This window comes from Vitis riparia, chromosome 18 (assembly GCF_004353265.1).
Source record: "Vitis riparia cultivar Riparia Gloire de Montpellier isolate 1030 chromosome 18, EGFV_Vit.rip_1.0, whole genome shotgun sequence".
Lineage (NCBI taxonomy): Eukaryota > Viridiplantae > Streptophyta > Magnoliopsida > Vitales > Vitaceae > Vitis > Vitis riparia.
In genome coordinates this window covers 33,234,252-33,306,340 of record NC_048448.1, presented here as the reverse complement: position 1 = coordinate 33,306,340, position 72,089 = coordinate 33,234,252, and the positions used below count along the sequence as shown (strand labels likewise).

The following is a 72,089-nucleotide window of genomic DNA, read 5'->3' as shown; positions in this document are numbered from 1 at the left end:
CCCTATACTCAGAAATAGGGATGGCCATCCTAGGCTTGGCTGATGTGGAAGGCTGTGCTGAAGCAGGGGCTGCTGGAGGAACTGGAGATGCACTGGCCATGGAGGGAGAGGCTGCAGGCATACCCTCAGGTATGAGGCGTGGGGATGCTATCCTAGCAGGTAGAGCCTGAATTGGCTGTGGAAGTTCCGGTTGCTCCATCTTGTAAGCTGTCATGTTGCTCCATTTTTCAAAAGTAAAAACATCCCTACAGACTTTCTTTTGCTCCTGCTGAGGCTCTGCTGGATATCCCAGGCGCTCAAGGATTTGGCATAACAGTCGTGGGAAGAGAAGAGGGATGGAATCAGCCCTTTGCAATTTTTTTCTATGCACCTTCTCTTCAAAATAGATAAGAGCTGCCAGGATCAAATGGTGAGGGCCAAAATAATAGCCCTCTGACATTCTATACAGGGTCTCCAACATAATTCCCCTTCTCTGAGTCCAATGTTGAAGGGGATAGATACTATGCCTCAACAGGGCATCAATAAGGAACATCTTTGGGGGAAGTTCCCCTCTCAGCAGATACGGGTTTCTGGATGCTCCTCCAGACAAAATGTGCACCATCTCCAGCTGAGATGGATTGGCCTAAGCTCTAAAGTCATCGAAATGACTGGGCTCATATGGAATATTCAAAGCTTCAGCTATTTGCCGAGCTCCCAAGATGCCATGCCTACCATCAATAACGAAATGAATTGAGGTAGGATCCTTGACCTGTCGAGTAGTCATGGATTGATAGAAATCCATTGCTATTCTGGGGTAGAAGAAGTCTCGCGGGGTCAGAAATTGCTCCATTCGGTATCTTCGCAGCAATTGGAATGTTTCTTCAAGCTCCGGGCGCAACTGGAAAGCAGCTATGTCAAAGCATAGCTCCGAATGGAATGGCCGGTCTCGGCAATCCAAATTGCCTTCAATTGGAGGCTGAGCTAGAATTGGCCGCCTGATTATCGCTTCCAAAGCTGGTTCGGATGGGATTTGGGGCTCAGCAGGCGGCGGCTGGATTGCTGGAAGCTTCGCAGGCGGTGCCGGAGATGGCATCGGAGATGGAATTGGAGATGGAATTGGGGATGAAACAGGGGATGAAACAAGGGATTGCCCTGTTAAATCGATAGGCTCCGAGCTTTCCACCTTAGCTCGCTTTTGGAGGGGCCGGCCCCCTGACCTGGTAAGGTAGTGCCTCGCCGGAGGGGTTTGTAATGCTGGCTTGGCCTGGCGCTTTTTTGGCGAGGGCTTTGCCGGTGGCGGGACGGCTTCTGGCCGCGGCGGCTCAGAGGACGAAGCTTGCACTGGTGCCTCGCGCGGCGTTCGCTTTCGGGTGGAAGGGGATGAAGACTTCGCGCCCCTGGTTCGTGTCATTGCGAGCAAATGAGGGCTAGGACGGCGACGATAAACGAAGGGGGCAATCGGAGTTGCTAGCGGCGTCGGACTAGGGAGAGGAGACGAAGGGTCTGCTGCTGCGATTTTTCCCCTTTTCTGAAATGGATTCGCAGCCCAAATGACCGGTATTTATAACGGTTACAAGAATATGAATGGTCATTTGGGGTTTCGCAGAAGAAAAACGGCTTCGCAGCAAAATTGGGCGTTTCGGATTCAAAAAATCGCTTTCGTAGCTCACTTCGCAGCTGCGAAATTGGAGTCACTATGCTGCGGAATGGCGCTCGTGTGCCAAAGACCGATTTCGCAATTGCGGAACACCCTTCGCAAGAGAGAAAACGCTGAGAAATCGCTGCGGAATGGCGTTTTTTTACGCCTTAGTGGTTCGCAGAGCACTTCGCAGCTGCGAAATGAGGGTTCCTGTGCTGCGAAGTGGCACTCGTGTGCCAAACACCGGTTTCGCAGCTGCGGAATCGTTCGCAGAGGGTTAAAAAGTGTTGCGAAGTGGTTTCGCAACAAAAAACCATTTTCGCAGAGAAATCCTCTTTGGCTGCGAAATCTCGCAGAGCTCTGCTTTTCCCCTGTTTTTGCTCTGTTTCAGCTCTGTTTCGGCTCCAATTTCTTCCCGATTTTTTTCTTTTCATTTCTTCCCATCTGAAATCATTCAAAAAGATGAAATTACACAAAAACATGCAATTTAAGATCAAAAACTAAGATCAAAAGTAAAAATTTTACTTTAAAATTTACAGAATTTACAAAAATTTTGGACTTTGGTAAAACCAAGTCCAGCAAACCCTTCTTTGCTTAGGCTTTTTGAGGCTCAAGGAGGTTGATCTCCTCCTTGTCTAATTTGAATGGCTCCATATATGGCTTGAGACGATATCCATTAACTTTAAAGGTTTCCTTGCCATCGGAATTCAATAATTCCACTACTCCATGATTAAGTACTTGATGGATAATGAATGGACCAATCCACCTGGACTTGAGCTTTCCAGGAAAAATATGAAGTCTTGTGTCATAGAGTAAAACTCTTTGGCCTTTTTGAAATTCCTTGGTAGAAATCAGTTGGTCATGCCACTTCTTCATCCTTTGTTTTGCAACTTTGGAGTTGATATAAGCATCATTTCTCAATTCCTCCATCTCATTAAGGTCTAAGCACCTTTTTGCCCCAGCTCTAATCAAATCCATATTTAGCTTTTTGATTGCCCACCAAGCTTTATATTCAACTTCCACAGGGAGATGACAAGCTTTACCATAGACAAGACGATAGGGGGACATGCCAAGAATAGTCTTATAAGCTGTTCTATAGGCCCACAAGGAGTCATAGAGCTTAACAGACCAATCTTTCCTGCTTGTACTCACCACTTTCATCAGTATATTCTTTATCTCCCTGTTTGCTAGCTCAACTTGGCCAGAAGTCTGTGGATGATAAGGTGATTACTACCCAAAAGTGCCATTTTACACCTTTAAGTCATTATGTTTTAAGCACTTTTGTGTAGTAATTCTTCACCTTTATTCCAATTGGCATGTTAAGGACCTAGCAATGACTTCTAATCATATTTGTGGCTAGTTTTAGTGTTTTGACATCTTTTTGGATCATTAAGACAAGCCAACCAAAGAAGAAAAGCAAAGAGAAGCAAAGAAAATCAAAAGAGAAGCAAGGAGGAAATCTGAAGTGAGCAGCTGCAGTGTTCTTTGGCACTTTTGGAGCACTTCCCGAAGTCCATTTTTTACATGCTATATACCGTTTCGAAGCTCAAGAAGTCAAGAATCCAACGCTTTAAACTGTACACGATTTGGAGCTGAAACAAGGAAGTTATGACTTTCGGAAGAGAACTGCTCCAGGTGTGCGAAAATTTCGCATACCTTCTGAAGGGTGTGCGAAATTCACACACCTGTGCGAAATCCCTCTTGAGGTGTGCGAAATTCGCACACCCCCTCCCCTGTTTTGCCGACTCCACTTTAGATATTTTCTTAAGTTCTTTTGATGTAATTTCCTTTCTTCTCCTTGTAGCAAGCCAATGAAAAGCTTTGCTTTTGTAAAAACTATATAAGGGGTGGAAATCACCTCTTGAAGACATGTAACACGAGTGTTGAGCTAAACACTTAGCAATATACAGAGCACTCTTATTTTCTATTCTCTCGTTACTATTTTCTCTTTCTTGGAAGCCAAACAACCTCTGAGGATGTTTTCTCAGAGGATGAGAGGCTAAACTCTTGGTTTCTTGGAGTGAAGGAAGCTAGGTGAAAAGTCCAGATGAAAAGTTGGAAAATGCTCGTGCATTAAATTCAGGTAGTTGAAGTTCATAAATGGCTTTTTAATCTAAAGTTTTGCTTTAAATCCCTTAGAATCACTTTGAATGGCCAATACATGGTAAGCTTCAGGTCTTTATGGATGCTTATTGCTAGATCCATATTAGTCCATTAGTTATCATGTACGAGCCATTGGAAAGTGGTTCAAGGTGAAGACCTATATAGTATCTAAAGCCATTAATGGACCTTGACTACCATTTCTATTGATTTTTATGGATTAAATCTTCATTGTCAAACCTACACCGGTTCGGGAAATAACTATAGGTTAAATCCCCAATGCGAGGAGAAAAATCCGGAATTTTCCACTTTGCATTTTAAACTTGATCCTAGCAATCCTTAGCTCCGAGAAACTTTCTTTCTTCCATTTTTAATTAGTTTATGTTAATTTAGTTTCAAATACTTTCAAAACAAATTTTATTTTCTTTTTAAGCTTTAAGTTTTTGATAAAGGAAATCATTAAATTTAATTTCTAATCATGAGTATATCACTGGTAGAATGAAAACCCATCCCAGAGTTCGACCCTAGAGCCACTATACTATAGTAGCTTTGCTACACTAGTATGAGGTCATAGGTTTTATAAATGTTTTTGATTAAATGACCCGACTGGGAATCCATGCGAATCATAAGGTGTAGCTACCTTATGCTTCACTCCATACTTGGCTAGCAAACTTTCAAAAGGCTTATTGCAAAAATGAGAACCTCCATCACTGATTATAGCTTTGGGCACCCCAAATCTTGCAAAAATGTTCTCTTTCAAAAACTTGAGAACCTCTCTATGATCATTTTGTTTACAGGGGACTGCTTCAACCCACTTAGAAACATAATCTACCCCCACCAGGATGTAAGAATTACCAAAAGACATTGGAAAAGGTCCCATAAAGTCAATACCCCATACATCAAATAATTCAACTATCAGTATATGGTTCATGGGCATTTGATTTCTTTTTGTCAGTTTGCCAAGCCTTTGGCATCTATCACAATTTCTACACATGATGTGCGCATCTTTGAACAAAGATGGCCAAGTAAACCCTGATTGCAACACCTTCATAGCTGTTTTCTGAGAGGCAAAATGACCTCCACATGCATTCTCATGACAATGGGTTAGAATTCCCTGTTGCTCTTCCTCAGGCACACACTTCCTTATAATCTGATCTGCACAATATTTAAAAAGGAAAGGCTCTTCCCAATAATAAGCATGAATTTTTGCAAAGAAGTGTTTCTTGTCCTGTGCATTCCACTCACTTGGAATTTCACCAGTGACTAAATAATTAGCAATGTGAGCATACCAAGGAGTTTTTACCAGAAACATAAGTGATTCCTCAGGAAATTCATCATTAATAGGCAAGGTATGAGAATTATGTGCTATAGCTAACCTTGAGAGGTGGTCAGCTACCACATTTTCCACTCCTTTCTTATCTCTGATTTGAAGATCGAATTCTTTTAACAAAAGAATCCATCTTATCAACCTTGCTTTTGCATCTTGCTTTGTCAATAAATACTTCAAAGCTTAATGATCAGTAAAAACAATGATGAAAGACCCTACCAAATAAGCACGAAATTTGTCCAAGGCAAATACCACAGCTAACAATTCTTTTTCTGTAGTTGTGTAATTCCTTTGGGCTTTATTCAATGTTTTGCTTGCATAGTAGATCACATAGGGCTTCCCATCTTCTCTTTGACCAAGCACAGCTCCTATAGCAAAATCACTGGCATCACACATTAGTTCAAAAGGTAGTTGCCAGTTAGGGGCCCTCACTATTGGAGTTGTTGTCAAAAATTTCTTCAGTTGATCAAAGCTATCTTGACATCTTTCATCCCATACAAACTTAGCATCCTTAGCTAACAGCTCACAAAGAGGTTTAGAAAGCTTTGAAAAGTCTTTTATAAACCTCCTGTAAAAACCAGCATGGCCAAGGAACTGCCTTACTCCTTTTACAGTTGTTGGGGATGGCAATTTGGAAATAAGCTCCACCTTTGCTTTATCAACTTCAATGCCCTTTTCAGATATGATATGACCAAGGACAATTCCTTGACGTACCATAAAATGGCATTTTTCCCAATTAAGCACCAAGTCTTTTTCAATGCATCTGTGAAGAACTGCTTCCAAATTGGCTAAACATTCCTCAAATGTACCTCCATATACGGTGATGTCATCCATGAAAACCTCCATAATTCGCTCCACCATATCACTGAAGATACTCAACATACACCTTTGGAAAGTGGCAGGTGCATTACATAAACCAAAAGGCATTCTCCTATAAGCATAGGTTCCAAATGGACATGTAAAATTAGTTTTTTCCTGATCTTCCACAGCAATTTCAATCTGAAAATACCCTGAATACCCATCCAAAAAACAATAGAAAGGATGGCCAGAGACTCTCTCCAAAACTTGATCAATAAATGGCAATGGAAAATGATCTTTTCTGGTTACTGCATTCAACTTTCTATAATCAATACACACCCTCCACCCTGAAGTGAGACGTGTAGTGATTTCTTCCCCCTCTTCATTCTGAACTACAGTGATCCCTGACTTCTTTGGTACCACTTGAGTAGGACTCACCCAAGAGCTGTCTGAAATAGGGTAGATAATACCTGCTTGAAGTAGCTTCAGCACCTCAGCTCGCACAACTTCTTGTAAATGAGGATTCAATCTTCTTTGAAATTGACGAATTGGCTTAGCTTCCTCCTCCATATATATATGATGTGTGCAAACTAAAGGACTAATGCCTTTCAAATCAGATATTTGCCATCCTATTGCTTTCTTACACTTCTTGAGAATTTCTATTAAACATTTCTCTTGATGATTGGTCAGAGATGAAGATATTACAACTGGGCATTGGTTATCTTCTTCAAGATATGTGTATTTCAGCTCCACAGGTAGAGGCTTCAAATTGAGTTTTGGGATTTCTTTTTCAGCATCTGCTCCCTCTTCTTTATTGAACAAAGGTAGAATTTCTTCTATCCTCCCCCAACTTTGTAAAGTAGCAAGCTCCTTAGGAAGTTCAGACAAACCTTCCTCACAATCCTCAAAACTTTCATTCAGCTTGTGTTGCACATTCTGATTACAATGTTCCTCTACCAGAGTATCAACAATACACACTTCTTCTGGACCCTCTTCTTCTTCCGGAATGATTTGCTTTTTAGACATATAAAAGATATTGAGATCAAGTGTCATATTGCCAAAAGTGAGTTGCATGGGCCCATTCCTACAGTTGATGATTGCATTTGAGGTAGCAAGGAATGGCCTTCCCAAGATGATAGGAACTAAATTAGCTTCCTTTACAGTAGGATTCGTATCAAGAACAATAAAATCCACTGGATAGTAGAAATTATCAACTTGAACCAAGACATCTTCAATCACTCCTCTGGGAATTTTTACTGATCTATCTGCTAGAGATAGAGTAATTGTTGTTGGCTTCAACTCACGAAGCCCCAATTGCTTATAGACAGTATATGGAAGCAAATTCACACTTGCTCCCAAGTCCAATAAAGCTTTCTCTACTACCTTTCCTCCAATCATGACTGAAATGGTAGGACTTCCCGGATCTTTGTACTTCAAAGGAGACTTACACTGTAAGATTGCACTTACTTGCTCAGTCAAGAAGGCTTTCTTATTTACAGTCAACCCTCTTTTGATAGTACACAAATCCTTTAGGAATTTTGCATATGTTGGAACTTGCTTAATCATATCCAACAGTGGGATATTGACTTTAACTTGTCTCAATACTTCAAGGATTTCAGCTGCATTTCTAACCCCCTTCTTCCCATGCAATGCTTGAGGAAAAGGTGGAGAAGTTGATTTCTTCAGCCTTTCTTCCTTCAGAAGTTCCTTCTCTGGATTTGCATTCATTGTTTACTCAGAGTCCTCTTTCTTATCACTGATCTCTCCTTCTTTGTCTTTCATTTCCTCCTCTTTCTTTGTCTCTTCTTCTTCAACAGATGGCTTAGGTGGTGGCTGCTCAATTTTTTTACCACTCCTTAGAGTGATCAATGCTTTGACATCTTTCATCTGTGATGATTCCCCCTCATGGCTTTCCACTTCTTGGACACCCTTGGGATTTTGGTGGGGTTGGGAAGGAAATCTTCCCTTTTCTTGTACCGTATTCAAATTTGTGAGCCTTGATATTGAGTACTGGAGATTATCAAATCTTTGAGTCATATCATTTTGCATTCCATCCATCCTTTTATTCAGAATATTCTCTACTCTGTCAATTCTTTGATTAAGCTGAGTATTGATGGCTTTTTGTTCTCCAACAAAATCTCCCACTACCTTGCTGAGATTCAAAATGGCTTGTTCAAGACTTGAAGATTGCTGAGATGGTTGATCCGGCTGTTGGTATTGAGGTACTCTAGGCTTCCATGAAAAATTTGGATGATTCCTCCAACTTGAGTTGTAAGTGTTTCCATAGGGCGCATTGTTATTGGGCTTAAATTGTCCAACAACATTTGCTTGATCTCTAAACATTTCCCTTTCAGCTGAAGCTATAGGGCATTCCTCCACCAAGTGTTCATAGGATTGACACTTAGGACATAGCTTCACTTGCACTGGTGATTCAGCAACAACTTGTACTTCATGCATTTTTTTCAATTCCAGGTCCTCCAATCTTCTTGTCACAGCTGCAAACTTTGCTTTTGTATCATCCTCTTCTTTCAAAGTATACATTCCAGCCTTAGCATTGAAAACATTCAGTTGAGACTTCATCTTTCCCACTTCTCCTTTGGTTGGCTCATCCCATCCCCTTGAAACTTCAGCTACATAATTCAAGAAATCCATAGCTTCCTCCGGATTTTTGCTCATGAAATCTCCTCCACACATTGTCTCCAGGAGTTGCTTCATTGAGGATGACATCCCATCATAAAAATAACTCACCAATAGTCAAGTATCAAAGCCATGGTGAGGACATGCATTTATAGCTTCCATATATCTTTCCCAACACTCATAGAATTTCTCATTCTCTTTAGCTGAGAAGTTTGAAATTTGCCTTTTCAAGCCATTTTTTCTATGAGTGGGGAAAAATTTCTTAAGGAACTCAGCTTGTAAGTCAGTCCAAGTACGGATACTCCTTGGCCTTAAAGAATTAAGCCAAATTTTGGCTTTATCCTTTAAAGTAAAAGGAAATAATTTAAGTCTCATCAAATCAATTGAAGCTCCTCCCTCTTGGAATGTATTACAAACATCTTCAAATTCCTTAATATGTGCATAGGGATTCTCACTTTCCATTCCATGGAAAGTTGGTAGAAGTGGAACAATATACGGTCTGATCACTAGCTGCTCTGTAGGAGGTATTATACATGATGGTGCACTCATACGAGGTGGATGCATACGGTCCCTCATTGATCTAAATTCATTGAGATTGTCTTGACGAACTTGGTGACTATGCTGATCTTCAGGAGTAGTTTCCATGATATTCAAGCTCAATTCCAATTCCTTAGTATGAGGTGATTCAATTCTAACAAGCCTTCCTCTACTACCTCGTATCCACTTTGGCATACACAACTAGCAACTATTTAAAACTAAAAATGAAAATACAGGACAGCAAAAGAAAACAGGGCTACCAAAACAAAATAAAACTAAGCTGAATTTAAAAACTAACTTTAGATTATGAGTTAGTAAAACGAAAATAATGAGAATTAATAAAGCTAAAGAAACTTTACCACACTTGTGATGAAAATCACAAGTACACTGAAATAGTATCACTGATTCTTGACACCTTCCCCGGCAACGGCGCCATTTGATTCATGCCTAATTGGTGTCTCAGCTGATGTATGTCCAGCTGGTGCTCCTTGATGGCAGGTGTAATCAACAAAATTTTTAACCTACAACACCATGAACTAGGGTAGCAAATACAAAGCTACTATAGCATAGTGGCTCTACGATCGTTCCACTGGGAAGGGTACTCAAGATTGAAAATGATACCAATTCAAAGTGAATTGGTGCTGTTTCATTTCAAGATTAGCTTAAGAAATAAAACACAAACTTTGGTTTGAAAAAGGTTTGGACTTAGATTAACAACACAACAAGTGATGAAAATAACTTAAGAAGAAAAGCATTCCTTGGAGATTCAGGTATACAGGGGAGGGTCCTCATGCAAAAGCATAGCTCCGATCACTTGGTTCAATTCCTCACATTAGAGAATTAACATAAAGTCAATTCTCTAACAGGTGCTGCATAAATGCATCCCTCAATTGGATTTCAGCTTTAATTCTCTCACTGATGCAACTTGCAATGGTTTGAGCCTCTCACTAGCCTTTACCATTCAAGGTGATCTTTAACCTTGGATTACCCGTCAAAAGCTCGCAAGAGGTAACTAATGGATGTCTCCTAAGAGTCCAAAAGCTTACCAAGTGTTGGCTATTCTAGAAAATCCTACCTTCAAGTCACCTACCAGAGGCTCGCAAGGGGTAAACTAGTGCATCTCCATGGTTAGAGATCACTTGCCTTACCAAGTGTTGGCCCAGGTGACTCCAAGGCGTTTTAAGTTAACTAAAAACATTAAAAACCATTCACGGGACACACCTTCTTTTCATTCTTAGCTGAAACCACAAAGCTCTGATTCTTGCACTTGGAACCTTTCCCGGCAACCTTAACTCCAAGGAACTAAAAGGTTTAGTTACTCATTCTCTGGGGAAAGCTCCTCAGAGAGTGCATAACTTAGTAAAATAAGTAAAAACACAATCAAAGAGAGAAGGTAAGGTAGAAAAGAGCTAAAGCTCTGTGTATTTCTTTTTTTGAAACTTTACAAAAGGTTCATCATTCTAACACACTCCGAACAGGCTCCTCGGGCTCTCTTTTTTAACCAAAAATACAATTACAGCTATTACATGATATTTTGCCAAATTCCTAACTTAAAAGCTAAGGAAATCTATCATTGGTGACCTACAAGGAGAATTTAGGCATTTAGGCAACAAAAATCTAATGAAAAATATCTCCAAGTGTCGGTTACAAATATCGGGAAGCACTCAGGACCACTTTGCAGGTGACAAGTGAGGTCTGCGAAATTTCGCATGTGCACAAGAAGAGCTGTGAAATTTCTTCATAGCAACCAGCTGCTTCAACACCTTTGCAAAGTGGACTTCCATCATGTGGTGTTTGGCTTCCATCGCGGCGTGAAGCTTCAGGGGAGTTCCATAGCACTGTGCAAAAGTGTTGCGAAATATCTTGCAACAAAGGGCTGATTTCGCAGCACTTTTCTGAAGTCTTCCTTCAGCTTGGAGCAGTTGTCTTCCAAAGGTTGTAACTTCCTCATTTCAAATCCAAATTGCATACGGTTTGAAGCATTGGATTGTTGACTTCCTAAGCTTTCAAATGACATATTGTATGTATGAATTGGACATCAGGAAGTGCTCCAAAAGTAGCTGCAGTGACTGTCATCAAGAATGCTCCATGGCTGAATCCTCTTTGCTTCCCCTTGCATTCCAGACTTTGCTTATGGCAAAAGTGCTTCAAGGCTTTGATTCTTCATTCCTCTAAGCTTCCCATTGCTTGCCAAGGATTCCATATAACTCTCCTCAATCTCATAATGCTTTGGTGATCAAAATACTAACAAAAACACCAAAACTTACACAATTTGATTAGAATTAATTGAAAGGGGCCTTAACATGCTAATTGGGTTAAAAGGCACTAACTACTACTCAAAAGTGTTTAAAAGGATTAATTATAAGCTATCAAATAGCACTTTTTGAGTAGTAATCACTCCCCCCAACCGACATATTGCTAGTCCCTTAGCAATGAAGGAGAGAAAAACAAAACAAAATTACCATAATTTACAAATCATGCTAATCACTTCCAAAAAATATTTAAGTGGCACAACTGACAAACTCTCACATGGAACATTAAAGAACTATAACTTCAAATTTCAACAAGAGAAAACAAAAACTTTGCTAAATACCATTGATCAAGGGAATGCATTATGCAAATTGAAGTTTTAAAACCATTTTCACTTCCAAAGAACCAAACTTTAATCTTCCACAAAAATCTAAGTGTAATATGATAGGTTCCGAATATAACATGCTAAACTAATCTCTCCCCCCAACCTATCTCTTTTTAACACTTTAGCAAACTGACCAAATTCAATAAGCAGAGAACACACCTTTTTTTTTTTCTTTTTTTTCTTTTTTTTTTTTTTAAAGAAGGTAACAGGCTTAAGGGGCATTCTTTTCTGTTTTGTCCATGTAACGGGGGTCCATCGATGACTCCCAACCAATTAAGGTTTAGGGCATCAAGCTTTAAGGATCTTTCAACCACTAACTCCTCGGATTTCACCCCGGACTTTTTCATATACCCTTTTTGCCTACCATATGCTAACTCCACCTATCCACCCTTGTAACGAGCATTGAGGCCGGTGACTCACCAGCTTTAATTGAAAATATCACATACCAGCTTCAATAGCGTTCCTTGCAGCAAGTCTAAAATCCTTTACAACTCGAGGGATTTCATCTGTTGTTAGCGACCGGGGAGGTGAGAACTGGTCAACATCAATGCCATTGCTTGTCAAGGGCTTGTCTGTACAAGAGATTGGAGCTTGCCCGTTTGGCTGGAAATCTGAAAAAGATGATAGGATGGATACATCAGAGGAGCTAGAACCAAACAGAAAATAAACCTTATTTCTCAATAAAATCAGTTGATTCCATCATATAAGCTTGAAAAAAAAAAAAGAACTAAAAGATTCCATGTCGGCTGCATCCCAACAATTCAAGAACTCTTCAATATTCATTTGCATGCTGTAAGCTAAGGAATGCCTTTCAAATCTACAGCAAATGGTAAGTAAAAAAAACATACCCGTGTTTGAAACCCTCCCCACATGCCAAATCTGACAAAAAAAGATACCGCCTTTAGCATGAACAGCATCTACAATAGGTTTCCAAGCTTCAACTTGTTCTTTTGTCCATATGCCTGGTGTATCTGGATACCTAAAAATATGGAAAATTCCAAAAATAAAATAAAATAAAATAAAATAAAACAAAAACGACAGGGCCAACATCAATATCAAAACACTGGAAAGTATGTGCTCGAGCACATTTTGCTTTTTTTTTTTTTTCATTTAGAAAATGAATGGAACTTCAGAAAATGACTTCTTCTACAATTACCCTTGAGCAGTGTCCGAAACTCCCGTTGCTTCAGCTATGAGAAGACCCCCTTTGCTGGTTCTTTGAGAGTAATGTAAGATAGCATGTGGTTGAGGAACATTGTTCCAAGATCTCTGCCTAGTTAATGGTGCTAGAACAACCCTGAAAAATATGGAGCACAAGGAAATTTAGCTATTTGAGCACTTTCGGCCAAAGAAAACAGTGAATGAACTACTAAAGCTTAACCAGCAGGAAGCTTAAGACTGAACAGATTGATTAATTAGATCCCTTTAATTTTACTGGCTGGATTTCTCAGAAACTGAAAACCCAAATAAAGCATTGTTGAATCTCCAAATTTAGAAGCCATGGATTCAATAGTTCAAACCAAATCCCACAATCACAATTTCTTTTTCTCCTTAAAACCAAGCACAGAACATCAATCATACACAGCCTATGTCCACTTCTCAAAAAACAAAATTAAAATCAGAAATCCAACATATGCATTTAATCATTATATATATTTATTTAATCATTTTTTAAAATAACCATGAAAAAAAAAGTGAAAACAATTTAAAGATATAATACGAAAACACCCAATTTTATATTTTTAAGAACAGAAAATATAAAATAACTTTTTATTATTAAACTTGTTTCCGAATTCTTTTACTCTAAAAAATAAAAAACTGTTGTCAAATAAGAAGAAAAACTCTAAATCTTAAAAATTTTCCATCACCCATGACCCAAAGACATAAATTTCCCCACACATTCCATCTTTCCCTCAAAATACCCAAAATCCAGCAACACCCAACAAGTAGAAACAGAAAATATGAAAGAAAATGGGAGAAAATCTGGCGAGCAAGTGGAGACTGCACCTGTGAGAGAGCTGGAACTTGCCCAATTTGTATGGAGTGATAAGAGGGATGGGGGTTTCAGCAGAGACGCCATTTATTCCTTGTACTTTCCCGTCCATCAGTGTTTGGTTTCTCTCTTTCTTTTCTTTTCCTGGAAAATAATCGTTGAAGGAATCTATGAAACAATGAAAACATCCGAGTGGGTTGAAGCCCATTTATAGAGAGAAGATCCAAGGGCGTGTTCTGTTCACATCTGCGGGTGATGAGATCATCCCACATGTCAGTCAAACTCAAATTGACGTACACAAAATGAATCATTCGTGAACTTTTTTCATCAGCAATGAGGTCATCATGTCGGTGGATGACAAAAGAACATACGAGAAAATAAGAAAAGGAAAAGTCGTCTTCATTTCATTCTCACATTTAATAAAATAATACTAAAAAACAAAATCAAATTTATAGAAAATGACGAATATTTCCATGGGTCTTGCTACGGTACCGAAAAGCACTTTTCGGTACCATACTCACTTTTTTAGGCTAATAAGATCAAGACACGTGGCATGCAAAAATAATAAAAAATTATACACAACCAATTCTTCATGTCACCCAACCGGTTGCCATGGGAATTAATCCCATGCAACACACATTTTTACATTCATTACAATAACCAATTAAAAATTCCTGTTTAATGTAATTATTTTGTTTGGTGAATTTTTTTTATGAAACAGAAAAATTAAGAGAAATTTGAAAAAATAAATTACAGTTTTTTTATTTTTGTACTATAAAGTGATTAAACCCCACATAAAAATTAAATTTAAAATAAATAAATAAAATTATAAAGAATTTGGTGATATAATTTAGAAATTAAGGAAAAGTAAATTTAATTTATTTTAACATCAAATAATAAATAAAGAAATTTTTGAAAAAATAAATTACAGTTTTTTTATTTTTGTACTATAAAGTGATTAAACCCCACATAAAAATTAAATTTAAAATAAAAAAAAAATTATAAAGAATTTGGTGATATAATTTAGAAATTAAGGAAAAGTAAATTTAATTTATTTTAACATCAAATAATTTGTTGACAAAAATTTGACGAATATTTGAAGTGTGAAAAGCAATATAATTGGTTTATGAAGTTAAAAAAATAGGAAAACTAGAACTAAATTTTATAAAATATATATTAAATTAAAATTAATTTAGTTGTGTACTAATTATTAATTGAGAATATATGATTAAATTATTTCTTAGCTTTTCAAAAAAATTGGTTGAAATATTGAAAATACGAAAAAATGTATAATTACTAACAATATGGAAATCCACACCCCTCACTTATTTTTTCGGTAAATTTCCATTTTGAATTTTTCGATCCATTTCACACCCTCAAAATGTATTGAAATTTTGAGTATTTTTTGGATTTGGATTTTTCCGGAAATCATTTGACCACCTTCTAAGTGTAATGAACTTATTTAAACAATATCCAAGTCATATTAAGTTCCAAAAAAGTTTAAAAACTTCAAACAAGTGGAGAATCTGGAGGGTACGAAGCATATGAGAATTCCTCACATTCTTCGTACCCTTGTTAATTTTTTAATATTTTTGGATTTCGATTTTTCCGGAAATCATTTCACCACCTTCCAAGTGTAACGAACCTATTTAAACAACATCCAAGCCATATGATGTCCCCAAAAATTTTAAAAACTCCAAAGAAGTGGAGATTTGGGAGGGTAGGAACAATGTGAGGATTCCTCACATTCCTTGTACCCTTGTGAATTTTTTAGTATTTTTGGATTTGGATTTTTCCGGAAATCATTTTACCACCTCCTATGTGTAAGGAACCTATTTAAACAATATCCAAGTCATATGATGTCCCAAAAAATTTTAAAAACTTCAAACAAGTGTAGAATTGGGAGGGTACGAAGAATGTGAGGATTCCTCACATTCTTCGTACTCTTTTGAAATTTTTAGTATTTTTGGATTTCGATTTTTCCGGATATCATTTGACCACCTTCTAAGTGTAACGAACCTATTTAAACAACATCCAAGCCATATGATGCCACCAAAAATTTTAAAAACTCCAAAGAAGTGGAGATTTGGGAGGGTACGAACAATGTGAGGATTCCTCACATTCCTCGTACCCTTGTGAATTTTTTAGTATTTTTGCATTTCGATTTTTCTGACTATCATTTGATCACCTTCTAAGTGTAACGAACCTATTTAAACAACATCCAACCCATATGATGCCCCAAAAAATTTTAAAACCTCCAAAGAAGTGGAGAATTGGGAGGGTACGAATAATGTGAGAATTCGTCACATTCTTCGTACCTTTTTGAAATTTTAAGTATTTTTGGATTTGGATTTTTCCGGAAATCATTTCACCACCTTCCATGTGTAACGAACCTATTTAAACAACATCCAAACCATATGATGTCCCATAAAATTTAAAAAACTCCAAAGAAGTGGAGAATATGGAAAGTACGAAGAATGTGAGGATTCCTCACATTCTTCGTACCCCTTGTGAATTTTTTAGTATTTTTACCTTTCGATTTTTCCGGATATCATTTGACCACCTTCTAAGTGTAACGAACCTATTTAAACAAAATCCAAGCCATATGATGGCACAAAAATTTTTAAAAACTCCAAAGAAGTGGAGATTTGGGAGGATACGAACAATGTGAGGATTCCTCACATTCTTCGTACCCTTGTGAATGTTTTATTATTTTTGGATTTCGATTTTTACGGAAATCATTTCACCACCTTCTAAGTGTAACGAACCTATTTAAACAACATCCAAGCCATATGATGCCACAAAAAATTTTGAAACCTCCAAAGAAGTGGAGATTTAAGAGGGTACGAACAATGTGAGGATTACTCACATTCTTCGTACCCTTGTTAATTTTTTAGTATTTTTGGATTTCAATTTTTTCTGATATCATTTGATCACCTTCCAAGTGTAATGAACCTATTTAAACAACATCCAAGCCATATGATGCCACAAAAAATTTTGAAACCTCCAAAGAAGTGGAGATTTGGGAGGATACGAACAATGTGAGGATTCCTCACATTCTTCGTACCCTTGTTAATTTTTTAGTATTTTTCGATTTGGATTTTTCTGGAAATCATTTCACCACCTTCCAAGTGTAACGAACCTATTTAAACAACATCCAAGCCATATGATGTCCCCAAAAATTTTAAAAACTCCAAAGAAGTGGAGATTTGGGAGGGTACGAACAATGTGAGGATTCCTCACATTCCTCGTACCCTTTTGAATGTTTTAGTATTTTTGGATTTCGATTTTCTCGGAAATCATTTGACCACCTTCTAAGCGTAACGAACCTATTTCAACAACATCCAAGCCATATGATTCCACAAATATTTTTAAAAACTCTAAAGAAGTGGAGATTTAAGAGGGTACGAACAATGTGAGGATTGCTCACATTCTTCGTACCCTTGTTAATTTTTTAGTATTTTTGGATTTCGATTTTTCCGGATATCATTTGATCACCTTCCAAGTGTAATGAACCTATTTAAACAACATCCAAGCCATATGATGCCACAAAAAATTTTGAAACCTCCAAAGAAGTGGAGATTTGGGAGGGTACGAACAATGTGAGGATTCCTCACATTCTTCGTACCCTTATTAATTTTTTAGTATTTTTGGATTTGGATTTTTCTGGAAATCATTTCACCACCTTCCAAGTGTAACGAACCTATTTAAACAATATCCAAGCCATATGATGTCCCCAAAAATTTTAAAAACTCCAAAGAAGTGGAGATTTGGGAGGGTACGAACAATGTGAGGATTCCTCACATTCTTCGTACCCTTGTGAATTTTTTAGTATTTTTGCATTTCGCTTTTTCCGGATATCATTTGATCACCTTCTAAGTGTAACGAACCTATTTAAACAACATCCAAGCTATATGATACCCCAAAAAATTTTAAAAACTCCAATGAAGTGGAGATTTGGGAGGGTACGAACAATGTGAGGATTCCTCACATTCCTCGTACCCTTGTGAATTTTTTAGTATTTTTGGATTTCGATTTTCCCGGAAATCATTTGACCACCTTCTAAGCGTAACGAACCTATTTCAACAACATCCAAGCCATATGATGCCACAAAAATTTTTAAAAATTCCAAAGAAGTGGAGATTTATGAGGGTACGAACAATGTGAGGATTGCTCACATTCTTCGTACCCTTGTTAATTTTTTAGTATTTTTGGATTTCGATTTTTCTGGAAATCATTTCACCACCTTCCAAGTGTAACGAACCTATTTAAACAACATCCAAGCCATATGATGTCCCCAAAAATTTTAAAAACTCCAAAGAAGTGGAGATTTGGGAGGATACGAACAATGTGAGGATTCCTCACATTCCTCGTACCCTTTTGAATGTTTTAGTATTTTTGGATTTCGATTTTCTCGGAACTCATTTGACCACCTTCTAAGCGTAACGAACCTATTTCAACAATATCCAAGCCATATGATTCCACAAATATTTTTAAAAACTCTAAAGAGAGATTTAAGAGGGTACGAACAATGTGAGGATTGCTCAAATTCTTCATACCCTTGTTAAGTTTTTAGTATTTTTGGATTTCGATTTTTCCGGATATCATTTGATCACCTTCCAAGTGTAACGAACCTATTTAAACAACATCCAAGCCATATGATGCCACAAAAAATTTTGAAACCTCCAAAGAAGTGGAGATTTGGGAGAGTACGAACAATGTGAGGATTCCTCACATTCTTCGTACCCTTATTAATTTTTTAGTATTTTTGGATTTGGATTTTTCCGGAAATCATTTCACCACCTTCCAAGTGTAACGAACCCATTTAAACAATATCCAAGCCATATGATGTCCCCAAAAATTTTAAAAACTCCAAAGAAGTGGAGATTCGGGAGGGTACGAACAATGTGAGGATTCCTCACATTCTTCGTACCCTTGTGAATTTTTTAGTATTTTTGCATTTCGCTTTTTCCGGATATCATTTGATCACCTTCTAAGTGTAACGAACCTATTTAAACAACAGCCAAGCTATATGATACCCCAAAAAATTTTAAAAACTCCAAAGAAGTGGAGATTTGGGAGGGTACGAACAATGTGAGGATTCCTCACATTCCTCGTACCCTTGTGAATTTTTTAGTATTTTTGGATTTCGATTTTCCCGGAAATCATTTGACCACCTTCTAAGCGTAACGAACCTATTTCAACAACATCCAAGCCATATGATGCCACAAAAATTTTTAAAAATTCCAAAGAAGTGGAGATTTATGAGGCTACGAACAATGTGAGGATTGCTCACATTCTTCGTACCCTTGTTAATTTTTTAGTATTTTTGGATTTCGATTTTTCCGGAAATCATTTCACCACCTTCCAAGTGTAACGAACCTATTTAAACAACATCCAAGCCATATGATGTCCCCAAAAATTTTAGAAACTCCAAAGAAGTGGAGATTTGGGAGGGTAGGAACAATGTGAGGATTCCTCACATTCCTCGTACCCTTGTGAATTTTTTAGTATTTTTGGATTTCGATTTTCTCGGAAATCATTTGACCACCTTCTAAGCGTAACGAACCTATTTCAACAACATCCAAGCCATATGATGCCACAAAAATTTTTAAAAACTCCAAAGAAGTGGAGATTTAAGAGGGTACGAACAATGTGAGGATTGCTCACATTCTTCGTACCCTTGTTAATTTTTTAGTATTTTTGGATTTCGATTTTTCCGGATATCATTTGATCACCTTCCAAGTGTAACGAACCTATTTAAACAACATCCAAGCCATATGATGCCACAAAAAATTTTGAAACCTCCAAAGAAGTGGAGATTTGGGAGGGTACGAACAATGTGAGGATTCCTCACATTCTTCGTACCCTTATTAATTTTTTAGTATTTTTTTATTTGGATTTTTCCGGAAATCATTTCACCACCTTCCAAGTGTAACGAACCTATTTAAACAACATCCAAGCCATATGATGTCCCCAAAAATTTTAAAAACTCCAAAGAAGTGGAGATTTGGGAGGGTACGAAGAATGTGAGGATTCCTCACCTTCTTCGTACCCTTGTGAATTTTTTAGTATTTTTGCATTTCGCTTTTTCCGGATATCATTTGATCACCTTCTAAGTGTAACGAACCTATGTAAACAACATCCAAGCTATATGATGCCCCAAAAAATTTTAGAAACTCCAAAGAAGTGGAGATTTGGGAGGGTATGAACAATGTGAGGATTCCTCACATTCCTCGTACCCTTGTGAATTTTTTAGTATTTTGGATTTCGATTTTCCCGGAAATCATTTGACCACCTTCTAAGCGTAACGAACCTATTTCAACAACATCCAAGCCATATGATGCCACAAAAATTTTTAAAAACTCCAAAGAAGTTGAGATTTATGAGGGTACGAACAATGTGAGGATTGCTCACATTCTTCGTACCCTTGTTAATTTTTTAGTATTTTTGGATTTCGATTTTTCTGGATATCATTTTATCACCTTCCTAGTGTAACGAACCTATTTAAACAACATCCAAGCCATATGAGGCCACAAAAAATTTTGAAACCTCCAAAGAAGTGGAGATTTGGGAAGGTACGAACAATGTGAGGATTCCTCAAATTCTTCGTACCCTTGTTAATTTTTTAGTATTTTTGGATTTGGATTTTTCCGGAAATCATTTCACCACCTTCCAAGTGTAACGAACCTATTTAAACAACATCCAAGCCATATGATGCCACAAAAAATTTTGAAACCTCCTAAGAAGTGGAGATTTGGGAGGGTACGAACAATGTGAGGATTCCCCACATTGTTCGTACCCTTGTTAATTTTTTAGTATTTTTGGATTTCGATTTTTCCGGAAATCATTTCACCACCTTCCAAGTGTAACGAACCTATTTAAACAACATCCAAGCCATATGATGTCCCAAAAAATTTTAAAAACTCCAAAGAAGTGGAGATTTGGGAGGGTACGAAGAATGTGAGGATTCCTCACATTCTTCGTACTCTTGTGAATTTTTTAGTATTGTTGCATTTCGATTTTTCCGGATATCATTTGATCACCTTCTAAGTGTAACGAACCTATTTAAGCAATATCCAAGCCATATGATGCCCCAAAAAATTTTAAAAACTTCAAACAAGTGGAGATTTGGGAGGGTACGAACAATGTGAGCATCTCTCACATTCTTCGTACCCTTGTGAATTTTTTAGTATTTTTGCATTTTGATTTTTCCGGATATCATTTGACCACCTTCTAAGTGTAACGAACATATTTAAACAACATCCAAGCCATAGGATGCCCAAAAAATTTTCAAAAGTCCAAAGAAGTTGAGATTTGGAAGGGTACGAACAATGTGAGCATTCCTCACATTCTTCGTACCCTTGTGAATTTTTTTGTATTTTTGCATTTCGATTTTTCCGGATATCATTTGACCACCTTATAAGTGTAACAAACCTATTTAAACAACCTCCAAGCCATAGGATGCCCACAAAATATTCAAAAGTCCAAAGAAGTTGAGATTTTGGAGGCTACGAACAATGTGAGGATTCCTCACATTCTTCGTACCCTTGTGAATTATTTAGTATTTTTGCATTTCGATTTTTCCGGATATCATTTGATCACCTTCTAAGTGTAACGAACCTTTTTAAACAACATCCAAGTCCTATGATGCCCCAAAAAATTTTGACAACTTCAAACAAGTGGAGATTTGGGAGTTTACGAATAATGTGAGCATTCCTCACATTCTTCGTACCCTTGTGAATTTTTATTACTTTTGCATTTCGATTTTTCCGGATTTTATTTGATCACCTTCTAAGTGTAACGAACCTATTTAAACAACATCGAAGCCATAAGATGCCCCAAAAAATTTTAAAAACTTCAAACAAGTGTAGAATTGGGAGGGTACGAAGAATGTGAGCATTCCTCACATTCTTCGTACCCTTGTGAATTTTTTAGTATTTTTGGATTTGGATTTTCCCGGATATCATTGCACCACCTCCCAAAATTGTATAGACCTTCTCTTCTTATTCATCACAATGTACGAGGATGCCATGATTACTCAATAGATGATTGTTCAAGCATTACAAGATCACAATTCGAAGACTTGAAGCTGGATTAAGAGGTTTGTAATGCTTATAATATTTAGTTTGTGTAAATGTATTTTAAATATGGTTGAGTAAACATTCAGCTATACTCATCCCTATACATACATTTTCAATTATAAAATTCATATCACTTACCCCAAACAAATTTTTTTTCCCTATGCATATACTACATGATAGAGTTGACCACCATGTTAGTCGAGTGTCATTGCATTGACCATCGTCTTTAACATTATTCCCATTGGATTATCCCTACCTTGTGTGCTACTGTTTTTGAACTTCCGTGTTAGGAGGACACAAATTCCACCTTAAGGCCTTCAATTCGACCTTTATTATTAACGCACCTTCTCATAAAATATATAACCGCTTGCACGCAACTAAAGGTTGGGTTATATGGATGTTCGTTTACCACAATGATGTCCCTTCAAAGAAAGAGCAATTACATGTAGCAAAATACCAAATGGCCTATCAATACAGGAATGTATGGAGGAATCCAAACAAATTACAATTTAAACAATAAAATATGAAGCGGTCGACCGGTTAGCTTCTACCGGTTGTCTACTTATCTCAACCGGTAGCCACTGCCACTTTGACAATGCAGCAACCAAAAGGGGTAGTGGCTACCGGTTGACATAAGTAGCCAACCTGTAGAAGCTAACCGGTCGACCGGTTCATATACTTCATTTTGCTTATGCCTCGCACCCTAATATGACTCTTCATAATAAATGGTACTATAATGCCCAATTACTAGAACAGTAAGCAAGAGTAATATTGATAACCATCTAACATAATGCAGAAATGGTACTATAATGCCCAATTACTACAACAGTAAGCAAGAGAACAAAGACCAGTTTGCACCTATTCCAAAATTAATTGACATTTAACAATGTTTCAAATGACTGACAATGACAGCCAAAAGAAAAACTCAAGTGCAGTACGAAGTCAACCCTGAGGTTGGATAATGGATTAAAAAATTATATACCTTCAATGCATAAATCCTTGCCATCAACTTCTCCATTTCCTTTACATAGATAGGTACCTCACACGCTCTGGAATATAGCTGTTCCAACTCAGGGATCTGAAGGAACAATAGTCAATAATGGAATAAAGTGTATCAGACTAATAGATATAGACAAAACATAATCAAAATAATTTAGTCCTTTTAATCATGTGATTAGAATTTCTTTCCACACGATCTGAAGAATACACTGTAAGTATGGTAACTGAGGGAATAAAGTGGGGAGTTTATATACAGAGGATTTTGAACTCGTTGACAAGGCAGAATCAATTTCCTGAACCAAAATCATTGCCTCTTCTGCATAACCCTGTTCAAAAAAAAAAAACCAACAGCTATAAGAATTTCAATTGGCAGATTGAAGGATTGCACAGAGCAGAAACTACAGCTTAAATTCACCTTTAATTTAAGATGCCCAGGCTCAATGCAAGGCAGAGGATTCAAATTCAGAAAATTGTTAACATGTTCCAAATCTACTGATTACTACTCAAAAAGTGCTATTTCATAGCTTGTAATTAATCCTTTTAAACACTCTTGAGTAGTAATTATTGCCTTTTAACCCAATTAGCATGTTAAGGCCCCTTTCAATCAATTCTAATCAAAATGTGTAAGTTTTGGTGTTTTTGTTAGAATTTTGATCACCAAAGCATTAGGAGATTGAGGAGAGTTTTATGGAATCCTTGGCAAGCAATGGGAAGCTTAGAGGAATGAAGAATCAAAGCCTTGAAGCTCTTTTGCCATAAGCAAAGTGGAAATGCAAAGGGGAAGCAAAGAGAAATCAGCCATGGAGCACTCTTGATGACAGTCACTGCAGCCACTTTTGGAGCAATTCCTGGAGTCCAAATTATGCATACAATATGTCATTTGAAAGCTTATGAAGTCAACAATCCAATGCTTCAAACCGTGTGCAATTTGGAGCTGAAATGAGGAAGTTACAGCCTTTGGAAGATAACTGCTCCAAGCTGAAGGAAGGCTTCAGAAAAGTGCTGTGAAATCACCATTTTGTTGCGAAGTGATTTCGCAGCCTTTTTGCACAGTGCTATGGAGTTCCCCTGAAGCTTCACGCCGCGATGGAAGCCAAGCACCACAAGATGGATTAATCCCTCAATCAAGGAGCACTAGCTGGACACGAATCAGCTGAGACACCAATTAGGCATGAATCATCTACTTTATCCAAATTGTGGCTCTGATTACATGACCATGATTCAATTTTACAAAGACAATATTTTATGCCTTCAGCCCAATTCTGGGCTTCAATCAAATTCTTTGCCATGGCCCTCACCTATATTCCAGTGCAGGATAAATCTAATTAATTCAGACATACTTGTTATCAATTACATCTCCATGAGACATAAAAAGAATAAAAAATTGGAACACTGTCAAACTCTTCAAACTCACCGCATCCATTTCAGAACCAGCCCAAAGAAATTGTTCAGTTTCCTTCAATGCAGTAACATAAGCGTCTCTGGAAAATGGAATCTGAAAAATCTTAGAAGAACGCAAAATCCATTCTTCTGCCAGTTTGGCGAGAGAAACATGGCCACCTTTCACCAACACATACATTAGATGGTGTCAGTAGACAATAGCTACAATGTTTTTTGTTAATTGGTGGGATTATTTATTTTACAACTGCCATTATATTTCTTCTTTGTAAAGAAGACCATAGATTTACAGATTAGGTGCAACCAAAATATTTCAGTAAAGCTTTACCAAATAATTCGAAGTATGTGTTCAGCAACACAAACATCTACAACACAAAAGTGTAAGTCAAAGAGGAGGAGAGAGACACTAAACCATGAAATCTCTGAAGTTAATCAAAACAGACCCTAATACTATGAAATCTCTCTGGGCAATGTTCAAGAGAAATGCAGAAATAACCTTTCCAGGCCACATGGGAAAGAAATAAGATAACTTCTTGTAATGGGGAAGTTCCTAGGAAAAAAGTAAAAAATCATGTTCTCATCTCAGGAGGACATTAATGCTCCATGTAAATTTTTGTCTTCCCACTGGGATCCTAATATTCTACCATAAGGTATCCTGCAAGAATTACAATTTCTAATTTTATCTATACTGCTCCTCGTTTGTGCATATCTATTGTGTTTTCCTTTTCACTTTTGCTTTGTGTATATTACAGAAAATTTATACTGTAATAGATCAATAACAAAACAAGTTTTAAAATATAACACATGTCCAATCCCATATTTTAATCCAACGCACAAGTAAAAAAGCAAAGTCTGATTTGTTACTACCAGATGATACACATCAATGTAGAAGAACATTTAACAATATGAAAAATCAATAGAAATCCTCAACTGCTTAGTAACATCCAAAAAAACAATACGGAGATTCTTTTTATACAGGTGAATATCCCAATAAGGAGATTCTTTTTATAAATCCGAATATCCCTATTTCAGATTGAGTCTCTCCCTTGAAAATTTTTAAATCAAAATTAAGAAGAAACTTCTGATTCTAAAAGCAAAGATGCCATTTAGAAGTCAATCATAAATAATGCTAGGGCAATAAGCACACACATAAATAAGATCTAGATCTTTTCACAATGATTGTCTCCCTCAGAAGTGGTTGAATGAAACAATGGCAAAACTTCTGATTAAAAACACAGTGTTGCAGATTCCTGTTAATTACAAGTAATGCTAGGACAACAACCCTGCATGCGCATAAACCAAGGTCTCGAATATATCAAGGCGGAGGTGGAGGAAACACTGAGCAAAAGTAGGCCATCATCTCCTCATGCTGCTGATCCATACGCTCCTCAAGACGCCCAAGTCTCTGATCGAGATGCTCAAACTACGATATGAAGCCGGTCTGATACTCCTCTATGCGATCCTCCATAGAGTGGAAACGACTATCATTGACGACTGTAAGCTCCTCCATACGAGTCCCGAGAGAACTGATCTGAGCGGATAAATCCATCCAAGGCGCATGATCAGGTGCGTGAGGTGCCTGAAATGGTATCTCTGCGTGAGAAGGCTCAGTGAAGAATGACTCAGATGGTCCAGCTGTGTATGTCGGCTTAGGTATCATCGGCTCAGGAGGAGGAATGTCACACTCAGGCATGCCCTGCTCAAAGTCCCTCTGAGGGTCTAGCCCACCCTCCATCTCTCGAATCTCGGCCTCCTCCTCATCTCCTGGATGCATCTGTCCCTGCCCCTGGTCCTGTGCCGGTGGTTGCTCAGCTCTCCTGATCCAAGAGCCATCAGGGGCCTTCTCAAACTTCATCTGCCCCAGAGACTGCTCGTCATATGTGTCATACGTGGTTGGGGCCTCTAAATCTGTCTCACGGCTCAAATCAACCCCGGCATCCTTGAATACTCTCGTGAGGAAGCGACCATAGGGGAGCACGCGGGTCTTGCTCTCATAGCAAGATATCATATGCATCATCATCAGGTACCCGACATGAATCCGTCTCCCTATCAAAATGGAATCCACTATGAAAGCCTCGAGGTAGGATACCTCGTCTCGATGTCCGCCGCGTGGCAACAGAATGGAGCAGACCATGTGATGCAGGATACGGCTGATCACTGTCAGGCTATGTGCAGAGGGTTTGCCCATCTCCTGGCCATTGGAAAGTCCACACAGCCTCTGAATAGCCTCTCTGGGCTCAAATCCCGGCACCGTGGGCCACACCTTGGACTCATACACCCTGAGTCCAACTGATGATATATCAAAAATCCGGCAAATGCTCTCCGAACTCAAGGTGATCTCAACTCCTCTGACAGTGGAAGTGATCGGTCCTCCAACCCCGTAGGTCACCCGTGAGTAGAAAGTGCGAATCAAAGTGGGGAAGATAGGCTCCGAAATAGTCACCATTGGCAGCCATCTCATCTGTCCAAATAACTCCTCAAATAGAAAGTACTTAAGCTGGGAGAAATTGATGCTTCTCCCTGGAACAACTTTCCTCTGGGCGAATTTTTGTTTATATCTTTGGTAGTCTTCGACAGACCCGAAAATAGCGGTGTCGTACCTCGCCTTTCGGCGAGCCTCGGACTGATCTGGCTGAGATGGCTCAGCAGGGCGCTTGCCTTGAGCCCTGGAAGCGGCTGACTCTCTCCTAGGCGCCATCCGAAAGGCTGAGATGAAGGAGACGAGCCTGAAGGGAGGGATGCACACACACCTGAAAGCCCTCAAGTGCGGGAAGACACTGACGCAGGATCTGACGCTCGAACTGAGGAGGAAATCGCCCGAATGAGAAGCACTGGGTCCCAAAATCCAAAACCCTAGGCTCCAAAATCCTATCCTTACCTCTCAGAAGGCTGTAATGGAGTCAAAAATCCCTTCAGAGCAGCTGGAACGGCACAACGGTTGAAGAACCAAAAGTAATGGCTGAGAAACTAAGGCGCGGGAGTCTCTTCAAATTCTCAGCCCCGACAAACCGGTCGACCGGTTTATGAACCGGTCGACCTCCAGATTACGGTCAACGCGGTCAACGCTTCGTTGTTTGTGCATTTCCTTGTCTAAAATACACAGAATACCCTCAAACCATGTTCAAACTTACAAAAAGAGGGAAAAAAAATAGAAAATGAATAGAAAAATTATGGTCTATGCTAGCTTACGTCTTTACCAGGAGATGAACATTGAAAATAATGCTCCATGTTAAACTAAGTGCATCCCTTTGCAAGAGAGAGAGAGAGAGACATTAGGGTGAGTACAAAACATCAAATTAGATATTTTAAAACTGAGGAACTCATCAGCTGCATGGCTCTTCATGAAGGAGGTTTTAGGTGCATCATGTTGTATCCAACTCCAAAACTTGTTGCCATCACATCTAATTTGTTTGTACCAAGACATGCACTCATGCCACAGGGTGGGGAGGGTGATACAGTTCTTCAGTTGAATTCAGATAAATCATATTGGCAATCAAGTTCTACAAGTCGACAAAATAACTTAAATTGTCCATATATTATTAGCTCATTCCAGCAAAGCATTAAAATTGTAAATGAAAATAAAAGCATGTAGTGATGAAGGGAAAAAAACCATATCCATGTGTACTGAGGGAATTAAATAAATCAAACAATAGCTAGAGGTTTTACATACTACCCGACGAGTTTCTTCAGGTTTTAGAGCAAAATCTTCTCTTCCCTTGACCAAGTCCATGTATAATGGAGGAAGTTGCTCCACCAGAGGAATAAGTTGCTTCATTATGGGAGGGCTAAGGTTCTCTAATTGCTTCAAAGTCATCTCTGCCTGAAACAAATAACAAATAACAAATGCAAAAGTAAACTGGGATGGACAGAGAGAGAGTCCTTCTATACCTCCAAGGAGGTGGAGTCTGTTATCATATTAGAAGCCCCATCAGAGAGGATAGTCCATATCAGATGTCATTAATTTTCTCTTATCTATTTTCCCCCTTTGAAAACTAATCAAAATGTGTTTGCATGGTGCATGCAGTATAGTCTAGCAGGACCCTTTCCTTATCAGGGGACAACTCCATGTTAAACCCAGACACAGCAAGTCTAGCAGATAAAAAATTGAACCAGAATGTACCTGAATTTGAAGTCAAGAAGTTGATTTAACTTATAGTAGCTGGATTCATAAAGGAGTCAAGTTTCTGATCTGGATGGCAGGTATAGTATTGGTGCTGAAAGAAATCAAAAGTGGCAAATTCGATGAATTACATGGACCTGAACAAGGTGAGCCTTAGCAACAACTTTCCCTTACCACAAATAGACTGATTGATACACTCCACAACCAAGTATCAACAGCTCTCATTCTTGGATGCTTCCGTTATATATAACAAATGCCAATGCACTCAAATGTCCAAAGAGACTGCTATTATCATTGAAAAAGGTTATATTGCCACATTGTCATGCCTTGGTTCTAGAAAACATAGGCATCACTTACTAATGATAACTTGATGAGTAATTAAGGTGAATCCAGGGCAGAAATGGAATTTGATAGAGATGCTTCCCTTTAGAAGCATGAAAGACATGCAAAGGTTGACAGGTCAGAATGCAACATAAACTGCTTCATATGGTAATGCACCAATCAATGTCTTCCCTTCGTCAAGCTAATATGAAATGGGCCATCAATACACGAATCTATGGAGGAATCCAAACAGATTACAACTTACAAAATGATGTATGTAAACCGGTCGATCGGTTATCTTCAACCGGTTGGCTACTTATCTTAACCGGTAGCCACTGCCTCTTTGACAATGCAGCAACTAAAAGAGGCAGTGGCTACCGGTTGAGATAAGTAGCCAACCGGTTGAAGATAACCGGTCGACCGGTTTACATACACCATTTTGTAATCATTTAGGTATGTGATATGGCTTCTGATTGCAAGGATTTTGAAGATTCAATTGTTCTTTGGGTTCAATTACCTCTTTTAGTTTACTTGTAAATATCTTTCCTCTTATGTAGTCTTCTGACGCAAAATACCAAATGAATTTCTCATAATTCATAATCTGCCATCTCATAAATAAAAGAAGTCATGCCTCTCGATAAAATGTGATGACAGAATGAAATCCATCATAACAATCAAAAAAATTGTTTCCTTAAGGTTTGAATAACAGAAATAATGAGATAAATTTCCATATTAAGAACAGTTGCTAGTAAAGAAAGTAGGGAAAAACAGTCACAAGAACTCTTAAAATTAATAGAAAATAATTCTTACATTCATTACATAATTCTAATAGTCACAATAACTCTTTCGGAGATTTTCTTGTAACTTAACTATGCCTATCAAATTTAAAAGAGTGAGATCAATCTGGATTAGGCTTAACACCAAATAGTTTGACACATGAGGCATATTAATAACATGATAGGTCCGCGAGATACAATGCATGCATCAAAGCTGGTGATGAGTACTTGTCTAGTTTGGTAAATATTAGAGAATAAAAAATTGGTAATTTATATTTATTGAATATACTAACACTATTTATCAATGATATTTAACTTAAAAGTGGTTTAGTTCTTAACTTAAAAGTTGTTTTATATAGATACTTTAGAGGTTTAATGTAGACTCCTTGACGTATACAACCTCCTTTACATGTAACATGGAAGAGCAAAGAAATACGAAGGCAACTAGTAAGGACTATTACAGGTTCATATTATCTTTAAGATTACAAGCAATGTAGACTTATTTGAATGTTAGGAGCCTCATATTTACAAGGAAACATCATTAGACTAGACAAGTACTTGGATAAGGTTCGACAATTATTTATAATCTTAGGGTACAAATTTTTTTTCCCAAACTTAATTAAGCTGAAATACAAATAAAAATTCGAACAACCCAAACCTAATCTAAATCCAATTTAATATTTTTCTAATATTTATAGTTTAAATTATTTTATTTAATAACTTTATTTTATTAAATTTTGTAGATGTTACAATAATAATATCAGACATAAAAAAAATATGTGTTAGTTGCAATGCATTTGGGCATGACACCCTTAAATGTTTGATATGATCTCATCCAAAATGCTTAGACTTACATCTTCTTGGTTAGAACATATGTTGTTCTACTTTTATACTTATAATAATTTGTAAATGTCTATTTTGAAAATCACTAACTTCTAATTTATTTCCTAAACTTTCTTTTGGGCTCTTATTTTAAATTTGAAATAGCTGATGGTCACGCCTAACAAGAACCTCAAGAAAATCAGTTATTTTGATTCAACATGTCATTAGGAATGGTTAAGCATAGGCAATTGCAGTTGTGTCTAGAAATCAATAAAAGTGTTCTTTTGCACTACACCAGTTTATATTTTATGCATTTGCTTTATGTTTCATAGAATTTTAGATTTTATTTGAAATTGTATTGATGCTTGGTTGTCTTAAAAAATTACAGAAATATTCTGCTCTTGTTGTCATCCATTACCAAGAAAAATCCATATATAATGGATTTAGTTGTGTTAAACTCATCTTGTAGGTCCACTATGTTGCTAAGTGGAAGGGCATCACCTTTATGACAAGTAGGCAAGGACTTGGTGTTGGAGATGGAACGCTAAGATTTGAGTAGCAAAATTTTTCACAATGCTCAGTGTACTTAATTGTAGTAAGAGAGTTAATTCTCCATATATATACAGAAGAAACAGCTATAAATGGACATCTATAGACATCACAATAGAGTGAACCAACTAACTCCAAGATTCATTTAGAACAACTAATTGCTTAAAAAAAACCCATCCTAGCAGCGCCTGAGACTGGTGAACAAAGCCCCAAAATAGTTGTCATCATCACAGTAGTTTCTTAGGTCCACTGGTTCTTCCTTTTAAAACCATAAGTTTTACTCCTTCTGTACCAACAATAGGGTATAAGGAAGATAGTCCAATGTTCCTTACCATTTCCCATTAGGTTTGAGCATTGTGGTAGGCCAAGTCTGAACATCATCACACACCAAGATGTCCTTGCACCCCAGGCGATCTTTTGGCTCCTAACATGTTTATTCTTTTTATTGCTGCAGCCTTATGGATTTGATGTAGGTCAATCTGAGAGAGGATCTGTTCTCAAAGGATTAGACCTAGGTGTTGAAGGCATGAAAGTAGGAGGCCAGGTAATGAATTTCCCCAGTGGTATCTTGAAAATTATGATCTTTACCATGACTTATAGTTCACATTTTTCAGACATGATCCACATTATTCCTTTTTTCTTCAATATCAATGTATTACCACTCCAGAACATATCAATAACAAAGAGAACTCTTATAGTTTCACAGATATAATTGTTCTTTTACCATATGTAATTGTGTAAATGACATATGTATCTGATGCCTGCACTCTCCACAGAATGGTTTATTTATGTTGTCTTGAGATTTGTTATTATCTGTCTATATGGTGAATCTGGTGGAAGCTTCTTGTCCTCTCCACAATATTGACTGTTCAATACTGCACTAGGTAGTAAGAATCCAAGTCAATAGTTCACCTGCTGCTTAATTGGATGTTTTTTTGGCTGCAGCGATTACTAATTGTTCCTCCTGAGCTAGCATATGGAAGTAAAGGAGTCCAGGAAATCCCTCCAAATGCAACAATTGAGGTGACTTGTTTCAATTTCTTAAGTTTGCTTTTTGGATGTTAAGAGCATGTTGGATGATAGCTAGAAATTGAATGTTACCATTATGGAAAAACATTATGTTTTGCACATATTTTAAAAGTACATCCATAATGAAGAACATGGACATTTTAAAAAGGGGGTCCATTGTCATAAATCACAATTTGCTATTGATCTCAATTATGAATTTATTCAAAAAGTTATATATGAAACATAGTTAAGCAATTCAATTTTATTGCACATCCAAATATGCCCTAAGGATTTTGGTTTTTTGGTTCATCCTCAACTGGTTTGATACCCACTTTCCTTCTTCCTTATACCATAACCCCTTCAGCTCTGCCCTTGGCTCTTGCAAAATGATGGCAACTATTCCCAGCATGAAACGACCTCTCCTTTGTAGCTCTCTTCTCTTTCTTCTTTTCTTCTGTCACCACTCTTCTTCCCAAAATGACTGTCCAAACTGTGGCTCCATACAGGTCCCATATCCGCTAAGCACAAACCCCAACTGTGGTGACCCAGACTATTCACTCCGCTGTGATGGCGACTCCCAGAAACTCTACTTTGATGGCCTTAATGGGAGCTCTTATCTTGTTCTCAGAATCATGGCTTCATCTCAAAAGATGGTGGTGCAACCATCACCATGGCGCTGACCAGACGGTTTTTCCCCTTTTTTACAAAGATAATAGCGTTGACCAGACGGTCGACTGGGTGTGTAACAGGTCGACCGATTAGTCGGGCCAGAGAATTTAAAACGGCCCCCGCGCGCTTCATTTCTCCCATTTTCGGCTCCAGAGCTTCCCGTCTCTTCATATCCTTGCTTCACAAAGAGGTTTTGGCCAGATTTGGGACCGTTTGCATTATGGGGACTTCATTTTGGGACGGATTTGGGCTAGGGTTTTGGTTTGAAACCCAGGGTTTCACCTCTTCAGGGCGTCTCCTCTCTTCACCGCGCGTGTGAGGGCTGTTCAGCTGCATCTCCAGGCATCAAGGGTTTCGGGTTTGTGGTTGCATCTTCCTCTTTGATTTCATTCCCTGTTTGGACTCCTTCTTCACCTCTTTCACTTCATTGATGGCACCGCGGAGAGAGACGAGGACTTCCAGGGCTCAAAGCAAGCGTCCTGTTGAGCCATCTCAGCCCGAGCAGACGGAGGCTCGCCGAAAGGTGAGGTTTGACACGACACTCTTCAGTTCGAATGAGGACTATCAGCGCTACAAGCAAAAATTTGCTCAGAGGAAAGTCATCCCAGGGAGAAGTGTCAATTTCTCCCAACTTCAGCACTTTGGCTTTGAGGGGTTGTTCGGACGGATGGGATGGCTGCCCGTAGTGACGATCTCTGAGCCCGTCTTCCCGACTCTGGTACGGGCTTTCTATTCTCGGGCGACCTACGAGGTTGGAGGACCCGTATTATCCACTGTGAGAGGCGTTGAGATCCGTTTAAGTCCCGAGAGCATCTGCCGCATTCTTGACATCCCTTCGATTGGACTCCGTGTTTATGAGGCCAAGGCGTGGCCCACTGTGCCGGGATTTGAGCCTAGAGAGGCTGTTCAGAGGTTGTGCGGACTTGCCGATCCTCAGGGGATGGGAAAACCATCGGCACACAGCTTGACAGTGACTAGCCGAGTCCTTCACCATATGATTTGTTCGATTCTCTTGCCACGTGGAGGACATCGAGACGAGGTCTCCTATCTCGAGGCTTTCATTGTTGACTCGATCCTCACCGGGAGACGGATTCATGTTGGCTACCTTATGATGATGCACATGATCTCCTGTGTTGAGAGCTCGACACGTGTACTCCCGTACGGCCGATTCCTTACCCATGCTTTCAAGAATGCCGGGATCGACTTGAGTAGAGAGACAGATTTTGAGGCCCCCACCACTTATGACACGTATGATGCACAGTCTCTGGGGCGCATGAAGTTCGAGAAGGCACCCGATGGCTCCTGGGTTAGGAAAGCCGAGCGACAGGCTTGGGGACATGATCAGATACACCCTGGAGTAGAGGAGGAGACCGAGATCAGAGAGATGGAGGATGGGTTGGACCCTCAGAGGGACTTTGAGCAGAGAGGGCCCGATGTTGACATTCCGCCTCCACATCAGTCAGAGGGGATTCATTTTGAGGCTACCTTATCCGAGCCTATGATGACTGAGCCGTCCTTCACAACAGGCCCTTCATCGCAGCCATCATTTACCGAGCTACCATCTCAAGCTCCTCATGCTCCTGATTATCCACCCTGGATGGACTTGTCAGCACAGATCAGCTCTCTCGGGACCCGTATGGAGGAGTTAGCCGTAGTGCATGATTCCCGTTTTTCTTCCATAGAAGATCACATCGATCAGTCTGAGGCCGCCTTCACCTCTCAGTTTGAGCATCTCGTAGAGAGGATTGAGCGGCTTGAGAGTCGGCAGGCGAGTCAGCACGAGGAGATGATGGCTTACCTACGTTCTGTGTTTCCACCCCTACCTCCCCAGCCTTGAGTGTGTTTGGGATCCCCCTTCGTTTCTTTTTTATGTTGCTAAAGGGGGAGATATTTATAGGATCTAGGATCTAGGATCTATAGGATCTAGGAGTCTCTCATGCATGTCATTATTATCAATGTCATATCTATATTATTGTACATGTGAGATTTCCATATATATATGATATGATATTTTTATCAATTGATTCTTCGTGTATTACATTGCTCTCTTTTCGCACCTTTTTAATACAATTTCTTACGTATATAAAAAAAAATAATTAGTGGATGTGCTGATGTTTAGTCATCATGTTTCCTTGTTACGGTAGGGGATAATTTTGGTTTGTCTTGCATTACTTCATCCTATCAATGTGTTATATAGATTGATAATTCTGTTTTTCCGTATCGGGGAACAGATTTTTTGGAAGATGAATTCAATACAGGGTTCAAAATTAAGAACGAACCTAGAAAAGCCCATAACCTTCCATTTTTCCCCAAAGAAGAGGAGCTGAGTGAGGAAGAACTTGAAAAGATGCTAGAAGAACGTTACAAGGATGGTTCTAAATTTGTTACCTATGCTGAAGATGATTATGAGACGAAAAGATCAGCTCAAAGAGACTCCCTTGTCCCTTGTATTAAGGATCCAACGATATGGAAAGTCAAGTGCATGGTACAATGTGTAATAATTTGAGATATGAATTTCGAATGCCTTGAGCAATCCCTCCTCTTTTGCGCTCCTTTCATTTGTTTGAGTTGACCTGAAGAATATCTTGGCTATAAGTTGGACGGGAGAGGCTTTCAGCTTTCTGTCTTATGCATAAGTACGTTGACTTGCAGTCACTAGGAACTAAGCTGCAGATAATATCTGTTTTTTCTGTTGACCATGTAAAGGGTTTGATTTATATTGAAGCTGATAAGCAGTGTGACATGAATGAGGTGTCCTCTCTCTCTATCTCTCTCTCACTCTCTCTCTCTCTCTCTCTCACACACACACACACACATTGCCATTCTCTGTTACTGGAGAAATTGATGATTTGATATTATTAGTACCCATGTTGCTAATAGTGTTGTAAGTGGACTAATATGAATCTATTCAATTTTAACTTCAGCCATGCAAAGGTGTTTGTAGTATATACACAAGCCGAGTGGCACCAGTTCCAATAAATGAAGTTACCCATTTTTTTTCCCTTTATGGAATCCAAATATCTGAAACAAAGACTAATACCCAACTATTCATGATATTTTTTGTTATTTGCATTTTACTGGAGCTACTGCCTTGAGAAAATGTATACAATATGCTGATAAATTACAGAAACTGAAAGTTTATGTGCTACCTTCTACAGTTATTGCTAGTTAATCAATAATAAACTACGACAAGAAACTTTATACATCTCTTTGTATAATAATATAGATTAGTTGAAAACCATAACCAATGCTATGCTTGGATCCCTCTTTATACAATCATGGACCAAATTTGTACAACATAACCCAAAAACTCCACAAATTTGTCCACAGTTACACCAACGAGGCCCATGAGCCCAAGGGAGGCAGCACCAACGAGAGGAGGTCAATCTGAAGTCTCTTTTAAGGAACTTCCATTACCTAAATTCACAAGTTACACAAATTATTTTGAGATGATCTAATTGTGCCAAAAATCGATTTGAAATAGTAACTCAAGAATGGTTTTAATAAGGAAAAAGATGGCGAAAACTTAGTACGATAATTATGCAAGCAGGCAACCATATAGCACCCTATTGTATTAAGGAGTAACCGGTCGACCGGATTTCTGCAACCGGCTGAGCTGTGCACTCGACCGGTAGACACTGGTCATTGCTTGATGCACCTCCCAAAATGACCAGTGTCTACCGGTAGCAAAACAAATTGCTACCGGTTGATCCATTTTCTCGACCGGTTGGTAACTATTAGAGAATCAAAAAAATTGGGTAATTTATATTTATTGAATATACTAACACTATTTATCAATGATATTTAACTTAAAAGTGGTTTAGTTCTTAACTTAAAAGTAGTTTAATATAAATACTTTAGAGGTATAATGTAGACTCCTTGACGTCTACAACCTTTACATGTAACATGGAAGAGCAAAGAAATACCAAGGCAACTAGTAAGGACTATTACAGGTTCATATTATGTTTAATATGACAAGCAATGTAGACTTCTTTGAATGTTAGGAGCCTCATATTTACAAGGAAACATCATCAGAAATAGGTTCAATGTCGTACATTTTACATGCCTTTTCAATTAAAAGGAGGTGTCCCAATTTTATAAAGTAGGGTTCAATGGTTCAAAATGTTCACACATTGATTATTTTAGACAACAAATAGGCTTATAAGGACCTTATCCATGCCAGCTTAACCTGTTATGTACACTACAATCAGTCTTGTATGCCATTTATGTGGTTAATTGGAAAATTAAAACCTAAAACAATTCCTCAGAAGGCCCCCCAGCCTACTCCATCGCCTTCTCTATTCTAATACCATATCGGCACATGTTAGCAGTTTAAAAATAGGTTATGATTAGGCTGCCCAGTCCCCAAACCCACCCTGACTGTTATCCTTAAATGTAATGGAAAAACAGGATCATGGAGACAATCCCAAAGGGTTAGGACAGGGTTTGCTTGGTAGTAGTACTCCTGATATTCTCATGCACATGCATTATTAATGCATAATTGTTACCTTAACTAATAAAGAAGCAGTAAAAACAATCTGAGTGGAACTAAGCCATATGCATCAACAATTTCCTGAAAAGCATAACTAAATTTGTTAGTGCAGAAATAAGTTGGTGGCGACTCTATCGTATGCAAAACCTGGAAAATGGCTCCAACTTGTGAGTTGGAGTCAAATGTTGCCCGCTGCAATGCATCCTGAATCTGCACAAATCAGGTCCAGAATATGTTCATGTTGGATCACAACCATCCCATCAAAACATCCATGCAATGAAGGCAAACTACTTGTTTTGTTGCAAAAGTGGGACTCCACCCCTCTGCTACAAGACATTTTTTCGTTACATCAATGCTAAGCATGTTTAGAGTATGGTAGATGGATTTTTCCTTCGTCACCTTAAGGTTAAAAAGAATTTCAATAAATCACAATCCTGCATCTATGAATTTAAGATGAAGTATTTGACTTTTAGGTAAGCACAGAAATACATTTGTCCATGCTACATCAACTACAAAATTAAAATTCCATCAAGTAACATAGACCAACCAAAAGGTTCCACTGCTCAAATTGATCGCCTATGGTCTGTAACAAATTGCCACAGTGCAACAGTCCAACATCTATTGTGGTGTTTAGCTCTGACAGTTTTCCTGAAACCTAAAATTTGAAGTGGATACAGATATCATTTCAAATCATAAAGGTCGAAATGTTACACAAGAAACACAGAAAGATACAAGGAATGTAATAAGGCAATCTCCAAAGAACTGCAATGTAATATGAAAAGAGACAAATATTGATGAATAATACAAGGAAAAAGGAGTTTGTAGTGTAGCATGAATGAAATTGATGTGGCATGTCTGATTGACAAGAAAAGAGATGTCATTGCACATAATTCAACTATTTTGACTGAAGAAAAGAGATCTCAATGCACAGAATAGATACCTGAGAAAAGAAAATGAACTCATGATAGTAAGAATATCATGAGAATGCACAAAGAGAAAGCAACATTTTCTTAATCATAGGCATGGTTGCCTATGCACGATACTTTTCAAGGGAATATGATGTGCATTTGAATTCCACTATTCCAGTAAAGACCATCCTTTCTTACTCATCCTTGAGTAAAAAAACCAGGAAAACCCATGAACCACAAATTAATTTATGTCCTTCTTGTGCCCATATCAATAAAATGTCATAATATGTACATGGGTGTTCAGTAGTACAGCTTCACCTTTCTAGGCTGATACTTGATAGTAGCAAACCAACTGCCATCAGATGATCATCCTGAATTTAAATGAGGTGAGAATCATGCGAAGACCATATCATGTGGTACATGCTATGATTTTTACCATAATACTGCTTCATTATTGTAGGTTTGAAAGTGTCAGAACCACCTGCTATGAAATGATTGTCCTGAATTTGCTGAGAATGATGCTATGGGAAGAGTACATCACTCCAAAAGTCAAACAGATAATTAAGTGGGTGCTTGGTAAAACTTAATAATTATTACTTAATGACTTAAGTTAACTTTAGATTAAATTGTTTTTAAGCTGTTAATTTAAAACTTATTACTTATTTGTTATTTTAAGTATTAAGTTGTTTGGTAAAATTAACTTAAAATTTATTTTAAGTTATTGAATTGACATATTTACCCCATTAGTTGTAATTAATGTTTATAATTAAAAATTTTAACTAATATTTATTTTCATTATATTTAAGCAATAAATTTGTTTATTAAACATCTATACTTAAAAGTATTATAGATTTGTAAGATAAGCTTAAAATATTTACTAGAAAAAGTGAATTATGAATTTAAAGTCATAGATGTGGGCAAATAAGACAAAAAAAAAAAAAAAAAAAATTGGGATTAAGAATAAGTTAACTATTTTGAATTAATACTTAAAATCATTTTTAACTTTTAAGTTGTGATATTAAGTTATTTTAGCAAATGTGTTTAATCTACTTGATAACTTAAAATTAAGTTATTAAGTCACTTTAAGTCATTAAGTTGATCTACCAATCACCCTCTAATCCACAGTCAAACCAGCTCACTCGCTCCCTAATTTTAATCATCCCCCAGTTAGTTAGAACTTAGAAGTGTCTCTACAGCAATTTTTATTGACTAAATGAGCAATATTAACTCCAACCAGCACTAACAGCCACTACATAAAAATGGTGGAAATTCGTCTACAACTGGACCATCAAGTCCTTTAATCTTCTAGCAAGACTAAGTTTTAATCCTAACTAGAAATAAAACCACTTTTAGTGTAAACTGGTCCTTTGTCAGTTGATTTACTATTCTTGTTGATCTGAAGTTAGAATATCAAATTAAAGGAATAATTCTCAATGTCATACACAGATATGTAATCTACATAACCTCTCAGAGTTTATGCATACCTCAGTGATCATTTGAGCTTGTTTTCCAAGGTCTTCAGGAAAAGAGTAGCGATTTGCTCCAAAAGCATCACATATCTTAAGAATTTTGTTCTTCACTTTTTCTCCAGAGTAGAAAACCACAAATACAGCAATGAGTAACCGGTCGACCGGTTACTTGCAACCGGTTGACATGTGCACTCGACCGGTAGACACTGGTCATTTCTTGATGCACCACCCAAAATGTCCAGTGGCTACCGGTAGCAAAACAACATTCAACCGGTTGATGCATTATCTCGACCGGTTGAAACAAAAAAAAATTTTCCAAACGCAAAAATGGCAAGTTGCTACCGATAGCAAACCAAACTGCTACCCTTCCATTGCATTGCCTCAACCGGTTGAAACGGGCCAAGTTTTAAGACAAAATAAATATAGTAGGCTGACCATATTCGTAGACATTATAGTAGCTTAGAGCAAGGGAGGAGAATACATGCGTTTTACGAGGAACCAATTCTCAATATAACCTTCCTAACGCATGATTCTTCTATGCTTTTGATGGTAATAGTCATAACCTTCATTTTGACATCCGAAACCATGGATTACAGAATCAATATTTAAAACACAAAAATATTCATGGCACCCAAATGGGAACCTAAATTAGGTGATGTCCACCAACATTTTTAAATCTACAGAAGAAGGTTTAAAGAGATGAAAATAACCTATATATCAAGAGCTATAAACAAAATAAGCTAGATATAATATATACATGTAGAAGAAAATACATCATCCATATACCATCATCAGAAGTGAATACATTTACGCCATTTATGTGAATGGCCGATCACTACATCCATAAGTAATACGAGAAGTCATAATTACAAAAGGTCATTTATATTAGCCAAATGTCCAAAAACAGAATGAAAGTTTAATAACTATCAAAATAGTACAAATTGTAGAAGGGGTCATATATGGTATGGTCCATGAAGCGAGAAGTAGGATCGCAAGAAGACCATCATCTCATCATGCTGGCCTCGTATAACTTGCATACTCTCCTTCACTTCCGCGTGTAAACCATCAATGCGATTCTCCAGAGATGTCAAACGTCGGTCATTGGTTAATACAATCTCCTCCAAGCGGGTACCAAGGGAGCTAATCTGGGCATGGAGGTTATCTGAAGGTCTGAGTCGTCCGGTCCAATTAGTGAACGATGATTTGCATCCGCCCTAGCTCTTACACCACCTTTTGACGGTATTTGTGTGACATTTGCTTTTTCAGAAGTTATTCCCTCTACATCCTAATCTTCGTATTCTTCACCCTCGGAGGACCCATTGTCTGAAGACACATCAACCTCTGAGGGGGGAATGGAAGACTTCCTTGCCCATGAACCATCTTTCTTCCGAACAAAATGCATGCGCCGAAGTGAAGCCCGATCATATGTATCAAATGATTTGAGTTTTTTCCCGTCTGTCTCATTGCGCAAATTGACATTGAAGTATTTGACAATCTTTGTGATAAACATGCCATAGGGGAGAACTGAATCTTCGCTGATTGAACATGCTTTCATATGTTGGAAAATTATGTAACCAATATTAACCTTTCTTTCTATGAGAATGCTGTCAACCAAAAAAGCCTCCAAGAAAGATACATCATCTCGGTGCCCTCCTTTAGGGATGAAAATGTACGAGATCATGTGCTGTAGGATACGACTCAACACAGTCAACAAATGGGAAGTTGGTCTACTAGATCTCGGGTAACCACAAAGCCTCTGTATAGTTTCAGCAGGTTTGAAACCTTCCACCCTTGGCCACTTCTTAGCTTCATACAAACAAACCCCTTCATTTGGAATCTCTAAAATCTTACATAGTTCAGCAACATCAAAAACGATCCGTACACCGTTAATCGTGGTAGTAATGGGTCCTTCATCTTCGAATGTCATATTGGAGTAGAAACATTTGACAACCTTGGGATAAAGGAACTCTTTGACGGAAACAATAGGAAGCCAACCCATTCTCGTGAAAAGCACATCGAAATGGAAATAACTGAGCTTTGCAAAATCAATGTTCCTACCCGGGATTACGGTCCGATTCGCAAAGTGAAGATGAAATCGTTGGGCTAGCTGTGGGGTTGTGAACGAAGATCGATCAAAGGTGGTCTTTTTTCGAATCTCATAACTTTCTTCAACGACCGGTCGTTTCCCTTTGTTACTGGGTGTAGTGGTTCGTCGGTTTGCTTCTGTTTGCTGCCGATGCTCCGTTGTGGGTTGGATCTCTTGCCTTTGGTCCCAGCCATTTGTGCTTCCTCCCTTGTCTTTCCTTTGCTGCCGGTGGAGGTGGGTTCAGCCGGACCTCGTTTTGGACCCATGGCCGCAGCTCGTTTTGGAGCCATGGCCTGTTGGTTTGGGGTAGAGGGATTTCGTGGAAATGGATGAGAATGAAGTAGACCACGGAGGGGTTCAGGGATGGAAGATCGGTTGCCACATGGGTATTTCGTGAAGATGAAGAAGGAGGAGGAATGGGAATGGTTGAGGGACGGTCGACCTTCCTATTTAGTGTAATGAACTTGTAGTTTATTGTTTGATAGGAAATTAACCTGTAGCTTATCAATTCCTACATTTTAAATAAGTTCTCATTTTAGATATATTAAAAATTACTTTGCAACCATATTGATTTTAAAGTTTCCAAATCAAATTAATTTAATGTATAATTGATTGTATAGAAAAATGTTTGGATATACCTTAATAATAGTACAAGAGGTTTTTTTATAACAAATTTAAATTAAGGAGAATATAATATGAGAACTTACTTGTAGTAATATAGAATAATTAACTAACCTTTCTCATAACTAGGATGTAGTATGATAATTTTATTAAAATATAGTTAGGTTAATACATTAAAATGTATAATAACAACCATATACTACGATAGGAATTTTGTCAATTATTTATGGTTCTAAGACAAACATTTTCAATAACTACGATATAGCATGATAAGTTAAATAACGTAATGGATATGAATTTATTAAAAATTTGTCATGAGTATGATATTGTAACATAACTCATTTAAGTAACTAAGTGTAATTAAGTAACGTATCTCATAACTAGGATATAGTATGAGGATTTTATTCAAATATAGTCTAGGTAATATAGTGAAATTTAGCATAACAACCATATACTAAGATATGGGCATTTAAATTAATTTATCGTTGTATGACAAGCATTTCGAATAAGTACGATATAGCATGGTAATTAATTAAATTAATGTAACTGAATTTATTAAAATTTGTCATAAGTATGATATCCTAACATACCTCAATTAAGTAATTAAGTTTAATTAAGTAACCTTTCTCATATATAGGATATAGTATGATGCCTTAATTACATATAGAGCATGTGAATTGATGAAACTCTATACTAAGTATGAAATGGTATGAATACATAAAGACAATAAATTTATGAAAGAACATTAAGATATGTAAATATTATCAATCAAAGCCAAATCTCCACTTTATATTTTGTTAAGTTAAACATATATCAATTGAAATGGGTGTAATAATCCACATTAGGCTGATTTTCCCTCTTGCCTATAAATGTTGTATTTAATGTCACCTAACAAATTATGCAAAAAAGGCAACCTTCAACCACCAAATGTACCATTATGGTGGTTGTTTTGCTACATGTGGCAACATATTAAAATATGCAATAACTTCATGCAACAACCACATATAAAAGCTAGTATATATTTGGGAGGCAACATACTCTAAGGAGTCTAGAGAGTGAATGTGGTCTTCTATAAAGTAGAGCATAGCTTACAAAAAACACATCCGGAAGACAATTTTGGAGGTGAAGCTGGAGGTCACTTGCACTTTCCTTTTTGAAGGTATGATCATGAACTTCATAAAGATTTGATATACAAAAGCCATAAAATTTTGTATAAAACTGAATTGCCTCTACTTTCGAATTGATGGGGAAATTATTTCCAAACCCTAATAACAGGTAATGTAATAATATGTAATGATTTTAAAAAGTGTGGATTGTGATTGTCTAACTTACTTTGTTACTATTTTGCATGAAATGACTTTTAAAATGGTGAATTCGTAGGGAAATACACACGTGTGCAGTGTATACCGGTGGAATAATTTCTCAACCAGTTGAATTATTTCTCAACCGGTTTGAATGTTTCCTCAGCCGGTAGACACTGGAAAGTGGAAATTTTTTTAAAATAAACACCAATAGATCGACCCAATTGAAACCGGTCGAATTGCTTATGCGAACTTCCATTAACAAACTTGAGAATGGATGACGTATCTGATTTTGGTATATCTTCAATATAATTTACTAGTTCATACTCATTTGATTTTTTTTAATGCATTTATATATAGATTAAATAATTTTAAATTACGTAAGTTTGTATTTAATTTTAAGCCATATATTGTTTGCTTTAATAATTTGTCATAAAACAACTAAATATTCCAAAATAATTTGTCTTTTCTTAGTACTTTTTAGGAACCATACATAACCTAAAATATTTAAAAACAACAATTTTTTTTTAATTTCTAGATACTTGTTGGGACAAGCCTAGCGTAATGTTTTTTAAAAGTACGACAAAGAAGGGAAAACATAACGACAAATCCCATACACCTCATTATTTGATCATTTAAATTATGTTGAAGAATTGTACTTAAGCAAAACAAAAATTTAAATGTACTACAAAAGAGAATTAAGGGAAAGTGAAACCGGTCGACTTAACCGGTCGACCGCCTCAATCAACCGATCGAGGCAATTTTAACCAGTGGCTACCGGTTGAGGAATTTTCCCAACCGGATGAGGAATTTTCTCAACCGGTAGCCACTGGTTAAAAAAATCCTCAACCGGTTGAGAAAATTCCTCATCCGGTTGAGGAATTTTCTCAACCGGTAGCCACTGGTTAAAAAAAATCCTCAACCAGTTGAGAAAAATCCTCATCCGGTTGAGGAGTTTTCTCAACCGGTTGAGGAAATTTTCACCAGTGGCTACCGGTTGAGGAATTTTCTCAACTTTCTTAGTACTTTTTAAGAACCATACATAACCTAAAATATTTAAAAACAACAATTTTTTTTTTTTTTTTCTAGATACTTGTTGGGACAAGCCTAGCGTAATGTATTTTAAAAGTACGACAAAGAAGGGAAAACATAACGACAAATCCCATACACCTCATTATTTGATCATTTCAATTATGTTGAAGAATTGTACTTAAGCAAAACAAAAATTTAAATGTACTACAAAAGAGAATTAAGGAAAAGTGAAACTTGTTTTTACAAATATAATATAACAGTTAGGAATATGAGATTTGTTGGTTTATGGAGCGTTAGGACCACTTGTTTGCTTCCTTGTATGTTCCAATGGTTGGACCACTTCCTCCTTGAATGTTCCAAATTGTTTGATCCCCACAATAATTAATATGTTTGTTTTTTATTTAGAGGATATATTTAAGAAATTAAGTATTGTGAAAAATATTACAATATTTTGATACATTTTTAAAATATACTATATGACTTTATTATAGTAATTATGCTATGCATTGTACATATAGTTAATAATATCAACTTCATTTTATACATATAGAGAGAAATTGTATGTGTAACAAATAATCATATTTAACTAATAATGAATTTGAAGTAGTATATAAAAATAAAATATTTAGAATCCATTAAATTATAAATTTTCATTTGCATAACCTATTTATTATATTTACCCTATTTTCTTGGAAGCCTTAGTTTTTTTAAGAGAGTGGGTAAAACAAACACATAAGAAATATGCTTTCGTAACTAAATTTTCAGGTGAGATTAAATAATATAATGGATATGTTATAGTTTTTTATTAATGTTGATTCTTGGGCCTGGGCTTATATGTGGCATATTGTCAAATGAAAACATTGAAAAGGTAGATGCGTAAGACCCATATTTTTAAATATCCTATGTGGACTTTATCGTAAATGATATATCAATCAATATGACAATGATAGGATAATTTGTTAAGGTATTATGGAGACACTTTTTGACATAATTTATGAAATGTAGGTGATGCAATCGGTGATGGAGAAAACAATCAAGCAGGAGTTTGAAGTGAAAGCGGAGGACGTTGTCGATGACGATGCATATACAGGTGCAACTTACAAGCTGGGTGGAAACGGTTGGGAAGAGAAAGTGTTGAAGGGTATTTCAGTGGAAGAAGTATGCAAAATGAAATTTGCTTGCATAGACGAGGCCGAAACATTTTACAACATGTTAGCAAAACTAACCGGATTTAGTATTCGAAAAGATGATTTGAAGCGAGACAAGAATGGAGATATAATATCTCGAAAGTGGGTGTGTTCCAAAGAAGGACATCGAGCGACAAAGTTTATTGAGAATGACAACCGACAGCGTGAGCCACGATCGTTGACTAGAGTTGGATGTGAAGCTGCATTTCGTGTAGGCTTGAATAGGAAAGATGGAAAGTGGATTGTAAAGGAATTTATAGGAGATCATAATCATAATTTGGTCGATGCTATCAACAGACAATTCCTTCGGTCGCATCGAACAGTACGTAATCCAGAGAAGGCACAAGTTGATGTTTTGCGTAAAGTAGGTGTTAAAACCACACAAATTATGGACTATATGGTCAAACAATCAGGGGGACATGAGCACGTCGGTTTCACACAAAAAGATATATACAATCACATTGATGCAATGCGTAGAAGTGAAATTAAAGACGGTGATGCAGAAGCGGCATTGGCTTATTTGTGTGGAAAGGCAGAAATGGATTCTTCATTTTTTTATAAATTCAACATTTATGAAGAAAGTCAACTAGCAAATTTGTTTTGGGCTGATTCAATTGCTCGAATGGATTATGCGTGTTTTGGAGATGTCCTAGCATTTGACACAACCTATAGGACAAATGCCTATAAAAAGCCTCTAATAGTGTTGGTCGGTGTTAATCATCACCACCAAACTGTTGAATTTGGTTGTGCGTTATTGATAGATGAAAGTGTTGGGACATATGAATGGGTGTTGGAGACATTTCTTGAGGCAATGATGAATAAGAAACCCATATCTGTTGTAACCGATGGGGATAAAGCTATGCGTAAGGCAATTAAAAAAGTATTACCCGATACATGTCATCGATTGTGTTCATGGCATTTGCAACGAAATGCATTCACGAATGTGCATATTAAGGACTTCTCAAGCATATTTGCAAGGTGCATGTTCATGCGTGGGAATGAAGAAGAATTTGAAAAGGTGTGGCATGAAATGGTTGCAAATTTGGGACTTAATGAGAATCGTTGGGTAACCGAGATATATGGGAAACGTAAAAGATGGGCAGAGGCGTATTTACGTGGAAATTTCTTTGGAGGGATGAGAACCACACAAAGGTGTGAGAGTATGAATGCATATCTAAATAGATTCTTAAAAATTCGCTTGCGACTGTATGAGTTTGTACAACAATTTGATAGAGCCATAATGAGAATACGGCAAAACGAGGCAAAGGCAGAGTTCGAGTCAAACAATTCTTCACCAGTGCTTTCAACCAAACTATCCATAATTGAAAATCATGCCGCGACGGTATACACGAAAGAATCTTTTATTAAATTTCGTGAGGAGATGAAAAATGCAGAGTTATTCTTTGTGGTAGGTCTTGTAAGTGATCATTCAATGCGGGCATACACATTATCCAAGTTTAGACACCCGAACTTAAATTGGGAAGTACAATTTTGCCCGGATATTATAACATTAAAATGCTCATGCATGATGTTTGAGTCAATTGGCATCCCATGTTGCCACATGGTGGTGGTTATGAAGGTGGAGCATTTGGAAGAGATTCCTCAGTCATGTATTATGAAGAGGTGGACAAAGTTAGCAAAGGTGTATACAAGATCAGTACCAGTGAATGAGACGGATAACGACATGGATCGGTTTGTACGATATGGTTCATTGAGTTCGATGTGCAACAAGCTCTCCTACTTTGCGGCAAATACGTCATCTTCATTTATAGAGGTGAAAAATGAAATACAAAATTTGACGGCGAGAATGGAGGAACTCTATAACTATAATTTGAAAGGGAAGAAAATAGCAGCAAATGGAGCGACAGGCACTAACCAAGTTTGTGATCCAAATATTGTGAAGACTAAAGGAATCCAGGCAAAGTGGCAATGAATGTTCAAAAGGGAAGACGATGCAGTCGTTGTAAAAGAGTGGGTCACACAATTCGAAAGTGTCCAGAAGCTACAATCCCTCAAAATGCTCCTCAGCCGGATTATATGGTATGTCATATTCAATAAAAAATTGCCCCTAAGATTAATTTTTGTAGTTGTACTTACATAAATGACTAACATAATTGTTTTGATGGCATTATGAGTACGTAGGAGGAAACTAATTTGTCTTCTCAATGTGACATTCAAATGGAAATGATGCCTTCAACAAATTCAGCAGTGGACATTTTTGCAACCATACATGTAAGTAAAATAGGCTTGTTATATAATTTCCAAACATTGATAACATCTAATTCAATAATAATTGACAACACTTAATTATTGAAAAATGCAGGGAATGTTAGGGGAGCAGTTGTCGAATGACCGATCTGACATGTACATAGATTATGGTTGAGGAATTTTCTCGACCGGTTGAGGTTTTTTTTAACCAGTGGCTACCGGTTGAGAAAATTCCTCAACCGGTAGCCACTGGTGAAAAGTGTCTCGACCAGTTCATGGAGGCGGTCGACCGGTTTAGTCAACCGGTTTCCATTAGTTACAAAATACCCTCAACCGGTTGAGCAAATTCCTCAACCGGTCAATACCCATCTTCACCCGGTTGCCACTGGTTAAAAAACCATCAACCGATTGAGAAAATTCCTCAACTAATTTGCTATATTTGTGAACCGGTTCCCATTGGTCAAATCATTCGTCAACCGGTTGAGACAATTTCTTCATTGATCAACCGCTGTGCACAACTTTAAAAATTGCTCACTCCCTTTAGAAAAATCTTCAATAACTCAATTGAACGCCGACATCGGGTCATTCTGCATCCAAAATTGTTTGAAGTGGTTGGGACAAATCCTCAACGAGTTCACACTGCATCCATAGGGTCATTATCCATATGAGGAATGTTCTCAACCGGTAGGCATAATGCGTATGCCTATGAAAAGTGGACTTAGCTAAATCGTTGGACTGGTTCTTACGGACTGAACGTCATTCGTCAACCGGTCTACTAATTTACTAACTATATATTGTTAGCATAGATAAATGAATATTTACAAATCTGATTAGGTTAAAGAGCGTACAAAAGCACACATGTCGAACATGAATGATACCAATATATTACAATTTCATTTTGCCTACCATATTGAAAGAAGAGTATATGGATATTCAAATAAAATGGACTTAATCATTAATAATGTATGGTCATTGAATCTCACAACTTCCCAATAAACATGACGATATGTGGAGATGGAAATGATAAATATTAGAAAAATAACAAATATCATAATAATAATTTTTTCATTGATCGTGTCGACGTCTTTATACAAACAATAGCCACAATGGTTTGTTTTTCTCTATTTCCCTCGTGTAAAACTAAATCACATGCTATTTCTCGACGTATTTTAACAGAATTACAAAAGTCGGAGCTCGTCATCGAATTACCATTTTTGAATCTCTGCATATGTCTAATGACATGCACTCCACAGTCCCACCTAAGAAAAAGAAAAGAAAAGCAAAACAACTTATTGAATGGTTGTCTAATTATACCTCAGAAAAAGAATAGTAATGTGAGTTATGTATTCATACTAACCCATTCTCTTGGGTCGGAATCGAAGGAGCCCAATCAATGGAGAATTGGAAGACATCTTTCCCTATGTCATACAGTTTGAAGAACGTTTGACAAAATTCAACCTAATTTATTATGCAAGTGTTAATAAATATGGAAGAGAAAAAAAATAGAATAGAAGAAAAATATAAACATGAAAGCATACCACTGTTTTGACACTCTGAAACCGGAACTTGTCTCGATTCTTCGATCGTAATGAATCCAAAATTTGGATATGAGAGTTTTTGAAGTCAATGACGCACAGATACCAATGACCAGGGCATTCATCATGCATTGGAATAAATAGCTGTAAAGTTAGGAAAACAATATATATGAGTTGGGGCACAAAAAATCTACTATATTATAGGTGAAAACAATATCTATTCTAAATTTCATATATGCAATTAAACATTAGAAAGAATTACTAACCTTCTCGCAATCATCCAATTCGCTAATGTACTTACTCACGATGGATGTTTTTCTATCGAAAACAGGATGAGGACTCCCGCACAAAATCATTTGCTAATAAGAAAACATAATACAAACATTAGTATATTGTACTTAATATGTAAGTAAACAACAAGAGAAATATGAGCTTACTGAAAATGTTGTGGGAAGATAGCATCTTATACTTCGTATGCCTATGAATTGTCTTTCAAAATAATTTAGCTTTGAGGCTTCTAGATTTATTACCTGTTGTTGAACAATAACTTCAATAAATTTATTTAACTAATATAGCATGCATTTGATATAAATGAAGTAGGTACTTACAACATCCATCAAATTTTGTCTAGGACGTAAGCACTCAAAATCTCCACGAACTCCATGTTCATGACCAAAGTCAACAAGAAGTTCACTAAAATAATAATATGTTCAAACAAACTTGAGTAAATTCGAAGCATATGAAGGCTAAAATTGTAACAACACATCTATGCATGTTCTAGACGCGACAAACCTTTTTGACAATGCTTTATTGAAAACATAATCAGCGACAAGAGATTGAAGTACATTGAATGATTGAGTATCCACCACGTCTTCACGAATGGACATGGGGATTGACTAATTCGAAAACAAGACATAATTATTAACTATATATGTTAAGTATCAAAAATAAGAACAATGATATTAAACTATTTGTATTATACCGCTGATGCTTCACGTTTTACCATCTTCCTTAATTTGTGTACAAACGGGGAGACCTTGAATTTACTTGGTTTCCTCTCCCTTGATGAACGTGTTTTCATGACATGATTAGGATAACCACATAGTGCTCGTAATGGTTCCTAAAATGGAAAATGCAATTAATATACATCTATTTACTATGTAATGGTTAAGTAGTTGTAAAGAAAATAATTTTTTCTTTTATATGATACATACCTTTCCATAATCTCTTCTACTCCTTTTGATTGGAAGTGGTAAAATATTTTGATTTTCGTTTGGAATGATATGCACTTCAATTGATGTAGCACATGCATCTTCATTCTTTTCATTCAAGTCCTCGGTGCATAACTTCTCATTTGACAAAGTGTGAAGATAATGTTCATTCACATTCATATTGTTCGTATCTTCCAAACTTCTCTCGCATGGGAGCATGTCATTCTTCGTTCCTTCCTCGTGCATTCTCAAAGGTTTTCCGCTTGACCTAAGGAAGAGACCTTTCACTGTAGTATAATCTCCTCAAATTTAGCCAAAATTTGATCACAACTACTACTACTTGCACCATAAGCCATATCAATTAGATGTGTCTTTAATTGTTGAAAGGTTTTATCCATCTCCATTAAGTTCCCACCATCAACCTAGTGATATATACGAACGTGATTAATAACATCATAATACAAAGGTTCAATGCTAATATAGATAGTCACGAAGAATATTGTAAAACACTTACTCGTTTAATAACATCTTTGTTTAGATTGATTACAAATTTCTCATCATCCTCATTCTCACTCGCCATTGTCGTTGCATTTCCATCAACGCAATCCCTTATTTCATTTTCTATCACCCATATTTTGAGCTACAATATATTCATCAAAATATAATACATATCAGATTTTAAATCACTAAAAACTTAAATAAATAGTAAACGACTTTCAAAACTATAACTTACATTCTCATTTGCATATCATCCAAGTTTTTTCAATCTTCGTTTCCTGTCCAATACTTCATCATCTCCCCAAGCAGTAATCCGAGGAGAAGGTCGAGTATATAGCGGTAGAAATTTCTCTTCAAACGATATATGCTCGTGGTAGAATAACTACGAGTATATTTGACATAGATATATAGTTAATTCATAAATTATATTAAAACAAAATCGTAATTCACTATGATGTAAATTAATTACAAGGACATTACCATTAAAAACAATAAGCAACCGCAAACCCCACTTTGTTGTTTCTTCTTAAACTCTTCAATCCCGTGCACAAGATAGGACAACACAAATTCTGCCCAATTCATCTTCTTTATTGAATTGATGTCTTCCACAAGATGTAAGAAAGAACGATTCACAAAAAGCTTCATTGTTGGGCACAATAATGCACCCAACACAAATAATACAAAACGAACTTTAAAATCGTTTCCACCCTCTTTATCCTCCCTAATTTGATTTTCTAACATCACTAATGGCAATCGCCCTTTTTTATCACAATATTTTTTACATAAATCATTCTTATGGCCAACATCTTTGTTCATGCCAATCTTGAACCCTCTTGCCCTCAATCCCATAATAAATTCAACGTCAATGAGGGATAATTTGATACAAGTATTATACAACTGTAACATATAAGTGTTCGGATTAAAACTATTTATCAACCAAAGACATAACCCATGATCAATTTTCCTACATCGAAGTTGCAAGAGGCTACCAAATCCTATTTCTTCTATGGCTGCCTTTTGCTTTGGTTCTAATTTTTCAATCACTCTAATCACTCGCTCGGGGGAGCATCGAGTCTGAAGATATAACTGAAAAGATACACAAACATCAAACATGTTTACATTAATATAATTTCCAACAAATACATAAGTAAAGAAATTAAATATTCATTACAAAAAAAAAATTACCTTTGGAACAACACCCTTTTGAAGTGAATATTGTTTTGAACTTTCTTTGGACTTTGCGATGAAATTTTCTTTTTCTACTTTTGAAAGTGCATTCCACTTCTTGCCCAATTTTTTCCTCAACTACATTAAGTGGTCACATAATTTAAATTCTAATTTTAAAATGTAATTATATTAGACATAGCAATATTATTCCTTACATCATCATTTATCTTCACTCCTTTATCCTTCTCTTTCATCATGGCTAATTGATCGTTACTACAAAACAATTTCAAACAAATTTAACAATAACAACCACAAAAAATACATTAAAAAACATATTATTTTACATATTTCTATTTTCCCTTACTAGTAATGTATCCAAGCGCCGATAGGCCTCTTTGGATTTCTAACAACTTCAAGACCATCGCGTTCGCTCCTAAAAATTAAATCAAATCATTTAAGTCAATTTTTATAATATGATTTCGGATATAATAAATCAAACATACTTTCACCACCACATTATCTCAACATAAGTTTTTTTTCACATTTCAATAAATTTTATTTTTATATCTTACTACAATCAATCAAATGCCAAATAAATACAAATACCATTACAACTACAACATCCTCCCTAAATATCTTTACATTTAAAATGATGACAAAATTAACATATAAATTTTTTTTAATGTTCAATAATCTAACCACCCTCTTTTTCTATAATGTAATCAATCCATAAATCTAACAAAAAACATGAAATATAATGGACACAATATTGTAAAACACATAATTACTACTCACATTTTTTCCCTTTATATAGAACTCGCCAAATAATTAGGATACAAGCGCCTTTTGAGTAACAAACAATTGTGTCCTTCTCAACTTTCTTTTCCTTAGTACTACACGCCCTCTTCTTCTTTTTCCAGCTACGTCTTCAATTCGGGTTTTTAAACCATTAAATTTAGAACCTAAAAACAACCCCTTACACCTCTTAAACAAAATATAAAATATGAAGAAAACACAACGGTTATGAAGATTCCACTAAAATTCTCCGTGTGAAAGAACCGAAATTATCCGTGTGACAAAATGCAGGGGTAGGGGGGAGAGAAAGCAAAAATTCAGAAAATTTACATAAAATCTTCGAGAAGAAGAATCTAGCAGAAAAAATAGCTGACCTGGACATAAGGAGAAATGAAGTCTAAGACTCGGATCTTGGCACTGACCTCGCCCACAATCCTGAGCTCACGGTCCTTGAGGGAGACTTCTTTGATGAGGTCAAGACGTCGGCTTGGAGGAGGTTGGCCCGGTTGACGGCAAAGGTGGTCTCCACCTAGCTGTGGAAACGTCTTTGATAAGGTCTGCGACGTCGCCCTCGAAGAGGTTGGCTCGGTTGAAGCCGACCATGGTCTTCACCCAGCTGTGGAGAATCAGTGGAGAGAAAAACGGGAAAAGGGAGAGAAAACAAAGATGAGAGCGGGAAATGGGTGAGCCATGGAGGAAGTCGGCAAACAAAGATGAGAGCGGGAAATGGGTGAGCTAAGGAAGTCGGCTATGGAGGATGCGTGAGACAGCCAGCTATGGAGGGGTGAGAGCGGGAAATGGGTGAGCTGAGGAAGTCGGCTATGGAGGATGCGTGAGACAGCCAGCTATGGAGGTGAGAGCGGGAAATGGGTGAGCTGAGGAAGTCGGCTATGGAGGATGCGTGAGACAACCAGCTATGGAGGGGAAGAGAGCAAATTTGGGGGGAAAAAGGGGAGATGGAGGAGAGATGGGGGAGAGAACAGGAGGGGGAGGTACCCGGTTGACATTTTTTTGAAAATTTTTTTTTCTTTTTCATTTGGATGGCTGAGATTTAATCATTTTCATCCAATGGATGAAAAAAAATGGAGGCATGGTACCGAAGGAGGTATTGTAGAATTTCCCTATTTCCATATATATTCTCGTTAATTTGTAATAGGCTCCATTTTAAAATCTGATGTTTATGAAGCAAAATTCGGCATGCAATATAAAAATTAGTCTTAAATAATGGTAATATAAATTATAAGAATTTTTTTAATAATTTTAATAATGCAAATAAACTCAAAAGAAAAAATTTTGAGACATATTTTTCAAAAAGAATTTTCAAGTAAAACATTTGATATGGAACTTATTTAAATATTTTAAATCATTTAATTATTTATTTAAAATGTAATAAAAACATTTCAATAAAATTAATAATATTACTGGCAAGTTTTAATTTTTTTTTTAAATGGATTAAAATTAATTTAAGATAGTTTTATCATAAAGTTAGGTGTATATAGATTAATTTGAGTGATTTCAATTAATTTAGAACACTATTTACTTTGAAGAAATTGTCTATTACAATAATTTGAAGTTAGTATTATTTTTTAATATAAATATTTTTTAAGTAAGTTTTCAAGATATTTAATAAATATAATGTATTTAAAAGCCTAAACACCAAGTCAAGTACTCTAATCAAGGAATTTTCCTTATGATTTTTTTATTTATTTTTATAGATGAACAATTTTTGCTTTTTTACTTTTTCATATTTGTTTAAATAAAGCCTTTTTGAGTCCAACCGAAATAATGTTGTGATGTGAAAAACCAAAAATTTTCCATATTTTAAATACATATATATTCATAAATTTATCAAAATCATAGTAAAGATATGTTTTTCATTTTTTTTCTAAGTAATCGGCCTTTAATGGAGACTATGAGTGTCTACATTGAATGCACATGACCTATTTACCATGTACAAATAAAAAATAGTTATCATAAAATGATGAACACTAGGGTCTTATTTGATAGCTGTTTTTAAAATAAAAAAGCTTTTCTAATTTTTATTATAAAAAAAATCAGAAAATATGGTGTTTTCAGAAAACTTATTTTAGTTATTTTCAGTTGTTTTTAATTGTTTTTTTTAGAGTTGTTTTAAAGTGTAATTATACAAACATATATAATGATAAAAAATAAAGCTATGGACATAAAAATTATTTTTAAAACATATTTAAAAATATTAAAAACAGATTAAAAATAATTTTAGATTCTCAAACAAATTTTTGTTCTACAAAACATTATAAAACAGTTTTCAAAAACTGTTCTTAAAAACTATTTTTTCATAACTGTTTTAAAAAATAGTTAGCAAATAAGGCCTAAAAGTCTCTACATGCAATGCACCTTACCATATACAATTAGAAAATAGTTGTTTATAAAATATGTAAAGCATGATTTTTTTTTTTTAACAAGTCCCAAAAACACACAATTGAATAGCCGTTTTTACTCATTAATTTTAAAAAATATAGAAAAAGTAACCTTAGTTGTTATAAATCAATTTTATCTTCATCTATTTAAAATATATATATATATATATATATATATATATATATATATATATATATATATATATACATTCACAAGTCAGATAATTATTTTTTTAAATGACTTTTTACTTGTCAAGTCAATAATACCAATTGAATTTTATTTTATTTTTTTGTAAAAATTGATTTGAAATTAATAAATAAGAAATTTTAAAAATTAAAATACAATTAAAACTAAAAATATAAAAATAAAATATTAATTTTTACTTTGTTAAATCATATTAGTAGAAAATGTACATTCGAAAAAGAGTTGGAAATTTGAGAGGCGATATTTTATTTTTTTAAGTTTTTTTTTTTTTTGGTTGTATTTAACTTTTAATTTTTTTTTAATTTTAATTGTATTTAATTTTTATGTATTTTGGTTTTAATTATATTTTAAATTTTTAAATTTTTCTTATTTTATTATTGATGCCAACTAACAAAATTTTTATTCAATTTTATTAAAGAAAGATGAGAAGATGGGTATAGGGAATTAGGAAGATTATCATGGAGAATTTTTCCAAAATGATTTGTATCTCATATTATATAATAAAAAATTTATAATATATTTATTTATATGATACTTTTATTAAATCAAAATGATAAATCAATTTTTTTTATAATTTTACTTAATAATATTTGACTTATAAAAAAATGCATCTATTTTAAAATATTTTTAAATGAATGAATATAAAACTGATTTATAAAAGTTGAGGTTCCTTTTTCTATATTTTTTCAAATTAATGAGTCAAAACTCACTTTTTTCTATCTAAAAATCATATTTATATTAATAATATAAGAGTTGTTTGAAAATGATTTTAAGAAGTGTTTTTAACTTAAAAAGTGTTTTTGAAAAAAATAAAAATAGGTGTTTAATAAAATTTAGGAAATATATTTAAAAATCTGAAAAATATATTAGTGTTTTTTTTTTGGAGAAACACTTCATAAACCATTTTCTTAAAAACACTTGATAAACGATTATCCTAAAAATATTTTTAAATTAAGAAAACACTAAGCATGTCAAATGCAATCTTTTAAGTATAACATGGGAAAATGAACACAATGAACACACTCTAAGTATAACATGAGAAAATGTGGATTTACCTCATATATAATCATAACAGGTAATGAACATTTCAAACAAAATATAAGTAAACAAGAAATTGTAAGGTTGTCCTCACATAGGTGTGAAAACATCCATGTGAACAACATAATATATAGAGAATCAAGAAACATTATTGGATCAAAAATAAAGAAAGTTTAATTGTTTGTAAGAAAATGTATGCATCAAGAAGAGCACGAATTGGCCTTTTGCTCTTTATTGGCTCCACAAAGTACTCCTCATCAATTGCCTAACAAAACAAGGGCTCATCATAATACAAAGAAGTTACTATCTTCGGTGGAATATTAATTATGTACCAATTGTTTTTGCCTTTTAACGCTTAAATAGAGATGGGTGAGTGTTCCCATGTAGGATATATATACTCCTCTTAGAGAATGAAGTGATAAAATGAGTATTCTAGATTGTTGCAGGGAAAAAAAAAAGTTGTGTTGTTTGATATATTAACATTTGAAAAGAGAAGTAAAGTAATCTATTTTAATCATGTATATATTGTTTGCTTTAACTACAATGGATCCTTACTATTTTAAAATGCATTTTAAAGTCATAATTGTTCATTGGACCTAGAGTGACTAATATCCATATAGAAGAGAGTAAGTTATTACAAATGGTATCAAAGTCGATCTTTAATTTTGATGTAAGCCTTCGTCTATTTGACCCCGTAATCTTGTGAGGACATAATGAGGACATCATGTCTGTATGAAAGATAGGGTTAATTGTAATGTCTCATATTTTATACATACATATATATATAAACATCTCTTAATCATATGGGCGTATTTTAAAGTTGTAAGTGTTTATTGGCTCAAGACAGATAACATCTATATTGAAGAGAGCAGGACATTATAAATGATATCAAAGTTGATCCTTGACCTAGTGTGGGAATTTGTTTAGCCTCGTAAGAGGTATTTGTCCATCTAAATGCCCTACAATCCTGTAAGACATAATGAAGAAGTTATGTTTGTTTAAGAGTAGTAATGATATTCTAAAATACAATATACACAACATACTTCTCTTAACCATGTAAACATGTTTTAAAGTTATGAAGGTCCATTTTACCCAAAACAACTACATGGCTAAAAGTGAGCCATTACAAATAGTATCAGCAAGGATCTTCGACCTTGATGTAAGTTTTTACTTGTTTAACCGCATAAGGAGTAACTGTCCTTTTGGCCCCATAATCTATGGGGCATAATGAGGATGTCATGTTTCCATGTGAGATCTGGGAGGTGGGATTGCAATGTCTCATATCAATTGTGAGGTATATATGTATACCCCATTGACCCATAGTGGATCATATCTGCATGGGAAGGAATGGGAAGTTACAAATTTTCAAAGAAGTCTATAAAAAAATAAAATAAAATAAAAAATCTAGAAGGCCTCAAAAAAAACACATTCTCAAATTTTAGAAATTATCACATTAAGAAAAATCATGCTTCTATTCAAGCCTAGTTTCAAATAATTTATCCTTTTTAGGTTTTTATTCTTCAATTACAAATGAGCAAACATCCATCAACATTTAGATTGACAAAAAACACATCATTGCCTACCAAATATACAATAAAACTTAAAATATATCATACTAACTAAAAGACTTGCTATTGGATTATGAAATTCATATTCACCAAATTCAAAAAAAGAAAAATAAATGAATAAAGCCTAAATTGAAACATAATTTAAAATCGTTTTTGCATAATTTGAAATATCTAATCCAAACCTTATCATTTCAATTCTAATTTACCTTTATTTAAACCTATCCAAACTTACTTGTGACGTTTCAATTAATCAATCAGTAACCTTGAGTCTTTAATAGAGAGTAAGTCATCATTTAGAAAAATCCTATGTTAGAATAAAAAGAACAAAATTATCAATACACAAACTATAATGTATAATGTATTAACACTCTCAACTATGTAGATATTATCCACTTTGAACCTAATGAACTCCTATGACTTTAAAACATACCTACAATAATAAAAGGAATACATATATTAAGATGAATTATATATATAACATCAGAAACTTTTTCTCTCATTCAATATAGGATATCACAATCATTCACTATGAAAATATAAAATCTTTATTGCAGACATATTTTAAAGTGTTAAATTTAGAACGGACAATATTTGTATGAGAGGAATTGAGTCATTACAAACTATGAGTTTTACTATTTTTCATTTTGTAAAGCAATGAGTGTTAAGTTAATTGTATATCTATTCTTGTATTGGTCATTACTTTTCTATACTAATATCATAAAAGAACTTAAAAGAAATAAGATTAAAAAAGGTCGGGTGATGCAGTGATGTAAGGGAGAAGGTGTGGGTGCAGCCAATGTAGACTTCCGGGTTGGACATGGGTGCACCATGGTCAATGAAGGTGGCCAATCCATATATACACATCACATTATTGCATTTTCATCATTAGTGACCTCACCCGATGGACCCTTACACAATACATATATTATTATTCAACCTCATAATGGGACCTCATGTCTTTCAAACTTCTCTTATTTTGTTTCTATACTTTCTTCATTATTTTTAGCCATTGTGGATTAATTTTTCCTTTTTTCTTATCATTTTTTGCTTTGGTATAAAAATTAGTTTTACCCGATGTGATAAGAAAATAACCATAATTTAAAGAAATGTGATAAGAAATTAATATTTTTGTAAAATTTTAAATGTTATTTAACAACTCATTAATCCTTTATTTTTAATGATTATTAAGGGATTAATGATTATTTAATAGTTCATGCTGAAATCAGAGTTGACATGACAAAGGATTTGGACAGCAGAAAAAGCTTTCAACTTTGATCACCAGGGATGTCCCACTCATATAACTGTAGCAGCAGCCGCCGCCAAATATACAGATATAACAGCCTCTCTCTTCTTCTTCTTCTCTATAAATACTAATAGGCTTCAACACATTGGACTTTCAAGTCTCAACACACTTTGGATATTGTTTTTCATACTTCATTCTCCGTAGTTTGATTCTTTCGTTCATTGAGTTTTTGAGGGGAAAAAAAAAAAAGAGAGAGAGAGAGAGAGAGAGAGAAACTAACAGAAATGGAAGGAAAAGTGGAAGGAGAGCAGCCCCTTCTCACACCATACAAGATGGGCACGTTTCAGCTCTCTCATAGGTACATTTCTCCACTTCCTCTCTTCATTTTCTTGCATTTTCTTTCATATCTTCTGTTTCCACTTGTTGGGGGTTGTTAGAATTTCTGGGTTTGTGCTTGATTCAGAAAATCAGAAAGCAGACAAGAAAAGAAAGGAAAAGAAAGTTTTTGAGAGTGGTTTCTGGGAAAGAAAGAGGGAGGCTGTATACTTGTATTTGGCTGCATTGAGGGAAAATTTTTGTGAATGGGGTTATGAGAAATAAAACTTATTAAGATTTACAACATCAATTTTTGTACATGTGCTCTTGTAGCACATGTACATTGCTCCTGTAACATATTCTTTAGATGAATGTGTTAGATTTCTTCGTCTGCAAGTTCTAAACATGGAAAATTTTTCTTTCACTCTTAACATTTGTAGGGTGGTTCTGGCTCCACTAACTAGACAGAGATCTTGGAACAATGTTCCTCAGCCCCATGCAAACTTGTATTACTCCCAGAGAGCCACTAAAGGGGGGCTTCTCATAACTGAAGCAACTGGAGTTTCCGACACTGCTCAAGGGTAATTACAGCAAACACTGCTTTCTCAACTTCTGTTCGTTTTCTAAGTTTAAATAAAAAATATATGATCAAGTTGATAGATATAAGATTAATTATCTGGTTTTTCCCATCTATGTAGCTATGCACATACCCCGGGTATATGGACAAAAGAGCAAGTTGAAGCCTGGAAGCCCATTGTAGATGCTGTTCATGCTAAAGGCAGTATCTTTATTTGTCAGCTTTGGCATGTGGGAAGAGTTTCAAACACAGGTATGTTCTTGAATTGTTGGGATACTATTTAGACGTGCAAGGAATTCTTTAGGTCTATTTTCTTGATGGAATTATGTGAAGGACACAACTGATTTGATACACAGATAATGTTCTCTAAATCTATCTATCCTAATATTACTGATCATTACAGAATTCCAGCCAAATGGGCAAGATCCAATATCTTCTACAGACAAGGCATTGATGCCACAAGTCCGAAGCAATGGCTTTGATGTTGCTGAGTTCACAGCTCCTAGGCGACTAACAACAGATGAAATTCCTCAAGTTGTCAATGATTTTAGACTTGCTGCAAGAAATGCTATGGAAGCTGGTAAATTCATCCTCTGATACAAATCATGGCTTAGCTTTCTGGTCAATTTCTTCGATGCACTGATGATAATATTGTTTACACAATACATAGGTTTTGATGGAGTTGAGATCCATGGGGCTCATGGCTATCTACTTGACCAGTTCATGAAAGACCAGGTCAATGATCGAAGAGACAAGTATGGTGGATCACTAGAGAACCGTTGCAGGTTCCCATTGGAAGTAGTAGAAGCGGTTGTTAATGAGATAGGAGCTGATAAGGTTGGAATAAGGCTTTCTCCATTTGGCCATCATGCCGAGGCAGGAGACTCCAACCCAATGGCTCTAGGCCTTTACATGGTTGAATCCTAAAACAAATCTGGTGTTCTCTATTGCCACATGGTTGAGCCAAGGATAAGAACAGCTGGAGAAATGTGTGAGTGTCCCCACAGCCTTGTGCCCTTGAGGAAGGTGATAGGTCCCAAACTCAAATAATATAAAAAAATTAGTAAATGGGTTTCTCTTCGGGTGAGAAAGTACCACAAAATTCTGAATAGCAATTCATTATTCTCTCACTGATATCTTCCGGCTGCTTTAAATAAGCCAAGCCATACACGGAAACCGAAATAAAAGGAAAGCTGGAAATGGAAACAGAACAATACCCCATACTAAACACAACCCATGACTAACAGACAATGACGTAAAACTCGCAACCACAACGCCACTACCACAACGCCAGTGACCCAGTCTTGTAGGTGACCCAGTCTACCCCAGCCACATGCACTTCGCCTGCAACTCTTTCCACGTACGTCCCACGTACAATCCTACATGCATGTCGCATGCAACTATCTTTCCACGTCCCACTTCATCCTAAATATTTGGGATTTGGCCTAAGGGCCCTTGCTGACCGTCGTGGCTTATCAATACCTCCCCCATTAGGTGGATCCTTGTCCTCAAGGTCCACGCTCAGAAACCTTTCCAACAACTGTTTGGTGGGCTCCCACGTTGCTTCTTCTACTGGTAGAGTTTCCCAATGGACCAAACTCTCTTCGATAATCTGGGCTCCCTGTTTTCTCCAGCGGCGATCTAGTATAGCCCGTGGCTTCAGCATGACTATCCCCTCGTCTGTGAATGGTGGCAACTCTTCGCTGTGGTTCACCCCATTTTCTTCGTTAGTGTTGTATCGTTTGAGTAGGGATACGTGAAATACGGGATGAACGCACGACCCTTCTGGTAAGTGGAGCTTGTATGCGACTGGACCGATTTTCTCCAAGATTTCGTAGGGCCCATAGAAACGGCTGGCTAATTTCTGGTGAACTCTTTTGAAAACGGTTTGCTGGCGGTATGGATGTAACCTTAGCAGCACTCGCTCTCCAACCTCGAACGACACATCTCGTCGTTTTTTATCTGCTAGTTGTTTCATCCGATTAACCGAGCGTGTAAGGTTGGCCTTGAGTTGTTGGAGTAATTCATCCCTGTTTCGTAGTTGCTGATCAACTTCATGCACTGGTGAGAGGCCCTCGTTGTATGAAGGAATGGTGGGTGGCAATCTACCATACAATGCTTGAAAAGGGGTCATTCCCGTGGAGATGTGGTAAGTGGTATTGTACCAGTATTCAGCCCAAGGTAAGTAGAAGTTCCATTTGCGTGGCCACTGATGTACAAAGCATCTGAGATACTGTTCAACACAGCGGTTGACAACTTCCGTTTGTCCATCAGTCTGCGGGTGATACGCGGAGCTGAGCTGCAGTTTGGAGCCCGACATCTTGAAGAGCTCTTGCCAGAAGTTGCTCACAAAAATTGGGTCTCGGTCACTAACGATTGATCTGGGCATCCCGTGTAGCTTAACGACACCTTCCACAAATTTTTCTGCAACACCCTTGGCCGTAAAGGGATGGGTTAAAGTAAGGAAGTGGGCTGACTTACTGAGCCTATCGACGACTACCATGATGGTATCCTTGCCCTGTGAAATTGGTAACCCTTCAATAAAATCCATCGTGATGTCATCCCATACTTGATTTGGAATGGGCAACGGTTGTAGGAGTCCTGTCGGTGCCAAGGTTTCAACCTTTGCCTTCTGGCACACCATGCAACCCTTGATGTACTCCTGGACTGATCTGAGCATCCCTGGCCAATAAAATTGTTGCCCTAATTTTTTGTATGTGCGCAGTATGCCTGAGTGTCCGCCCATCTTGGTGTCATGCATCTCGTGCATCAACTTGGAACGTAAGGCAAGATCGGCTGGTACGATGACCCGTTCTTTGTAACGTAGTAGACCATTGCGCCACACATAGTGGCCGTGGGGCTGGTCCGCAGCTACCCGACTCATGTTTTGAATATACGGATCCTCCTTTGCAGCTCGCTTGATTTCCTCCCATATGTTAACCTGAGGAATAAGGATATTGTGAAGAACCGGGCTACCTTGTTTTCGTGAAAGGGCGTCAGCTGCCGAATTCTCACGTCCCGAACGGTAAGTGATCTCGTAGTCATAGCCTAAGAGTTTGGCTACCCATTTTTGCTGATCAGGCGTAGAGATGCGTTGTTCCAAAAAATATTTTAGGCTTCTTTGATCCGTCTGAATATAGAATTTTCGGCCTAGGAGATAAGGCCGCCATAGTCGTATTGCTTCCACGATGGCTAGCATCTCTTTGGCATAGGTGGACCACGATTTTTTTGCTACCCCAAGGGCCCGACTCATGAAAGCTACTGGTTTACCTTGTTGGGACAACACAGCTCCAATACCATCTCCTGATGCATCGGTTTCAATAGTGAAGATGTCGTTGAAGTTGGGCATTGCCAGTGTTGGTGTGGTGGTCATGGCTTTTTTGAGAGCCAGAAAAGCATCCTCCGCTTCCTCGTGCCACCCGAATTTGCCTTTCTTAAGAAGGTTGGTGAGGGCCCGTGCTATAATGCCATAATTTTTGACAAACTTCCGGTAATATCCTGTCAACCCTAAAAACCCACGTAGCTCAGTAATGTTAGTAGGTCGTGGCCATGCCACCATCGCTGCAATCTTACTGTCGTCTACTTTCACTCCTTGACAGGTGACTATGTGCCCCAAATACTCCAACTCTTGTTGCCCGAAAGCACATTTGCTAGCCTTGACAAAGAACTGTTGCTGCTTCAATATGGCCAGAGTCTGTTTTACATGCACCAAATGCTTGTCCCAAGTAGGACTATAAACTAATATATCATCGAAGAAAACTAGTATGAATTTTCTAAGATGAGGACGAAATATAGAGTTCATAATAGCTTGAAAGGTAGAAGGTGCATTACACAAGCCAAATGGCATAACCAAATATTCGTAATGTCCGTTATGAGTTCGAAAAGCAGTTTTAGGAATATCTGGGGGATTTACTCGTACCTGATGGTACCCAGCTCTTAGATCTAGCTTGGTGAAGTACGAGGCACCATAGAGTTCGTCCAACATATCCTCCACCGTGGGAATGGGAAAGCGGTCCTTCACAGTGGCTGCGTTGAGTGCCCGATAATCTGTGCAAAAACGCCAGTTTCCATCCTTCTTCTTCACTAGTAGTACTGGTGATGAAAACGGGCTCGTACTGGGTCGAATGAGGCCTGCATTTAACATATCGTGGACTTGTTTCTCGATCTCCTCCTTTTGGTAGTATGCATATCGATACGGTCGGACGTTAATCGGCTCGATGCCTTCTTTGAGAGAGATGCAATGATCAACTTCTCTTATGGGAGGTAGACTTGAAGGTTCGTGAAATACTTCTGAAAATTCCTGTAATATTTTCTGCATGTCAGGATGCATTTTTTTGTTCGACTCCTGGGCATTGAGGGATAGGCATATCGCGAAAATGGAATGGCCCTGTCGAGCCTCCTTTGAAAGCTCCTTGAATGATGCGGCTTGAATAACTTCACCATTGGTCCCTTGTAACCGCCTGATCTGATTCTCCCAAAGAAACTCCATGGTTAACTGTTTCCAATTGCACACCACGGAACCTAGCATTTCAAGCCATTGAATTCCCAGAACTAGATCCAATCCTGTCAGAAGAAGAGAGTAAAGAGTTAAAGAGAAAAGAGTGCCTTGGAGGTCCACTCGCACCTCTTCGAAACGCCCCTGGCATTTTAGTTTGTCCCCGTTAGCTATCCGCACAGTGAACCTCTCGGTTGGCACTACAGGCAACCTCAGTTCATGGGCCAACCTCTCACTGATGAAGTTGTGAGTTGACCCACTGTCTATGAGTATGATGATTTCGTGGGAACCGATCTTGGCAGCTACACGCATGGTCTTAGGCGCGGACCATCCCGTTAATGCATGCAACGTAATCTCTGGTTCGAGGGGCTCCTCTCGATTTTCTTCCACTAGCTGTTCTTTTGTGGTGTCGTTGCAGAATTCATTGTTGCTGTCCTCACATCCTTCCAACATAAGTATTCGTGGCCCTTGGCATTTATGTCCTGCAGTAAACCGTTCATTACAATTAAAACATAAACCTTGGAGACGTCGCCGCTGCATTTCTTCCCAACTCAATCGTCGGACAGGTGCTGCCGGTGCTGCATGATTTGCTAGCGGAAGAGCCAGGGGAGCTCGCACTGGTGGTGCAGGTCGTGTAACCCTCCTTTGTCTCATTAGTTGGTCATCTCTCATCCGCGCGAAGCGAATAACATCTTTCAATGTCTGTGGTTTAAACATGCGGATACCGTCAGATATCTCAGTCTTTAAACCACCCATGAAGGTTCCCACAAGAGCCTTTTGCGTCCAGCCGGTGACCCGATTGCCTAATTGTTCAAATTCCCGTTGATATTCGCGCAGAGAACTAGTCTGTCTGATCCGTGATAGAGCTTCGTCAAAATCCTCGCAATCTGAAGGTCCAAAACGTGCCCAAAGTTCATCTTCAAAATCTGTCCATGAGAGAACTCGTCCTTCTTCTTGGAACGTCCTGCGGATCCATTGCCACCATTGATTGGCCTCCCCTTCCAAGTGATAAGAGGCCAAAGAAACCTTCTGGTTATCAGGAGTGTTTTGGAATTCAAAGAATTGATTCACACGATTGAACCACTCTGTCGGGTCATCTCCGGAGAATCGAGGAAACTCTAGTTTTGCCGTTTTTGAGGATACGACAAGTCGTCCCCCATTGTGGCCTTCACGGTATTGGTTACCATGATTTGGAGGCTGCTGATCTGCAAGGAACACATCAGAGAGACGGTTAAGAGTCTCTTCCAAATGTCGCAACCTATTTGGCACGCCGAGCTCCATCCGGTGTAGCCCCTCTTGCACTTCACCGAGCCCAGCTTCCAACAGTTCAATTCGCTCTTTATTGGTGCCCATAGTAGCCTGGCTCTGATACCAATGATAGGTCTCAAACTCAAATAATATAAAAAAATTAGTAAATGGGTTTCTCTTCGGGTGAGAAAGTACCACAAAATTCTGAATAGCAATTCATTATTCTCTCACTGATATCTTCCGGCTGCTTTAAATAAGCCAAGCCATACACGAAAACCGAAATAAAAGGAAAGCTGGAAATGGAAACAGAACAATACCCCATACTAAACACAACCCATGACTAACAGACAATGACGTAAAACTCGCAACCACAACGCCACTACCACAACGCCAGTGACCCAGTCTTGTAGGTGACCCAGTCTACCCCAGCCACATGCACTTCGCCTGCAACTCTTTCCACGTACGTCCCACGTACAATCCTACATGCATGTCGCATGCAACTATCTTTCCACGTCCCACTTCATCCTAAATATTTGGGATTTGGCCTAAGGGCCCTTGCTGACCGTCGTGGCTTATCAGAAGGCATTCAATGGCACATTCATAGCCGCTGGGGGTTATGTGAAAGAAGACGGAAACAATGTTGTGGCTGAGGAGCGTGCAGATCTTGTTGCATTTGGACGTTGGTTCTTAGCCAACCCAGATCTTCCAAAAAGATTTGCGCTCAATGCTCCTCTCAACAAGTATAACAGGGAGACATTCTACGCACCCGAACCCATAATTGGCTACACTGATTATCCATTTCTTGGAGATACTGTTGAGTAGATCTTCTAAGGTCTGAAATGGGGTCTTGAATTGTTCTACCATTGAGTATTATGTGCATCTATAACGATCCATTTCCCAACTAAATGGATATTAATTGTTTGCTCCAAAGTCAAAGGACTCACAGTTTTAAAATAGATTTATATGATTAAGAGGAATCCATGTATACATAAGATGGAATTGGAAATTGAATTGTAAGATTGAGTATTATATGCATTTGTATGGATCCGTTTCCAATTAGATGGTTATTTTATGCTCCAAACTCAAAAATCTCTCACAGATTGAAAACACATTTATATATTATACACTCCAAAGTATTGTAGGCTCCAAACTCAAGGATTTCTCATAATTTTAAAACATATTTATATGACTAAGATGAGTTTATATGTATATATATATATATATATATGTGTGTGTGTGTGTGTGTGTGTGTGTGTGTGTGTATTTTTTACCTTTTTTCTTGTGGGTTGACTATTGCTTGTGAAAAATACAAATCAACTTCTTGTGGGTTGATAATCAAGCATTTTTGCTTCTAATCTACTTGATTTCTCTAATGACTCATAACTCACATCCAATCAAGTTAAAAGGATTTTAGAATTAATCAAGAAAAAAAGTATTTCATGTTGGTGTTTTCTTTTTAAAATTTGATTTGACAAAGTTTTTATTATTATTATTATTGTTATTATTATTATTATTATTTCTTTTGATATTTTGTTTCATTTGATGCCTTATGACTTGTTATATTATTTTTATTTTTTCTATTTGAAGGGGCTACCAAAGTATCGTATCCATAATATGAACAAAATTTTAATAATTTTTTTTATTATCTCGTCTTTCTTTTTTCATTTGACTCTTAAGTTTGAAATCCATACATAAAGCTAGTTCTTCATTATTGATAAATGTAATTAATTCTTCATTAAGTTAATAACTCATAAAGAATTCTTTCATTGTGTAAATTTCCAATTCTTTGTTTAACTTTTTCTGTCAATAGAGTTGAAAATCCTAAAATAAATTTTTCTTTCCAATAATAACTTTTACAATCAGATTTTGGCATCGACTTCAACTAAAAGCATATCGTTATATCATTTGAAATCTTGAAGAGTTTGACATATAAGATTATTGAGTATTTCTGAAGTTCTTTCTTAAAAATAAAATGAATCTCCGATGAAATATTTTATTATTGCAAATATTAAAATATTGATAACATCTTCTTCATAAGTTTGCACAAATGTTTCTTCTTCTTTGACTACTATTTTTCTTGCATTTAACATGAATTCTCTATCATTTTGATTAAGATAATGACCCCACCATTATTTGAGTACACCAGTGAATCCTATGACTAATGTACAAACAACATGAAAATCAAAATTATTAGTTTTGATTTTATAAGCATTAACAACTATTATTATTTCATGAAGTAAATTGATTATCTAATGTTCACTCATAATATCTATATCGAATTCATAAAAACTACTACCATCATGGCTAGTAGCTAATTTATAATTCTTTCTTCTAATTATACATCTAGAAAAGAAGGTTTTGAATAATAATTTTTTTCTAGTTATATAATTATTAGCTATTGTATTGATTGTTGTGGGAGGTGTGAGTATTGAAACAAAAGTCATTTTGAATTGATTTTCTAAATTATTTATTTATGAGTTTTCTTTTATTATATTTTGAATTTGATTAACTTATTGAGTTTTATTTGAAATAGTACTTTTAGTTGATATTTGATCAAGGTCATTAATATTAAGTTTGTTTAATTTAAGTCGCATTTATTTTAACATTGTTTCATCTTGAGAGTTGTACAACATTTATAGAAATAATGAAGTGTGTCTTGTGACACGGATGAAAATATCAGTTTTTACGGATATATTGGTAACTTAATTTTACGGATGTATTAGGATATGTCAAGAAATATCGGCGAATATTTTGATACAAAATTTTAATAAGACATAAATTAATCAAATTCTTAAAAGTGTTGAGAAAAGTTCTAAAAAATTATTGTAAAAGTAATAATAGATATTTTGACGTTATTTTGTTATAGAAATGTATGTATATATATATATATATATTTAGGAGAAACAGGGAATGAATTATCTTACAATGGTAGGGATAGGAAAGTTTTGAAGAAAGCTTTGGGCTTGAATGCTTACATGATGAGAGAGAAAGAAGAGGGAAGGAAGAGCTTAAGGTGGAAAAGAAATGAAAAATGAATTGTGCTTACAATTGAGGATCAGGCCTCCTTAAATAGCTTGAAATTCGAATCTTAAACAATATAAAGTGGAAGACAAGTTACTGTGTGCTTTTTGAATTCTGATGTGAATAGTAACCATCCATGAGTAAATAGTTAATAGTAAAATTGACTTTTTACTATAGCAATCTTGACTATCAGACGAATCTTGCTTTCGACAGAGCTTTCAACTGGGAAAAGCTGGCTTGACAAGCTGCCTACGAACTGTAGGTTCACATGATCGAGAAAAAATGCTTTTGGTGCCAAAACTTGTCGGTAGAGCATCATTTTATCGAAGGAAAGTCATAAGAAGTAATGAATGCTTGATCACAAGAGCTGAACGTTTTTTTTCAGGAGCTTATTTTGATTTTCTTATGGGATGAAAGATACCCTCACAGTCGTCTTCATTTTCCTAAAGGTAATTCGTTGTAGAATCATTTGATTCAACATAAGAATCTTCTTGGGAAAAGCTTGAGCTGCTTTTATCAAGGATTTTCTGAAATTCTTGAGGATTTTTTGTTGCTGCTAGCATGGCTTGGAGCTGTTGTTTCTTAAGAAGGAACTGTGACATATCATCAGAAGCAGAAGCTTGTGTAGGATGCTTAAGAAAATATTGTTTCACGGCTTGTAGTGAGGCATCATTTTTCAAAGGATCCCACCATTTAGTCTTAAAGGTCCTTCCCAGGGCAAGAAAGACTGTTAATTCGTTTGTAATAATTGCTTAAAATCTATATTCTTAACATCTTTTTGTAAAACTGATTTTGCAAACTTGTAATCAATTCTTAATAAAAACTCTTGGTTCAAAATATCATTTTGAAATTTTGAAATGCTTAAAAACTCCTTTTTGATGGTGTTATGAATGGGTTGGGTAGTATTCCAGATTCCTGAAGTATACCTAACGAACGACTCAAGGTTACCAATACTTTGCTTAAGAATCATACCATAACCTATGTTCGAGGCATCAGTCTTAACAATGTCAAATATTTCTAAACCAAAACATGGTAGGGTCTTGAACGTAGACTAAAAAATGTATTTCAAAGCATCAACAATAAAGTTAATGATGAAATCTGACAACTGGTTAAAGATTTCATTCTTAAGGCCAAAAGGCATTACATTCCATTCGTAATGTCCGAAGGGAACAATAAAGGTTGTCTTATTTCGAATGGGATACTTAGTCCTTCTTAATGCATCATTAAGAGGTTTGTAGTTGATGGCTAGTCTAGGTGTTCCTCTTTCTAATTCAACTTGTTTCTAAACATAGAAGGCTGAACAACTCCAAGGAGATTTAGACTTCATGTCAAGAAGATCCTGGATCTCCTTTTCACAATAGCTTAACAACTCCTTGTTTATCTGGATAAGTCTTTCTTTAGTGGGAATATTCTTCTCACTAAAAAGTCTAGTTCATAAGGTAACTCTACTTCGTGCTGTTTCCTGTGCCAAAATGCATTAGGAATGTTAGAGCAAACTTCTCCAACAATCTTATCCTTAAATTTTTCTATCGCAACTTGAGTTTCCATAACTTTCAATTGATTTTCTATTCTAACTAGATCAATCTCCTGTTTTAAGAGATTAACATGGTTTTCCTTAGCTTGAAGCACCTAATCTCTTAAAGTGTTTATACTTCTCTCATCAGGTGGATTGGCAAATTCAAATAGAATTTCCTTATCTAAGAGTTTTGTTCTTATACCTTGGTCATCTACCCACATAGGATAAATAGAGCTTAAAAAGAGGATTCCTAGGAGAGTTTTCTTCTTAAGATCCTTAATTAAAATGAATGTTTGCTTAATGCAAATGCCTTGGTTACAAATGTGAGCATCTGACAACTTCTACTTAATAGCAAGTCTTTTACCATTGGCTCCAAAAAGAGCTTCTCTGGTTTTTACACAAAGCTAAGTAGGTACTAGACCTTCTTGTAGGCAATTCAAAGTTGCTCCTGAATCAATCAAAGCAACAATATCAATGGAAAATTTATTCTTAACTACTATAGTAAGGAAGACTTCCCACATCTGGAAAATAACCCTCCTAATAGTATTTAAGTATGCATCTACCTCTTCATCATTAGCTTGTGAGGATTCTGGAACCTCTTCAAGGTTTTCCTGGTTATCTACAAGATTTTCTACAATAATCATATTGATTTGTTCTTGGAGGTCAGATAAACCTAAGCTTGTGAATTGTCTTAAATCCTTAATTTCTTTCTTATACTGTCTTACTTCTTCTTGAAGATCCTTAATCGTTACGTCTTTGATAGACTGCTGGTTAACCGACAGATTTCTTAAAAACTTCATAAAGATCTTGTTTAGTTTTTTCATTTTCAACTTTCCTTAAAACATCTAGGACAAGTTCTTGATCCTGGCTTATGACATTTATAGTCTTAGGTTGGCAATCACAATTACCCTTAATGCATTCTTCTTGGTCACTAGAAGTTTGGCTTGAGATCTCACCACTACTATCTAGTTGTTTAATATCATCTTCATTATCTGAATCAGTCTTTGGTTCAGATTCTAAGGTGTTTAGAATTACTTTATAAAGCATATCTTTTATGTCTTCTGAAACATTCAAATTATTAATTTTATTTCTAACTCTACAATCTTTCTTATAGTGGCCTATTTTACCACACTTAAAGCAAACAATTGGCTTAGATTTTGTAGGGGCTTCTATCTTTTTCTAGGCTTCTTTGTTCATCCTTCTTTGGATGTAACTTGATCACTTAGTTTCATTCATCCTATAGTTTCCATGAGTATCTCTCTTATTGTGGTAAAACTTTTCCTTACTAGGCTTTCTGCTTACTTGTTTCTTACATTGCTTAGAGGGACGCTTAGTTTCTTTCTGGTTAAATCCAAATTGGCTACAAAATGAGCCTAATTCATTCTTGTATATCCTCGACTCATTTTTCATTTGTTGCTTAAGTTTAAAGTCATTACACAAATTAATTCCTTCTTTTGTGACAATGCTTATGATTTCTCCATAAATAAGCTTATCATAATGGATTTGTCCATTAAACTATTCCCTTATCTTAATCCTAATTCTCTTAGAGAAAAGTCTAGGTAG

The 72,089-nt window shown here is 36.5% G+C and overlaps 4 protein-coding genes, 3 long non-coding RNA genes and 1 pseudogene across 7 annotated transcripts; 2 read left to right on the top strand and 6 right to left on the bottom strand.

Annotated features, from left to right (window-relative positions):
- Nucleotides 1-622: 622 nt before the first annotated feature.
- LOC117905744 (vegetative cell wall protein gp1-like) lies at nucleotides 623-1,390 on the bottom strand. Its single transcript, XM_034818625.1, has one exon. The coding sequence runs from the start codon at nucleotides 1,388-1,390 to the stop codon at nucleotides 623-625; it is 768 nt and encodes a 255-aa protein (XP_034674516.1).
- Nucleotides 1,391-12,090: 10,700 nt separating this feature from the next.
- On the bottom strand, nucleotides 12,091-13,811 carry LOC117905743 (putative 12-oxophytodienoate reductase 11). Its single transcript, XM_034818624.1, has 4 exons — nucleotides 13,660-13,811; nucleotides 12,809-12,949; nucleotides 12,501-12,631; nucleotides 12,091-12,263 (listed from the first exon to the last, which is right to left on the bottom strand). Exons 1-4 carry the CDS (start codon nucleotides 13,755-13,757, stop codon nucleotides 12,091-12,093), a joined length of 543 nt encoding a protein of 180 aa, XP_034674515.1. The 5' UTR covers nucleotides 13,758-13,811.
- An 8,913-nt stretch (nucleotides 13,812-22,724) lies between these two features.
- Nucleotides 22,725-23,225, bottom strand: LOC117905310. Its single transcript, XR_004649702.1, has 3 exons — nucleotides 23,144-23,225; nucleotides 22,983-23,054; nucleotides 22,725-22,807 (listed from the first exon to the last, which is right to left on the bottom strand). It is a non-coding gene; the product is annotated as an uncharacterized LOC117905310 (long non-coding RNA).
- A 22,095-nt stretch (nucleotides 23,226-45,320) lies between these two features.
- Nucleotides 45,321-47,870, top strand: LOC117905742 (protein FAR1-RELATED SEQUENCE 5-like). Its single transcript, XM_034818623.1, has 3 exons — nucleotides 45,321-46,904; nucleotides 47,630-47,719; nucleotides 47,811-47,870. Exons 1-3 carry the CDS (start codon nucleotides 45,321-45,323, stop codon nucleotides 47,868-47,870), a joined length of 1,734 nt encoding a protein of 577 aa, XP_034674514.1.
- An 858-nt stretch (nucleotides 47,871-48,728) lies between these two features.
- Nucleotides 48,729-50,479, bottom strand: LOC117906472 (ubiquitin-like-specific protease 1A). Its single transcript, XM_034819492.1, has 5 exons — nucleotides 50,445-50,479; nucleotides 49,497-49,589; nucleotides 49,234-49,374; nucleotides 49,053-49,153; nucleotides 48,729-48,954 (listed from the first exon to the last, which is right to left on the bottom strand). The coding sequence occupies exons 2-5, from the start codon at nucleotides 49,584-49,586 to the stop codon at nucleotides 48,744-48,746; spliced, it is 543 nt and encodes a 180-aa protein (XP_034675383.1). The 5' UTR covers nucleotides 49,587-49,589; nucleotides 50,445-50,479; the 3' UTR covers nucleotides 48,729-48,743.
- A 266-nt stretch (nucleotides 50,480-50,745) lies between these two features.
- On the bottom strand, nucleotides 50,746-51,191 carry LOC117906471. Its single transcript, XR_004649828.1, has 3 exons — nucleotides 51,175-51,191; nucleotides 50,956-51,081; nucleotides 50,746-50,863 (listed from the first exon to the last, which is right to left on the bottom strand). It is a non-coding gene; the product is annotated as an uncharacterized LOC117906471 (long non-coding RNA).
- Nucleotides 51,192-51,199: 8 nt separating this feature from the next.
- LOC117906470 lies at nucleotides 51,200-52,978 on the bottom strand. Its single transcript, XR_004649827.1, has 3 exons — nucleotides 52,944-52,978; nucleotides 51,420-51,524; nucleotides 51,200-51,321 (listed from the first exon to the last, which is right to left on the bottom strand). It is a non-coding gene; the product is annotated as an uncharacterized LOC117906470 (long non-coding RNA).
- Nucleotides 52,979-59,613: 6,635 nt separating this feature from the next.
- Nucleotides 59,614-66,826, top strand: LOC117907089 (annotated as a pseudogene).
- The last annotated feature ends 5,263 nt before the right edge of the window (nucleotides 66,827-72,089 follow it).

Coding starts and splice junctions, on each gene's coding strand:
- LOC117905744 (XM_034818625.1), bottom strand. CDS start 1,390: ATGACACGAACCAGGGGCGCGAAGTCTTCATCCCCTTCCACCCGAAAG.
- LOC117905743 (XM_034818624.1), bottom strand. CDS start 13,757: ATGGACGGGAAAGTACAAGGAATAAATGGCGTCTCTGCTGAAACCCCC. Junction 12,950..13,659: donor AAGTTCCAGCTCTCTCACAG/GTGCAGTCTCCA, acceptor CATATTTTTCAG/GGTTGTTCTAGCACCATTAA. Junction 12,264..12,500: donor GGGGAGGGTTTCAAACACGG/GTATGTTTTTTT, acceptor CATCTTTTTCAG/ATTTCCAGCCAAACGGGCAA.
- LOC117905742 (XM_034818623.1), top strand. CDS start 45,321: ATGGAGAAAACAATCAAGCAGGAGTTTGAAGTGAAAGCGGAGGACGTT. Junction 46,905..47,629: donor TATTCTTTGTGGTAGGTCTT/GTAAGTGATCAT, acceptor ATGAGTACGTAG/GAGGAAACTAATTTGTCTTC. Junction 47,720..47,810: donor ACATTTTTGCAACCATACAT/GTAAGTAAAATA, acceptor TGAAAAATGCAG/GGAATGTTAGGGGAGCAGTT.
- LOC117906472 (XM_034819492.1), bottom strand. CDS start 49,586: ATGATTTTGTGCGGGAGTCCTCATCCTGTTTTCGATAGAAAAACATCC. Junction 49,375..49,496: donor AATTGGATGATTGCGAGAAG/GTTAGTAATTCT, acceptor CTAACTTTACAG/CTATTTATTCCAATGCATGA. Junction 49,154..49,233: donor TTCAGAGTGTCAAAACAGTG/GTATGCTTTCAT, acceptor ATAATAAATTAG/GTTGAATTTTGTCAAACGTT.